Below are 72,089 nucleotides of genomic sequence, written 5' to 3' on the forward strand. Positions count from 1 at the left end.
ATCCCTGGCCCTTTTGCTCCCCCTGGTGTCAAAAGGGATTCTTAGATTGTTAGTCTGCATTGGGTCACAATGGTTCCTTAGTTTCCTTAACCCCTGAGGCGTCACAATGCATCCCATGCCCTTTTAGGCCACTTGATGTCACAATGAATCATTTGATTCTGGGCCACATGGTGTCATAATGTTTCCATGTTTTTCGTGGGCCCCATGCTGTAACAATCCATCCCTGGAACTTTTACAACCCCTGGTATCACAAGGGATCATTAGATTGTTAGCCTGCATTGGGTCACAATGGTTCCTTGCTTCTCTTAACCTCTGTGGTGTCACAATGCATCCCATGCCCTTTTAGGCCACTTCATGTCACAATGCATCATTTGATTCTTGGCCTTCATGGTGTCATAATATTTCCTTGTTTCTATTGGGCCCCATGGTGTCACTATTCGTTCCTGGCCATTTTAGGCCCATTGGTGTCACAAGGGATCATTAGATTGTTAGCCTGCATTGGGTCACAATGGTTCCTTGCTTCTCTTAACCTCTGTGGTGTCACAATGCATCCCATGCCCTTTTAGGCCATTTGATGTCACAATGAATCATTTGATTCTTGGCCTCCATGGTGTCATAATGGTTCCTTGCTTGTATTGCGCCCCATGCTGTCACAGTTCATCTGTGGTCCTTTTGCGCCCCCTGGTGTCAAAAGGGATTCTTAGATTGTTAGCCTGCATTGGGTCACAATGGTTCCTTGCTTCTCTTAACCCCTGAGGCGTCACAATGCATCCCATGCCCTATTAGGCCACTTCATGACACAATGAATCATTTGATTCTTGGTCTCTATGGTGTCATAATGTTTCCATGTTTTTCTTGGGCCCCATGCTGTAACAATCCATCCCTGGCCCTTTTACAACCCCTGGTGTCACAAGGGATCATTAGATTGTTAGCTTCCCTTGGGGCACAATGGTTCCTTGCTTCTCTTAACCTCTGTGGTGTCACAATGCATTCCATGCCCTTTTAGGCCACTTGGTGTTACAATGAATCATTTGATTCTTGGCCTTCATGGTGTCATAATGGTTCCTTGCTTCTATAGGTCCCTATGCTGTCACAGTTCATCCGTGGTCCTTTTGCGCCCCCTGGTGTCTATAGGGATTCTTAGATTAATAGCCTCCATTCTGTCACAATGGTTCCGTAGTTTCCTTAACCCCTGTGGTGTCACAATGAATTCCATGCCCTTTTAGGCCACTTGATGTCACAATGAATCATTTGATTCTTGGCCTTCATGGTGTCATAATGGTTCCTTGCTTCTATTGGGCCCCATGCTGTCACAGTTCATCCCTGGTCCTTTTGCTCCCCCTGGTGTCAAAAGGGATTCTTAGATTGTTAGCCTGCATTGGGTCACAATGGTTCCTTAGTTTCCTTAACCCCTGAGGCGTCACAATGCATCCCATGCCCTTTTAGGCCACTTGATGTCACAATGAATCATTTGATTCTGGGCCACATGGTGTCATAATGTTTCCATGTTTTTCTTGGGCCCCATGCTGTAACAATCCATCCCTGGAACTTTTACAACCCCTGGTATCACAAGGGATCATTAGATTGTTAGCCTGCATTGGGTCACAATGGTTCCTTGCTTCTCTTAACCTCTGTGGTGTCACAATGCATCCCATGCCCTTTTAGGCCACTTCATGTCACAATGCATCATTTGATTCTTGGCCTTCATGGTGTCATAATATTTCCTTGTTTCTATTGGGCCCCATGGTGTCACTATTCGTTCCTGGCCATTTTAGGCCCATTGGTGTCACAAGGGATCATTAGATTGTTAGCCTGCATTGGGTCACAATGGTTCCTTGCTTCTCTTAACCTCTGTGCTGTCACAATGCATCCCATGCCCTTTTACGCTACTTGATGTCACAATGAATCATTTGATTCTTGGCCTTCATGGTGTCATAATGGTTCCTTGCTTACATAGGTCCCTATGCTGTCACAGTTCATCCGTGGACCTTTTGCGCCCCCTGGTGTCAATAGGAATTCTTAGATTAATAGCCTCCATTCTGTCACAATGGTTCCTTCGTTTCCTTAACCCCTGTGGTGTCACAATGCATCCCATGCCCTTTTAGGCCACTTGATGTCACAATGAATCATTTGATTCTTGGCCCCCATGGTGTCATAATAGTTCCTCGCTTCTTTTGGGCCCCATGCTGTAACAATTCATCCCTGGCCCTTTTACAACCCCTGGTGTCACAATGGATCATTAGATTGTTAGCCTGCATTGGGTCACAATGGTTCCTTGCTTCTCTTAACCTCTGTGGTGTCACAATGCATCCCATGCCCTTTTAGGCCACTTGATGTCACAATGAATCATTTGATTCTTGGCCTCCATGGTGTCATAATGGTTCCTTGCTTGTATTGCGCCCCATGCTGTCACAGTTCATCTGTGGTCCTTTTGCGCCCCCTGGTGTCAAAAGGGATTCTTAGATTGTTAGCCTGCATTGGGTCACAATGGTTCCTTGCTTCTCTTAACCTCGGTGGTGTCACAATGCATCCCATGCCCTTTTAGGCCACTCGGTGTTACAATGACTCATTTGATTCTTGGTCTCTATGGTGTCATAATGTTTCCATGGTTTTCTTGGGCCCCATGCTGTAACAATCCATCCCTGGCCCTTATACAACCCCTGGTGTCACAATGGATTATTAGACTGTTAGCTTCCCTTGGGGCACAATGGTTCCTTGCTTCTCTTAACCTCTGTGCTGTCACAATGCATTCCATGCCCTTTTAGGCCACTTCATGTCACAATGAATCATTTGATTCTTGGCCTTCATGGTGTCATAATATTTCCTTGTTTCTATTGGGCCCCATGGTGTCACTATTCGTTCCTGGCCATTTTAGGCCCATTGGTGTCACAAGGGATCATTATATTGTTAGCCTGCATTGGGTCACAATGGTTCCTTGCTTCTCTTAACCCCTGTGGTGTCACAATGCATCCCATTCACTTTTAGGCTACTTGATGTCACAATGAATCATTTGATTCTTGGCCTCCATGGTGTCATAATAGTTCCTCGCTTCGATTGGGCCCCATGCTTTCACAATTCATTCCTGGCCCTTTTACAACCCCTGGTATCACAAGGGATCATTAGATTGTTAGCCTGCATTGGGTCACAATGGTTCCTTGCTTCTCTTAACCTCTGTGGTGTCACAATGCATCCCATGCCCTTTTAGGCCACTTTGTGTTACAATGAATCATTTGATTCTTGGCCTTCATGGTGTCATAATATTTCCTTGCTTCTATTGGGCCCCATGCTGTCACAGTTCATCCCTGGTCCTTTTGCGCCCCCTGGTGTCAAAAGGGATTCTTAGATTGTTAGCCCGCATTGGGTCACAATGGTTCCTTGCTTCTCTTAACCTCTGTGGTGTCACAATGCATCCCATGCCCTTTTAGGCCACTTCATGTCACAATGAATCATTTGATTCTTGGCCTTCATGGTGTCATAATATTTCCTTGTTTCTATTGGGCCCCATGGTGTCACTATTCGTTCCCGGCCATTTTAGGCCCATTGGTGCCACAAGGGATCATTAGATTGTTAGCCTGCATTGGGTCACAATGGTTCCTTTCTTCTCTCAACCTCTCTGGTGTCACAATGCATCCCATGCCCTTTTAGGCTACTTGATGTCACAATGAATCATATGATTCTTGGCCTCCATGGTGTCATAATAGTTCCTCGCTTCTACTGGGCCCCATGCTTTCACAATTCATCCCTGGCCCTTTTACAACCCCTGGTGTCACAAGGGATCATTAGATTGTTAGCCCCCATTGGGTCCCAATGATTCCTTGCTTCTCTTTTCCTCTGTGGTGTCACAATGCACTCCAAGCTCTTTTAGGCCACTTGATGTCACAATGAATCATTTGATTCTTGGCCTCCATGGTGTCATAATGGTTCCTTGCTTCTATTGGGCCCCATGCTGTCACAGTTCATCCCTCGTACTTTTGCGTCCGCTGTTGTCAAAAGGGATTCTTAGATTGTTAGCCTGCATTGGGTCACAATGGTTCCTTGCTTCTCTTAACCTCTGTGGTGTCACAATGCATCCCATGCCCTTTTAGGCCACTTCATGACACAATGAATCATTTGATTCTTGGTCTCTATGGTGTCATAATGTTTCCATGTTTTTCTTGGGCCCCATGCTGTAACAATCCATCACTGGCCCTTTTACAACCCCTGGTGTCACAATGGATCATTAGATTGTTAGCTTCCCTTGGGGCACAATGGTTCCTTGCTTCTCTTAACCTCTGTGGTGTCACAATGCATTCCATGCCCTTTTAGGCCACTTGATGTCACAATGAATCATTTGATTCTTGGCCTCCATGGTGTCATAATACTTCGTCGCTTCGACTGGGCCCCATGCTTTCACAATTCATTCCTGGCCCTTTTACAACCCCTGGTATCACAAGGGATCATTAGATTGTTAGCCTGCATTGGGTCACAATGGTTCCTTGCTTCTCTTAACCTCTGTGGTGTCACAATGCATCCCATGCCCTTTTAGGCCACTTCATGTCACAATGCATCATTTGATTCTTGGCCTTCATGGTGTCATAATATTTCCTTGTTTCTCTTGGGCCCCATGGTGTCACTATTCGTTCCTGGCCATTTTAGGCCCATTGGTGTCACAAGGGATCATTAGATTGTTAGCCTGCATTGGGTCACAATGGTTCCTTGCTTCTCTTAACCTCTGTGCTGTCACGATTCATCCCATGCCCTTTTAGGCTACTTGATGTCAAAATGAATCATTTGATTCTTGGCCTCCATGGTGTCATAATAGTTCCATGTTTTTATTGGGCCCCATGCTGTAACAATCCATTCCTGGCCCTTTTACGCCCCCTGGTGTCACAAGGGATTCTTAGATTGTTAGCCTGCATTGGGTCACAATGGTTCCGTGCTTCTCTTAACACCTGTGGTGTCACAATGCATCCCATGCCCTTTTAGGCCACTTGATGTCACAATGAATCATTTGATTCTTGGCCTCCATGGTGTCATAATGGGTCCTTGCTTCTATTGGGCCCCATGCTGTCACAGTTCATCCCTGGTCCTTTTGCGCCTGCTGTTGTCAAAAGGGATTCTTAGATTGTTAGCCTGCATTGGGTCACAATGGTTCCTTGCTTCTCTTAACCTCTGTGGTGTCACAATGCATCCCATGCCCTTTTAGGCCACTTCATGACACAATGAATCATTTGATTCTTGACCGTCATGGTGTCATAATATTTCCTTGTTTCTCTTGGGCCCCATGCTGTCACTATTCATTCCTGGCCATTTTAGGCCCATTGGTGTCACAAGGGATCATTAGATTGTTAGCCTGCACTGGGTCACAATGGTTCCTTTCTTCTCTTAACCTCTGTGCTGTCACAATGCATCCCATGCCCTTTTAGTCCACTTGATGTCACAATGAATGATTTGAATCTTGGCCTCCATGGTGTCATAATAGTTCCTCGCTTCTATTGGGCCCCATGCTTTCACAATTCATCCCTGGCCCTTTTACAACCCCTGGTGTCACAAGGGATCATTAGATTGTTAGCCTGCACTGGGTCACAATGGTTCCTTCTTTCTCTTGACCTCTGTGGTGCCACAATGCATCCCATGCCCTTTTAGGCCACTTGATGTCACAATGAATCATTTGATTCTTGGCCTCCATGGTGTCATAATGGTTCCTTGCTTCTATTGGGCCCCATGCTGTCACAGTTCATCCCTGGTCCTTTTGCGCCCCCTGGTGTCAAAAGGGATTCTTAGATTGTTAGCCTGCATTCGGTCACAATGGTTCCTTAGTTTCCTTAACGCGTGAGGCGTCACAATGCATCCCATGCCCTTTTAGGCCACTTGATGTCACAATGAATCATTTGATTCTGTGCCACATGGTGTCATAATGTTTCCATGTTTTTATTGGGCCCCATGCTGTAACAATCCATCCCTGGACCTGTTACAACCCCTGGTGTCACAAGGGATCATTAGATTGTTAGCCTGCATTGGGTCACATTGGTTCCCTTCTTCTCTTTTCCTCTGTGGTGTCACAATGCATCCCATGCCCTTTTAGGCCACTTCATGACACAATGAATCATTTGATTCTTGGCCTTCATGGTGTCATAATATTTCCTTGTTTCTATTGGGCCCCATGGTGTCACTATTCGTTCCTGGCCATTTTAGGCCCATTGGTGTCACAAGGGATCATTAGATTGTTAGCCTGCATTGGGTCACAATGGTTCCTTTCTTCTCCTAACCTCTGTGGTGTCACAATGCATCCCATGCCCTTTTAGGCTTCTTGATGTCACAATGAATCATTTGATTCTTGGCCTCCATGGTGTCATAATAGATCCTTGATTCTATTGGTCCCCGTGCTGTAACAATCCATCCCTGGCCCTTTTACGCCCCGTGGTGTCACAAGGGATTCTTAGATTGTTAGCCTGCATTGGGTCACAATGGTTCCTTGCTTCTCTTAACACCTGTGGTGTCACAATGCATCCCATGACCTTTTAGGCCACTTCATGTCACAATGAATCATTTGATTCTTGGCCTCCATGGTGTCATAATGGTTCCTTGCTTCTATTGGGCCCCATGCTGTCGCAGTTCATCCCTGGTACTTTTGCGCCCGCTGTTGTCAAAAGGGATTCTTAGATTGTTAGCCTGCATTGGGTCACAATGGTTCCTTGCTTCTCTTAACCTCTGTGGTGTCACAATGCATCCCATGCCCTTTTAGGCCACTTGATGTCACAATGAATCATTTGATTCTGGGCCACATGGTGTCATAATGTTTCCATGTTTTTATTGGGCCCCATGGTGTAACAATCCATCCCTGGACCTGTTACAACCCCTGGTGTCACAAGGGATCATTAGATTGTTAGCCTGCATTGGGTCACAATGGTTCCCTTCTTCTCTTTTCCTCTGTGGTGTCACAATGCATCCCATGCCCTTTTAGGCCACTTCATGACACAATGAATCATTTGATTCTTGGCCTTCATGGTGTCATAATATTTCCTTGTTTCTCTTGGGCCCCATGGTGTCACTATTCGTTCCTGGCCATTTTAGGCCCATTGGTGTCACAAGGGATCATTAGATTGTTAGCCTGCACTGGGTCACAATGGTTCCTTTCTTCTCTTAACCTCTGTGCTGTCACAATGCATCCCATGCCCTTTTAGTCCACTTGATGTCACAATGAATGATTTGAATCTTGGCCTCCATGGTGTCATAATAGTTCCTCGCTTCTATTGGGCCCCATGCTTTCACAATTCATCCCTGGCCCTTTTACAGCCCCTGGTGTCACAAGGGATCATTAGATTGTTAGCCTGCACTGGGTCACAATGGTTCCTTCTTTCTCTTGACCTCTGTGGTGCCACGATGCATCCCATGCCCTTTTAGGCCACTTGATGTCACAATGAATCATTTGATTCTTGGCCTCCATGGTGTCATAATGGTTCCTTGCTTCTATTGGGCCCCATGCTGTCACAGTTCATCCCTGGTCCTTTTGCGCCCCCTGGTGTCAAAAGGGATTCTTAGATTGTTAGCCTGCATTCGGTCACAATGGTTCCTTAGTTTCCTTAACGCGTGAGGCGTCACAATGCATCCCATGCCCTTTTAGGCCACTTGATGTCACAATGAATCATTTGATTCTGTGCCACATGGTGTCATAATGTTTCCATGTTTTTATTGGGCCCCATGCTGTAACAATCCATCCCTGGACCTGTTACAACCCCTGGTGTCACAAGGGATCATTAGATTGTTAGCCTGCATTGGGTCACAATGGTTCCCTTCTTCTCTTTTCCTCTGTGGTGTCACAATGCATCCCATGCCCTTTTAGGCCACTTCATGACACAATGAATCATTTGATTCTTGGCCTTCATGGTGTCATAATATTTCCTTGTTTCTATTGGGCCCCATGGTGTCACTATTCGTTCCTGGCCATTTTAGGCCCATTGGTGTCACAAGGGATCATTAGATTGTTAGCCTGCATTGGGTCACAATGGTTCCTTTCTTCTCCTAACCTCTGTGGTGTCACAATGCATCCCATGCCCTTTTAGGCTTCTTGATGTCACAATGAATCATTTGATTCTTGGCCTCCATGGTGTCATAATAGATCCTTGATTCTATTGGTCCCCGTGCTGTAACAATCCATCCCTGGCCCTTTTACGCCCCGTGGTGTCACAAGGGATTCTTAGATTGTTAGCCTGCATTGGGTCACAATGGTTCCTTGCTTCTCTTAACACCTGTGGTGTCACAATGCATCCCATGACCTTTTAGGCCACTTCATGTCACAATGAATCATTTGATTCTTGGCCTCCATGGTGTCATAATAGATCCTTGATTCTATTGGTCCCCGTGCTGTAACAATCCATCCCTGGACCTTTTACAACCCCTGGTGACACAAGGGATCATTAGATTGTTAGCCTCCTTTGGGTCACAATGGTTCCTTGCTTCTCTTAACCCCTGTGGTGTCACAATGCATCCCATGCCCTTTTAGGCCATTTGATGTCACAATGAATCATTTGATTCTTGGCCTCCATGGTGTCATAATGGTTCCTTGCTTCTGTTGGGCCCCATGCTGTCACAGTTCATCTGTGGTCCTTTTGCGCCCCCTGGTGTCAACAGTGATTCTTAGATTGTTAGCCTGCATTGGGTCACAATGGTTCCTTGCTTCTCTTAACCCCTGAGGCGTCACAATGCATCCCATGCCCTTTTAGGCCACTCGGTGATACAATGACTCATTTGATTCTTGGTCTCTATGGTGTCATAATGTTTCCATGGTTTTCTTGGGCCCCATGCTGTAACAATCCATCCCTGGCCCTTATACAACCCCTGGTGTCACAATGGATTATTAGACTGTTAGCTTCCCTTGGGGCACAATGGTTCCTTGCTTCTCTTAACCTCTGTGCTGTCACAATGCATTCCATGCCCTTTTAGGCCACTTCATGTCACAATGAATCATTTGATTCTTGGCCTTCATGGTGTCATAATATTTCCTTGTTTCTATTGGGCCCCATGGTGTCACTATTCGTTCCTGGCCATTTTAGGCCCATTGGTGTCACAAGGGATCATTATATTGTTAGCCTGCATTGGGTCACAATGGTTCCTTGCTTCTCTTAACCCCTGTGATGTCACAATGCATCCCATTCACTTTTAGGCTACTTGATGTCACAATGAATCATTTGATTCTTGGCCTCCATGGTGTCATAATAGTTCCTCGCTTCGATTGGGCCCCATGCTTTCACAATTCATTCCTGGCCCTTTTACAACCCCTGGTATCACAAGGGATCATTAGATTGTTAGCCTGCATTGGGTCACAATGGTTCCTTGCTTCTCTTAACCTCTGTGGTGTCACAATGCATCCCATGCCCTTTTAGGCCACTTTGTGTTACAATGAATCATTTGATTCTTGGCCTTCATGGTGTCATAATATTTCCTTGCTTCTATTGCGCCCCATGCTGTCACAGTTCATCCCTGGTCCTTTTGCGCCCCCTGGTGTCAAAAGGGATTCTTAGATTGTTAGCCCGCATTGGGTCACAATGGTTCCTTGCTTCTCTTAACCTCTGTGGTGTCACAATGCATCCCATGCCCTTTTAGGCCACTTCATGTCACAATGAATCATTTGATTCTTGGCCTTCATGGTGTCATAATATTTCCTTGTTTCTATTGGGCCCCATGGTGTCACTATTCGTTCCCGGCCATTTTAGGCCCATTGGTGCCACAAGGGATCATTAGATTGTTAGCCTGCATTGGGTCACAATGGTTCCTTTCTTCTCTCAACCTCTCTGGTGTCACAATGCATCCCATGCCCTTTTAGGCTACTTGATGTCACAATGAATCATATGATTCTTGGCCTCCATGGTGTCATAATAGTTCCTCGCTTCTACTGGGCCCCATGCTTTCACAATTCATCCCTGGCCCTTTTACAACCCCTGGTGTCACAAGGGATCATTAGATTGTTAGCCCCCATTGGGTCCCAATGATTCCTTGCTTCTCTTTTCCTCTGTGGTGTCACAATGCACTCCAAGCTCTTTTAGGCCACTTGATGTCACAATGAATCATTTGATTCTTGGCCTCCATGGTGTCATAATGGTTCCTTGCTTCTATTGGGCCCCATGCTGTCACAGTTCATCCCTCGTACTTTTGCGTCCGCTGTTGTCAAAAGGGATTCTTAGATTGTTAGCCTGCATTGGGTCACAATGGTTCCTTGCTTCTCTTAACCTCTGTGGTGTCACAATGCATCCCATGCCCTTTTAGGCCACTTCATGACACAATGAATCATTTGATTCTTGGTCTCTATGGTGTCATAATGCTTCCATGTTTTTCTTGGGCCCCATGCTGTAACAATCCATCACTGGCCCTTTTACAACCCCTGGTGTCACAATGGATCATTAGATTGTTAGCTTCCCTTGGGGCACAATGGTTCCTTGCTTCTCTTAACCTCTGTGGTGTCACAATGCATTCCATGCCCTTTTAGGCCACTTGATGTCACAATGAATCATTTGATTCTTGGCCTCCATGGTGTCATAATACTTCGTCGCTTCGACTGGGCCCCATGCTTTCACAATTCATTCCTGGCCCTTTTACAACCCCTGGTATCACAAGGGATCATTAGATTGTTAGCCTGCATTGGGTCACAATGGTTCCTTGCTTCTCTTAACCTCTGTGGTGTCACAATGCATCCCATGCCCTTTTAGGCCACTTCATGTCACAATGCATCATTTGATTCTTGGCCTTCATGGTGTCATAATATTTCCTTGTTTCTCTTGGGCCCCATGGTGTCACTATTCGTTCCTGGCCATTTTAGGCCCATTGGTGTCACAAGGGATCATTAGATTGTTAGCCTGCATTGGGTCACAATGGTTCCTTTCTTCTCCTAACCTCTGTGCTGTCACGATGCATCCCATGCCCTTTTAGGCTACTTGATGTCAAAATGAATCATTTGATTCTTGGCCTCCATGGTGTCATAATAGTTCCATGTTTTTATTGGGCCCCATGCTGTAACAATCCATTCCTGGCCCTTTTACGCCCCCTGGTGTCACAAGGGATTCTTAGATTGTTAGCCTGCATTGGGTCACAATGGTTCCGTGCTTCTCTTAACACCTGTGGTGTCACAATGCATCCCATTCACTTTTAGGCCACATGATGTCACAATGAATCATTTGATTCTTGGCCTCCATGGTGTCATAATGGGTCCTTGCTTCTATTGGGCCCCATGCTGTCACAGTTCATCCCTGGTCCTTTTGCGCCTGCTGTTGTCAAAAGGGATTCTTAGATTGTTAGCCTGCATTGGGTCACAATGGTTCCTTGCTTCTCTTAACCTCTGTGGTGTCACAATGCATCCCATGCCCTTTTAGGCCACTTCATGACACAATGAATCATTTGATTCTTGACCGTCATGGTGTCATAATATTTCCTTGTTTCTCTTGGGCCCCATGCTGTCACTATTCGTTCCTGGCCATTTTAGGCCCATTGGTGTCACAAGGGATCATTAGATTGTTAGCCTGCACTGGGTCACAATGGTTCCTTTCTTCTCTTAACCTCTGTGCTGTCACAATGCATCCCATGCCCTTTTAGTCCACTTGATGTCACAATGAATGATTTGAATCTTGGCCTCCATGGTGTCATAATAGTTCCTCGCTTCGATTGGGCCCCATGCTTTCACAATTCATCCCTGGCCCTTTTACAACCCCTGGTGTCACAAGGGATCATTAGATTGTTAGCCTGCACTGGGTCACAATGGTTCCTTCTTTCTCTTGACCTCTGTGGTGCCACAATGCATCCCATGCCCTTTTAGGCCACTTGATGTCACAATGAATCATTTGATTCTTGGCCTCCATGGTGTCATAATGGTTCCTTGCTTCTATTGGGCCCCATGCTGTCACAGTTCATCCCTGCTCCTTTTGCGCCTGCTGTTGTCAAAAGGGATTCTTAGATTGTTAGCCTGCATTGGGTCACAATGGTTCCTTAGTTTCCTTAACGCGTGAGGCGTCACAATGCATCCCATGCCCTTTTAGGCCACTTGATGTCACAATGAATCATTTGATTCTGGGCCACATGGTGTCATAATGTTTCCATGTTTTTATTGGGCCCCATGCTGTAACAATCCATCCCTGGACCTGTTACAACCCCTGGTGTCACAAGGGATCATTAGATTGTTAGCCTGCATTGGGTCACAATGGTTCCCTTCTTCTCTTTTCCTCTGTGGTGTCACAATGCATCCCATGCCCTTTTAGGCCACTTCATGACACAATGAATCATTTGATTCTTGGCCTTCATGGTGTCATAATATTTCCTTGTTTCTATTGGGCCCCATGGTGTCACTATTCGTTCCTGGCCATTTTAGGCCCATTGGTGTCACAAGGGATCATTAGATTGTTAGCCTGCATTGGGTCACAATGGTTCCTTTCTTCTCCTAACCTCTGTGGTGTCACAATGCATCCCATGCCCTTTTAGGCTTCTTGATGTCACAATGAATCATTTGATTCTTGGCCTCCATGGTGTCATAATAGATCCTTGATTCTATTGGTCCCCGTGCTGTAACAATCCATCCCTGGCCCTTTTACGCCCCGTGGTGTCACAAGGGATTCTTAGATTGTTAGCCTGCATTGGGTCACAATGGTTCCTTGCTTCTCTTAACACCTGTGGTGTCACAATGCATCCCATGACCTTTTAGGCCACTTCATGTCACAATGAATCATTTGATTCTTGGCCTCCATGGTGTCATAATGGTTCCTTGCTTCTATTGGGCCCCATGCTGTCGCAGTTCATCCCTGGTACTTTTGCGCCCGCTGTTGTCAAAAGGGATTCTTAGATTGTTAGCCTGCATTGGGTCACAATGGTTCCTTGCTTCTCTTAACCTCTGTGGTGTCACAATGCATCCCATGCCCTTTTAGGCCACTTGATGTCACAATGAATCATTTGATTCTGGGCCACATGGTGTCATAATGTTTCCATGTTTTTATTGGGCCCCATGGTGTAACAATCCATCCCTGGACCTGTTACAACCCCTGGTGTCACAAGGGATCATTAGATTGTTAGCCTGCATTGGGTCACAATGGTTCCCTTCTTCTCTTTTCCTCTGTGGTGTCACAATGCATCCCATGCCCTTTTAGGCCACTTCATGACACAATGAATCATTTGATTCTTGGCCTTCATGGTGTCATAATATTTCCTTGTTTCTCTTGGGCCCCATGGTGTCACTATTCGTTCCTGGCCATTTTAGTCCCATTGGTGTCACAAGGGATCATTAGATTGTTAGCCTGCACTGGGTCACAATGGTTCCTTTCTTCTCTTAACCTCTGTGCTGTCACAATGCATCCCATGCCCTTTTAGTCCACTTGATGTCACAATGAATGATTTGAATCTTGGCCTCCATGGTGTCATAATAGTTCCTCGCTTCTATTGGGCCCCATGCTTTCACAATTCATCCCTGGCCCTTTTACAACCCCTGGTGTCACAAGGGATCATTAGATTGTTAGCCTGCACTGGGTCACAATGGTTCCTTCTTTCTCTTGACCTCTGTGGTGCCACAATGCATCCCATGCCCTTTTAGGCCACTTGATGTCACAATGAATCATTTGATTCTTGGCCTCCATGGTGTCATAATGGTTCCTTGCTTCTATTGGGCCCCATGCTGTCACAGTTCATCCCTGGTCCTTTTGCGCCCCCTGGTGTCAAAAGGGATTCTTAGATTGTTAGCCTGCATTCGGTCACAATGGTTCCCTTCTTCTCTTTTCCTCTGTGGTGTCACAATGCATCCCATGCCCTTTTAGGCCACTTGATGTCACAATGAATCATTTGATTCTTGGCCTTCATGGTGTCATAATATTTCCTTGTTTCTCTTGGGCCCCATGGTGTCACTATTCGTTCCTGGCCATTTTAGGCCCATTGGTGTCACAAGGGATCATTAGATTGTTAGCCTGCACTGGGTCACAATGGTTCCTTTCTTCTCTTAACCTCTGTGCTGTCACAATGCATCCCATGCCCTTTTAGTCCACTTGATGTCACAATGAATGATTTGAATCTTGGCCTCCATGGTGTCATAATAGTTCCTCGCTTCTATTGGGCCCCATGCTTTCACAATCCATCCCTGGACCTGTTACAACCCCTGGTGTCACAAGGGATCATTAGATTGTTAGCCTGCATTGGGTCACAATGGTTCCCTTCTTCTCTTTTCCTCTGTGGTGTCACAATGCATCCCATGCCCTTTTAGGCCACTTCATGTCACAATGAATCATTTGATTCTTGGCCTCCATGGTGTCATAATGGTTCCTTGTTTCTATTGGGCCCCATGCGGTCACAGTTCATCCCTGGTCCTTTTGCGCCCCCTGGTGTCAAAAGGGATCCTTAGATTGTTAGCCTGCATTGGGTCACAATGGTTCCTTAGTTTCCTTAACCCCTGAGGCGTCACAATGCATCCCATGCCCTTTTAGGCCACTTGATGTCACAATGAATCATTTGATTCTTGGCCTCCATGGTGTCATAATAGTTCCTCGCTTCTAGTGGGCCCCATGTGTTCACAATTCATCCCTGGCCCTTTTACAACCCCTGGTGTCACTAGGGATCATTAGATTGTTAGCCTGCATTGGGTCACAATGCTTCCTTGCTTCTCTTAACCTCTGTGGTGTCACAATGCATTCCATGCCCTTTTAGGCCACTTGATGTCACAATGAATCATTTCATTCTGGGCCACATGGTGTCATAATGTTTCCATGTTTTTATTGGGCCCCATGCTGTAACAATCCATCCCTGGAGCTTTTACAACCCCTGGTGACACAAGGGATCATTAGATTGTTAGCCTGCATTGGGTCACAATGGTTCCTTGCTTCTCTTAACCTCTGTGGTGTCACAATGCATCCCATGCCCTTTTAGGCCACTTCATGTCACAATGAATCATTTGATTCTTGGCCTTCATGGTGTCATAATATTTCCTTGTTTTTCTTGGGCCCCATGGTGTCACTATTCGTTCCTGGCCATTTTAGGTCCATTGGTGTCACAAGGGATCATTAGATTGTTAGCCTGCCCTGGGTCACAATGGTTCCTTGCTTCTCTTAACCGCTGTGCTGTCACAATGCATCCCATGCCCTTTTAGGCTACTTGATGTCACAATGAATCATTTGATTCTTGGCCTCCATGGTGTCATAATAGATCCTTGATTCTATTGGTCCCCGTGCTGTAACAATCCATCCCTGGCCCTTTTAGGCCCCCTGGTGACACAAGGGATCATTAGATTGTTAGCCTCCTTTGGGTCACAATGGTTCCTTTCTTCTCTTAACCTCTGTGCTGTCACAATGCATCCCATGCCCTTTTAGGCCATTTGATGTCACAATGAATCATTTGATTCTTGGCCTCCATGGTGTCATAATGGTTCCTTGCTTCTATTGGGCCCCATGCTGTCGCAGTTCATCCCTGGTACTTTTGCGCCCGCTGTTGTCAAAAGGGATTCTTAGATTGTTAGCCTGCATTGGGTCACAATGGTTCCTTGCTTCTCTTAACCTCTGTGGTGTCACAATGCATCCCATGCCCTTTTAGGCCACTTTGTGTTACAATGAATCATTTGATTCTTGGCCTTCATGGTGTCATAATATTTCCTTGCTTCTATTGGGCCCCATGCTGTCACTATTCGTTCCTGGCCATTTTAGGCCCATTGGTGTCACAAGGGATCATTAGATTGTTAGCCTGCATTGGGTCACAATGGTTCCTTTCTTCTCCTAACCTCTGTGGTGTCACAATGCATCCCATGCCCTTTTAGGCTTCTTGATGTCACAATGAATCATTTGATTCTTGGCCTCCATGGTGTCATAATAGATCCTTGATTCTATTGGTCCCCGTGCTGTAACAATCCATCCCTGGCCCTTTTACGCCCCGTGGTGTCACAAGGGATCCTTAGATTGTTAGCCTGCATTGGGTCACAATGGTTCCTTGCTTCTCTTAACCCCTGTGGTGTCACAATGCATCCCATTCACTTTTAGGCTACTTGATGTCACAATGAATCATTTGATTCTTGGCCTCCATGGTGTCATAATAGTTCCTCGCTTCGATTGGGCCCCATGCTTTCACAATTCATTCCTGGCCCTTTTACAACCCCTGGTATCACAAGGGATCATTAGATTGTTAGCCTGCATTGGGTCACAATGGTTCCTTGCTTCTCTTAACCTCTGTGGTGTCACAATGCATCCCATGCCCTTTTAGGCCACTTTGTGTTACAATGAATCATTTGATTCTTGGCCTTCATGGTGTCATAATATTTCCTTGCTTCTATTGGGCCCCATGCTGTCACAGTTCATCCCTGGTCCTTTTGCGCCCCCTGGTGTCAAAAGGGATTCTTAGATTGTTAGCCCGCATTGGGTCACAATGGTTCCTTGCTTCTCTTAACCTCTGTGGTGTCACAATGCATCCCATGCCCTTTTAGGCCACTTCATGTCACAATGAATCATTTGATTCTTGGCCTTCATGGTGTCATAATATTTCCTTGTTTCTATTGGGCCCCATGGTGTCACTATTCGTTCCCGGCCATTTTAGGCCCATTGGTGCCACAAGGGATCATTAGATTGTTAGCCTGCATTGGGTCACAATGGTTCCTTTCTTCTCTCAACCTCTCTGGTGTCACAATGCATCCCATGCCCTTTTAGGCTACTTGATGTCACAATGAATCATATGATTCTTGGCCTCCATGGTGTCATAATAGTTCCTCGCTTCTACTGGGCCCCATGCTTTCACAATTCATCCCTGGCCCTTTTACAACCCCTGGTGTCACAAGGGATCATTAGATTGTTAGCCCCCATTGGGTCCCAATGATTCCTTGCTTCTCTTTTCCTCTGTGGTGTCACAATGCACTCCAAGCTCTTTTAGGCCACTTGATGTCACAATGAATCATTTGATTCTTGGCCTCCATGGTGTCATAATGGTTCCTTGCTTCTATTGTGCCCCATGCTGTCACAGTTCATCCCTCGTACTTTTGCGTCCGCTGTTGTCAAAAGGGATTCTTAGATTGTTAGCCTGCATTGGGTCACAATGGTTCCTTGCTTCTCTTAACCTCTGTGGTGTCACAATGCATCCCATGCCCTTTTAGGCCACTTCATGACACAATGAATCATTTGATTCTTGGTCTCTATGGTGTCATAATGTTTCCATGTTTTTCTTGGGCCCCATGCTGTAACAATCCATCACTGGCCCTTTTACAACCCCTGGTGTCACAATGGATCATTAGATTGTTAGCTTCCCTTGGGGCACAATGGTTCCTTGCTTCTCTTAACCTCTGTGGTGTCACAATGCATTCCATGCCCTTTTAGGCCACTTGATGTCACAATGAATCATTTGATTCTTGGCCTCCATGGTGTCATAATACTTCGTCGCTTCGACTGGGCCCCATGCTTTCACAATTCATTCCTGGCCCTTTTACAACCCCTGGTATCACAAGGGATCATTAGATTGTTAGCCTGCATTGGGTCACAATGGTTCCTTGCTTCTCTTAACCTCTGTGGTGTCACAATGCATCCCATGCCCTTTTAGGCCACTTCATGTCACAATGCATCATTTGATTCTTGGCCTTCATGGTGTCATAATATTTCCTTGTTTCTCTTGGGCCCCATGGTGTCACTATTCGTTCCTGGCCATTTTAGGCCCATTGGTGTCACAAGGGATCATTAGATTGTTAGCCTGCATTGGGTCACAATGGTTCCTTGCTTCTCTTAACCTCTGTGCTGTCACGATTCATCCCATGCCCTTTTAGGCTACTTGATGTCAAAATGAATCATTTGATTCTTGGCCTCCATGGTGTCATAATAGTTCCATGTTTTTATTGGGCCCCATGCTGTAACAATCCATTCCTGGCCCTTTTACGCCCCCTGGTGTCACAAGGGATTCTTAGATTGTTAGCCTGCATTGGGTCACAATGGTTCCGTGCTTCTCTTAACACCTGTGGTGTCACAATGCATCCCATTCACTTTTAGGCCACATGATGTCACAATGAATCATTTGATTCTTGGCCTCCATGGTGTCATAATGGGTCCTTGCTTCTATTGGGCCCCATGCTGTCACAGTTCATCCCTGGTCCTTTTGCGCCTGCTGTTGTCAAAAGGGATTCTTAGATTGTTAGCCTGCATTGGGTCACAATGGTTCCTTGCTTCTCTTAACACCTGTGGTGTCACAATGCATCCCATGCCCTTTTAGGCCACTTCATGACACAATGAATCATTTGATTCTTGACCGTCATGGTGTCATAATATTTCCTTGTTTCTCTTGGGCCCCATGCTGTCACTATTCATTCCTGGCCATTTTAGGCCCATTGGTGTCACAAGGGATCATTAGATTGTTAGCCTGCACTGGGTCACAATGGTTCCTTTCTTCTCTTAACCTCTGTGCTGTCACAATGCATCCCAAGCCCTTTTAGTCCACTTGATGTCACAATGAATGATTTGAATCTTGGCCTCCATCGTGTCATAATAGTTCCTCGCTTCTATTGGGCCCCATGCTTTCACAATTCATCCCTGGCCCTTTTACAACCCCTGGTGTCACAAGGGATCATTAGATTGTTAGCCTGCACTGGGTCACAATGGTTCCTTCTTTCTCTTGACCTCTGTGGTGCCACAATGCATCCCATGCCCTTTTAGGCCACTTGATGTCACAATGAATCATTTGATTCTTGGCCTCCATGGTGTCATAATGGTTCCTTGCTTCTATTGGGCCCCATGCTGTCACAGTTCATCCCTGGTCCTTTTGCGCCCCCTGGTGTCAAAAGGGATTCTTAGATTGTTAGCCTGCATTCGGTCACAATGGTTCCTTAGTTTCCTTAACGCGTGAGGCGTCACAATGCATCCCATGCCCTTTTAGGCCACTTGATGTCACAATGAATCATTTGATTCTGTGCCACATGGTGTCATAATGTTTCCATGTTTTTATTGGGCCCCATGCTGTAACAATCCATCCCTGGACCTGTTACAACCCCTGGTGTCACAAGGGATCATTAGATTGTTAGCCTGCATTGGGTCACATTGGTTCCCTTCTTCTCTTTTCCTCTGTGGTGTCACAATGCATCCCATGCCCTTTTAGGCCACTTCATGACACAATGAATCATTTGATTCTTGGCCTTCATGGTGTCATAATATTTCCTTGTTTCTATTGGGCCCCATGGTGTCACTATTCGTTCCTGGCCATTTTAGGCCCATTGGTGTCACAAGGGATCATTAGATTGTTAGCCTGCATTGGGTCACAATGGTTCCTTTCTTCTCCTAACCTCTGTGGTGTCACAATGCATCCCATGCCCTTTTAGGCTTCTTGATGTCACAATGAATCATTTGATTCTTGGCCTCCATGGTGTCATAATAGATCCTTGATTCTATTGGTCCCCGTGCTGTAACAATCCATCCCTGGCCCTTTTACGCCCCGTGGTGTCACAAGGGATTCTTAGATTGTTAGCCTGCATTGGGTCACAATGGTTCCTTGCTTCTCTTAACACCTGTGGTGTCACAATGCATCCCATGACCTTTTAGGCCACTTCATGTCACAATGAATCATTTGATTCTTGGCCTCCATGGTGTCATAATGGTTCCTTGCTTCTATTGGGCCCCATGCTGTCGCAGTTCATCCCTGGTACTTTTGCGCCCGCTGTTGTCAAAAGGGATTCTTAGATTGTTAGCCTGCATTGGGTCACAATGGTTCCTTGCTTCTCTTAACCTCTGTGGTGTCACAATGCATCCCATGCCCTTTTAGGACACTTGATGTCACAATGAATCATTTGATTCTGGGCCACATGGTGTCATAATGTTTCCATGTTTTTATTGGGCCCCATGGTGTAACAATCCATCCCTGGACCTGTTACAACCCCTGGTGTCACAAGGGATCATTAGATTGTTAGCCTGCATTGGGTCACAATGGTTCCCTTCTTCTCTTTTCCTCTGTGGTGTCACAATGCATCCCATGCCCTTTTAGGCCACTTCATGACACAATGAATCATTTGATTCTTGGCCTTCATGGTGTCATAATATTTCCTTGTTTCTCTTGGGCCCCATGGTGTCACTATTCGTTCCTGGCCATTTTAGGCCCATTGGTGTCACAAGGGATCATTAGATTGTTAGCCTGCACTGGGTCACAATGGTTCCTTTCTTCTCTTAACCTCTGTGCTGTCACAATGCATCCCATGCCCTTTTAGTCCACTTGATGTCACAATGAATGATTTGAATCTTGGCCTCCATGGTGTCATAATAGTTCCTCGCTTCTATTGGGCCCCATGCTTTCACAATTCATCCCTGGCCCTTTTACAGCCCCTGGTGTCACAAGGGATCATTAGATTGTTAGCCTGCACTGGGTCACAATGGTTCCTTCTTTCTCTTGACCTCTGTGGTGCCACGATGCATCCCATGCCCTTTTAGGCCACTTGATGTCACAATGAATCATTTGATTCTTGGCCTCCATGGTGTCATAATGGTTCCTTGCTTCTATTGGGCCCCATGCTGTCACAGTTCATCCCTGCTCCTTTTGCGCCCCCTGGTGTCAAAAGGGATTCTTAGATTGTTAGCCTGCATTCGGTCACAATGGTTCCTTAGTTTCCTTAACGCGTGAGGCGTCACAATGCATCCCATGCCCTTTTAGGCCACTTGATGTCACAATGAATCATTTGATTCTGTGCCACATGGTGTCATAATGTTTCCATGTTTTTATTGGGCCCCATGCTGTAACAATCCATCCCTGGACCTGTTACAACCCCTGGTGTCACAAGGGATCATTAGATTGTTAGCCTGCATTGGGTCACAATGGTTCCCTTCTTCTCTTTTCCTCTGTGGTGTCACAATGCATCCCATGCCCTTTTAGGCCACTTCATGACACAATGAATCATTTGATTCTTGGCCTTCATGGTGTCATAATATTTCCTTGTTTCTATTGGGCCCCATGGTGTCACTATTCGTTCCTGGCCATTTTAGGCCCATTGGTGTCACAAGGGATCATTAGATTGTTAGCCTGCATTGGGTCACAATGGTTCCTTTCTTCTCCTAACCTCTGTGGTGTCACGATGCATCCCATGCCCTTTTAGGCTTCTTGATGTCACAATGAATCATTTGATTCTTGGCCTCCATGGTGTCATAATAGATCCTTGATTCTATTGGTCCCCGTGCTGTAACAATCCATCCCTGGCCCTTTTACGCCCCGTGGTGTCACAAGGGATTCTTAGATTGTTAGCCTGCATTGGGTCACAATGGTTCCTTGCTTCTCTTAACACCTGTGGTGTCACAATGCATCCCATGACCTTTTAGGCCACTTCATGTCACAATGAATCATTTGATTCTTGGCCTCCATGGTGTCATAATAGATCCTTGATTCTATTGGTCCCCGTGCTGTAACAATCCATCCCTGGACCTTTTACAACCCCTGGTGACACAAGGGATCATTAGATTGTTAGCCTCCTTTGGGTCACAATGGTTCCTTGCTTCTCTTAACCCCTGTGGTGTCACAATGCATCCCATGCCCTTTTAGGCCATTTGATGTCACAATGAATCATTTGATTCTTGGCCTCCATGGTGTCATAATGGTTCCTTGCTTCTGTTGGGCCCCATGCTGTCACAGTTCATCTGTGGTCCTTTTGCGCCCCCTGGTGTCAACAGTGATTCTTAGATTGTTAGCCTGCATTGGGTCACAATGGTTCCTTGCTTCTCTTAACCCCTGAGGCGTCACAATGCATCCCATGCCCTTTTAGGCCACTCGGTGTTACAATGACTCATTTGATTCTTGGTCTCTATGGTGTCATAATGTTTCCATGGTTTTCTTGGGCCCCATGCTGTAACAATCCATCCCTGGCCCTTATACAACCCCTGGTGTCACAATGGATTATTAGACTGTTAGCTTCCCTTGGGGCACAATGGTTCCTTGCTTCTCTTAACCTCTGTGCTGTCACAATGCATTCCATGCCCTTTTAGGCCACTTCATGTCACAATGAATCATTTGATTCTTGGCCTTCATGGTGTCATAATATTTCCTTGTTTCTATTGGGCCCCATGGTGTCACTATTCGTTCCTGGCCATTTTAGGCCCATTGGTGTCACAAGGGATCATTATATTGTTAGCCTGCATTGGGTCACAATGGTTCCTTGCTTCTCTTAACCCCTGTGGTGTCACAATGCATCCCATTCACTTTTAGGCTACTTGATGTCACAATGAATCATTTGATTCTTGGCCTCCATGGTGTCATAATAGTTCCTCGCTTCGATTGGGCCCCATGCTTTCACAATGCATTCCTGGCCCTTTTACAACCCCTGGTATCACAAGGGATCATTAGATTGTTAGCCTGCATTGGGTCACAATGGTTCCTTGCTTCTCTTAACCTCTGTGGTGTCACAATGCATCCCATGCCCTTTTAGGCCACTTTGTGTTACAATGAATCATTTGATTCTTGGCCTTCATGGTGTCATAATATTTCCTTGCTTCTATTGCGCCCCATGCTGTCACAGTTCATCCCTGGTCCTTTTGCGCCCCCTGGTGTCAAAAGGGATTCTTAGATTGTTAGCCCGCATTGGGTCACAATGGTTCCTTGCTTCTCTTAACCTCTGTGGTGTCACAATGCATCCCATGCCCTTTTAGGCCACTTCATGTCACAATGAATCATTTGATTCTTGGCCTTCATGGTGTCATAATATTTCCTTGTTTCTATTGGGCCCCATGGTGTCACTATTCGTTCCCGGCCATTTTAGGCCCATTGGTGCCACAAGGGATCATTAGATTGTTAGCCTGCATTGGGTCACAATGGTTCCTTTCTTCTCTCAACCTCTCTGGTGTCACAATGCATCCCATGCCCTTTTAGGCTACTTGATGTCACAATGAATCATATGATTCTTGGCCTCCATGGTGTCATAATAGTTCCTCGCTTCTACTGGGCCCCATGCTTTCACAATTCATCCCTGGCCCTTTTACAACCCCTGGTGTCACAAGGGATCATTAGATTGTTAGCCCCCATTGGGTCCCAATGATTCCTTGCTTCTCTTTTCCTCTGTGGTGTCACAATGCACTCCAAGCTCTTTTAGGCCACTTGATGTCACAATGAATCATTTGATTCTTGGCCTCCATGGTGTCATAATGGTTCCTTGCTTCTATTGGGCCCCATGCTGTCACAGTTCATCCCTCGTACTTTTGCGTCCGCTGTTGTCAAAAGGGATTCTTAGATTGTTAGCCTGCATTGGGTCACAATGGTTCCTTGCTTCTCTTAACCTCTGTGGTGTCACAATGCATCCCATGCCCTTTTAGGCCACTTCATGACACAATGAATCATTTGATTCTTGGTCTCTATGGTGTCATAATGCTTCCATGTTTTTCTTGGGCCCCATGCTGTAACAATCCATCACTGGCCCTTTTACAACCCCTGGTGTCACAATGGATCATTAGATTGTTAGCTTCCCTTGGGGCACAATGGTTCCTTGCTTCTCTTAACCTCTGTGGTGTCACAATGCATTCCATGCCCTTTTAGGCCACTTGATGTCACAATGAATCATTTGATTCTTGGCCTCCATGGTGTCATAATACTTCGTCGCTTCGACTGGGCCCCATGCTTTCACAATTCATTCCTGGCCCTTTTACAACCCCTGGTATCACAAGGGATCATTAGATTGTTAGCCTGCATTGGGTCACAATGGTTCCTTGCTTCTCTTAACCTCTGTGGTGTCACAATGCATCCCATGCCCTTTTAGGCCACTTCATGTCACAATGCATCATTTGATTCTTGGCCTTCATGGTGTCATAATATTTCCTTGTTTCTCTTGGGCCCCATGGTGTCACTATTCGTTCCTGGCCATTTTAGGCCCATTGGTGTCACAAGGGATCATTAGATTGTTAGCCTGCATTGGGTCACAATGGTTCCTTGCTTCTCTTAACCTCTGTGCTGTCACGATGCATCCCATGCCCTTTTAGGCTACTTGATGTCAAAATGAATCATTTGATTCTTGGCCTCCATGGTGTCATAATAGTTCCATGTTTTTATTGGGCCCCATGCTGTAACAATCCATTCCTGGCCCTTTTACGCCCCCTGGTGTCACAAGGGATTCTTAGATTGTTAGCCTGCATTGGGTCACAATGGTTCCGTGCTTCTCTTAACACCTGTGGTGTCACAATGCATCCCATTCACTTTTAGGCCACATGATGTCACAATGAATCATTTGATTCTTGGCCTCCATGGTGTCATAATGGGTCCTTGCTTCTATTGGGCCCCATGCTGTCACAGTTCATCCCTGGTCCTTTTGCGCCTGCTGTTGTCAAAAGGGATTCTTAGATTGTTAGCCTGCATTGGGTCACAATGGTTCCTTGCTTCTCTTAACCTCTGTGGTGTCACAATGCATCCCATGCCCTTTTAGGCCACTTCATGACACAATGAATCATTTGATTCTTGACCGTCATGGTGTCATAATATTTCCTTGTTTCTCTTGGGCCCCATGCTGTCACTATTCGTTCCTGGCCATTTTAGGCCCATTGGTGTCACAAGGGATCATTAGATTGTTAGCCTGCACTGGGTCACAATGGTTCCTTTCTTCTCTTAACCTCTGTGCTGTCACAATGCATCCCATGCCCTTTTAGTCCACTTGATGTCACAATGAATGATTTGAATCTTGGCCTCCATGGTGTCATAATAGTTCCTCGCTTCGATTGGGCCCCATGCTTTCACAATTCATCCCTGGCCCTTTTACAACCCCTGGTGTCACAAGGGATCATTAGATTGTTAGCCTGCACTGGGTCACAATGGTTCCTTCTTTCTCTTGACCTCTGTGGTGCCACAATGCATCCCATGCCCTTTTAGGCCACTTGATGTCACAATGAATCATTTGATTCTTGGCCTCCATGGTGTCATAATGGTTCCTTGCTTCTATTGGGCCCCATGCTGTCACAGTTCATCCCTGGTCCTTTTGCGCCTGCTGTTGTCAAAAGGGATTCTTAGATTGTTAGCCTGCATTGGGTCACAATGGTTCCTTAGTTTCCTTAACGCGTGAGGCGTCACAATGCATCCCATGCCCTTTTAGGCCACTTGATGTCACAATGAATCATTTGATTCTGGGCCACATGGTGTCATAATGTTTCCATGTTTTTATTGGGCCCCATGCTGTAACAATCCATCCCTGGACCTGTTACAACCCCTGGTGTCACAAGGGATCATTAGATTGTTATCCTGCATTGGGTCACAATGGTTCCCTTCTTCTCTTTTCCTCTGTGGTGTCACAATGCATCCCATGCCCTTTTAGGCCACTTCATGACACAATGAATCATTTGATTCTTGGCCTTCATGGTGTCATAATATTTCCTTGTTTCTATTGGGCCCCATGGTGTCACTATTCGTTCCTGGCCATTTTAGGCCCATTGGTGTCACAAGGGATCATTAGATTGTTAGCCTGCATTGGGTCACAATGGTTCCTTTCTTCTCCTAACCTCTGTGGTGTCACAATGCATCCCATGCCCTTTTAGGCTTCTTGATGTCACAATGAATCATTTGATTCTTGGCCTCCATGGTGTCATAATAGATCCTTGATTCTATTGGTCCCCGTGCTGTAACAATCCATCCCTGGCCCTTTTACGCCCCGTGGTGTCACAAGGGATTCTTAGATTGTTAGCCTGCATTGGGTCACAATGGTTCCTTGCTTCTCTTAACACCTGTGGTGTCACAATGCATCCCATGACCTTTTAGGCCACTTCATGTCACAATGAATCATTTGATTCTTGGCCTCCATGGTGTCATAATGGTTCCTTGCTTCTATTGGGCCCCATGCTGTCGCAGTTCATCCCTGGTACTTTTGCGCCCGCTGTTGTCAAAAGGGATTCTTAGATTGTTAGCCTGCATTGGGTCACAATGGTTCCTTGCTTCTCTTAACCTCTGTGGTGTCACAATGCATCCCATGCCCTTTTAGGACACTTGATGTCACAATGAATCATTTGATTCTGGGCCACATGGTGTCATAATGTTTCCATGTTTTTATTGGGCCCCATGGTGTAACAATCCATCCCTGGACCTGTTACAACCCCTGGTGTCACAAGGGATCATTAGATTGTTAGCCTGCATTGGGTCACAATGGTTCCCTTCTTCTCTTTTCCTCTGTGGTGTCACAATGCATCCCATGCCCTTTTAGGCCACTTCATGACACAATGAATCATTTGATTCTTGGCCTTCATGGTGTCATAATATTTCCTTGTTTCTCTTGGGCCCCATGGTGTCACTATTCGTTCCTGGCCATTTTAGGCCCATTGGTGTCACAAGGGATCATTAGATTGTTAGCCTGCACTGGGTCACAATGGTTCCTTTCTTCTCTTAACCTCTGTGCTGTCACAATGCATCCCATGCCCTTTTAGTCCACTTGATGTCACAATGAATGATTTGAATCTTGGCCTCCATGGTGTCATAATAGTTCCTCGCTTCTATTGGGCCCCATGCTTTCACAATTCATCCCTGGCCCTTTTACAACCCCTGGTGTCACAAGGGATCATTAGATTGTTAGCCTGCACTGGGTCACAATGGTTCCTTCTTTCTCTTGACCTCTGTGGTGCCACAATGCATCCCATGCCCTTTTAGGCCACTTGATGTCACAATGAATCATTTGATTCTTGGCCTCCATGGTGTCATAATGGTTCCTTGCTTCTATTGGGCCCCATGCTGTCACAGTTCATCCCTGGTCCTTTTGCGCCCCCTGGTGTCAAAAGGGATTCTTAGATTGTTAGCCTGCATTCGGTCACAATGGTTCCCTTCTTCTCTTTTCCTCTGTGGTGTCACAATGCATCCCATGCCCTTTTAGGCCACTTCATGACACAATGAATCATTTGATTCTTGGCCTTCATGGTGTCATAATATTTCCTTGTTTCTCTTGGGCCCCATGGTGTCACTATTCGTTCCTGGCCATTTTAGGCCCATTGGTGTCACAAGGGATCATTAGATTGTTAGCCTGCACTGGGTCACAATGGTTCCTTTCTTCTCTTAACCTCTGTGCTGTCACAATGCATCCCATGCCCTTTTAGTCCACTTGATGTCACAATGAATGATTTGAATCTTGGCCTCCATGGTGTCATAATAGTTCCTCGCTTCTATTGGGCCCCATGCTTTCACAATCCATCCCTGGACCTGTTACAACCCCTGGTGTCACAAGGGATCATTAGATTGTTAGCCTGCACTGGGTCACAATGGTTCCCTTCTTCTCTTTTCCTCTGTGGTGTCACAATGCATCCCATGCCCTTTTAGGCCACTTCATGTCACAATGAATCATTTGATTCTTGGCCTCCATGGTGTCATAATGGTTCCTTGTTTCTATTGGGCCCCATGCGGTCACAGTTCATCCCTGGTCCTTTTGCGCCCCCTGGTGTCAAAAGGGATCCTTAGATTGTTAGCCTGCATTGGGTCACAATGGTTCCTTAGTTTCCTTAACCCCTGAGGCGTCACAATGCATCCCATGCCCTTTTAGGCCACTTGATGTCACAATGAATCATTTGATTCTTGGCCTCCATGGTGTCATAATAGTTCCTCGCTTCTAGTGGGCCCCATGTGTTCACAATTCATCCCTGGCCCTTTTACAACCCCTGGTGTCACTAGGGATCATTAGATTGTTAGCCTGCATTGGGTCACAATGCTTCCTTGCTTCTCTTAACCTCTGTGGTGTCACAATGCATTCCATGCCCTTTTAGGCCACTTGATGTCACAATGAATCATTTCATTCTGGGCCACATGGTGTCATAATGTTTCCATGTTTTTATTGGGCCCCATGCTGTAACAATCCATCCCTGGAGCTTTTACAACCCCTGGTGACACAAGGGATCATTAGATTGTTAGCCTGCATTGGGTCACAATGGTTCCTTGCTTCTCTTAACCTCTGTGGTGTCACAATGCATCCCATGCCCTTTTAGGCCACTTCATGTCACAATGAATCATTTGATTCTTGGCCTTCATGGTGTCATAATATTTCCTTGTTTTTCTTGGGCCCCATGGTGTCACTATTCGTTCCTGGCCATTTTAGGTCCATTGGTGTCACAAGGGATCATTAGATTGTTAGCCTGCCCTGGGTCACAATGGTTCCTTGCTTCTCTTAACCGCTGTGCTGTCACAATGCATCCCATGCCCTTTTAGGCTACTTGATGTCACAATGAATCATTTGATTCTTGGCCTCCATGGTGTCATAATAGATCCTTGATTCTATTGGTCCCCGTGCTGTAACAATCCATCCCTGGCCCTTTTAGGCCCCCTGGTGACACAAGGGATCATTAGATTGTTAGCCTCCTTTGGGTCACAATGGTTCCTTTCTTCTCTTAACCTCTGTGCTGTCACAATGCATCCCATGCCCTTTTAGGCCATTTGATGTCACAATGAATCATTTGATTCTTGGCCTCCATGGTGTCATAATGGTTCCTTGCTTCTATTGGGCCCCATGCTGTCGCAGTTCATCCCTGGTACTTTTGCGCCCGCTGTTGTCAAAAGGGATTCTTAGATTGTTAGCCTGCATTGGGTCACAATGGTTCCTTGCTTCTCTTAACCTCTGTGGTGTCACAATGCATCCCATGCCCTTTTAGGCCACTTTGTGTTACAATGAATCATTTGATTCTTGGCCTTCATGGTGTCATAATATTTCCTTGCTTCTATTGGGCCCCATGCTGTCACTATTCGTTCCTGGCCATTTTAGGCCCATTGGTGTCACAAGGGATCATTAGATTGTTAGCCTGCATTGGGTCACAATGGTTCCTTTCTTCTCCTAACCTCTGTGGTGTCACAATGCATCCCATGCCCTTTTAGGCTACTTGATGTCACAATGAATCATTTGATTCTTGGCCTCCATGGTGTCATAATAGATCCTTGATTCTATTGGTCCCCGTGCTGTAACAATCCATCCCTGGCCCTTTTACGCCCCGTGGTGTCACAAGGGATCCTTAGATTGTTAGCCTGCATTGGGTCACAATGGTTCCTTGCTTCTCTTAACCTCTGTGGTGTCACAATGCATCCCATGCCCTTTTAGGCCACTTGATGTCACAATGAATCATTTGATTCTGGGCCACATGGTGTCATAATGTTTCCATGTTTTATTGGGCCCCATGCTGTAACAGTTCATCCCTGGTCCTTTTGCGCCCGCTGTTGTCAAAAGGGATTCTTAGATTGTTAGCCTGCATTGGGTCACAATGGTTCCTTTCTTCTCTCAACCTCTCTGGTGTCACAATGCATCCCATGCCCTTTTAGGCTACTTGATGTCACAATGAATCATTTGATTCTTGGCCTCCATGGTGTCATAATAGTTCCTCGCTTCTATTGGGCCCCATGCTTTCACAATTCATCCCTGGCCCTTTTACAACCCCTGGTGTCACAAGGGATCATTAGATTGTTAGCACCCTTTGGGTCACAATGGTTCCCTTCTTCTCTTTTCCTCTGTGGTGTCACAATGCACTCCAAGCTCTTTTAGGCCACTTGATGTCACAATGAATCATTTGATTCTTGGCCTTCATGGTGTCATAATAGTTCCTTGCTTCTATTGGGCCCCATGCTTTCACAGTTCATCCGTGGTACTTTTGCGCCCGCTGTTGTCAAAAGGGATTCTTAGATTGTTAGCCTGCATTGGGTCACAATGGTTCCTTGCTTCTCTTAACCTCTGTGGTGTCACAATGCATCCCATGCCCTTTTAGGCCACTTGATGTCACAATGAATCATTTGATTCTTGGCCCCCATGGTGTCATAATAGTTCCTCGCTTCTTTTGGGCCCCATGCTGTAACAATCCATCCCTGGCCCTTTTACAACCCCTGGTGTCACAATGGATCATTAGATTGTTAGCTTCCTTTGGGGCACAATGGTTCCTTGCTTCTCTTAACCTCTGTGCTGTCACAATGCATCCCATGCCCTTTTAGGCCACTTGATGTCACAATGAATCATTTGATTCTTGGCCTCCATGGTGTCATAATAGTTCCTCGCTTCTATTGGGCCCCATGCTTTCACAATTCATCCCTGGAGCTTTTACAACCCCTGGTGTCACAAGGGATCATTAGATTGTTAGCCTGCACTGGGTCACAATGGTTCCTTCTTTCTCTTAACCTCTGTGGTGTCACAATGCATCCCATGCCCTTTTAGGCCACTTCATGTCACAATGAATCATTTGATTCTTGGCCTTCATGGTGTCATAATATTTCCTTGTTTCTCTTGGGCCCCATGGTGTCACTATTCGTTCCTGGCCATTTTAGGCCCGTTGGTGTCACAAGGGATCATTAGATTGTTAGCCTGCATTGGGTCACAATGGTTCCTTGCTTCTCTTAACCTCTGTGCTGTCACGATGCATCCCATGCCCTTTTAGGCTACTTGATGCCAAAATGAATCATTTGATTCATGGCCTCCATGGTGTCATAATAGTTCCATGTTTTTATTGGGCCCCATGCTGTAACAATCCATCCCTGGCCCTTTTACGCCCCCTGGTGCACAAGGGATTCTTAGATTGTTAGCCTGCATTGGGTCACAATGGTTCCGTGCTTCTCTTAACACCTGTGGTGTCACAATGCATCCCATGCCCTTTTAGGCCACTTGATGTCACAATGAATCATTTGATTCTTGGCCTCCATGGTGTCATAATGGTTCCTTGCTTCTATTGGGCCCCATGCTATCACAGTTCATTCCTGGTCCTTTTGCGCCCTCTGGTGTCAAAAGGGATTCTTAGATTGTTAGCCTGCATTGGGTCACAATGGTTCCTTGCTTCTCTTAACCTCTGTGGTGTCACAATGCATCCCATGCCCTTTTAGGCCACTTCATGACACAATGAATCATTTGATTCTTGACCTTCATGGTGTCATAATATTTCCTTGTTTCTCTTGGGCCCCATGCTGTCACTATTCGTTCCTGGCCATTTTAGGCCCATTGGTGTCACAAGGGATCATTAGATTGTTAGCCTGCACTGGGTCACAATGGTTCCTTTCTTCTCTTAACCTCTGTGCTGTCACAATGCATCCCATGCCCTTTTAGTCTTCTTGATGTCACAATGAATCATTTGATTCTTGGCCTTCATGGTGTCATAATGGTTCCATGCTTACATAGGTCCCTATGCTGTCACAGTTCATCCGTGGACGTTTTGCGCCCCCTGGTGTCAATAGGAATTCTTAGATTAATAGCCTCCATTCTGTCACAATGGTTCCTTAGTTTCCTTAACCCCTGTGGTGTCACAATGCATCCCATGCCCTTTTAGGCCACTTGATGTCACAATGAATCACTTGATTCTTGGCCCCCATGGTGTCATAATAGTTCCTCGCTTCTTTTGGGCCCCATGCTGTAACAATCCATCCCTGGCCCTTTTACAACCCCTGGTGTCACAATGGATCATTAGATTGTTAGCCTGCATTGGGTCACAATGGTTCCTTGCTTCTCTTAACCTCTGTGGTGTCACAATGCATCCCATGCCCTTTTAGGCCACTTCATGTCACAATGAATCATTTGATTCTTGGCCTCCATGGTGTCATAATAGATCCTTGATTCTATTGGTCCCCGTGCTGTAACAATCCATCCCTGGCCCTTTTACAACCCCTGGTGTCACAAGGGATCATTAGATTGTTAGCCTCCTTTGGGTCACAATGGTTCCTTGCTTCTCTTAACCCCTGTGGTGTCACAATGCATCCCATGCCCTTTTAGGCCATTTGATGTCACAATGAATCATTTGATTCTTGGCCTCCATGGTGTCATAATGGTTCCTTGCTTCTATAGGTCCCCATGCTGTCAGAGTTCATCTGTGGTCCTTTTGCGCCCCCTGGTGTCAAAAGGGATTCTTAGATTGTTAGCCTGCATTGGGTCACAATGGTTCCTTGCTTCTCTTAACCCCTGAGGCGTCACAATGCATCCCATGCCCTTTTAGGCCACTTCATGACACAATGAATCATTTGATTCTTGGCCTTCATGGTGTCATAATGTTTCCATGTTTTTCTTGGGCCCCATGCTGTAACAATCCATCCCTGGCCCTTTTACAACCCCTGGTGTCACAAGGGATCATTAGATTGTTAGCTTCCCTTGGGTCACAATGGTTCCTTGCTTCTCTTAACCTCTGTGGTGTCACAATGCATTCCATGCCCTTTTAGGCCACTTGGTGTTACAATGAATCATTTGATTCTTGGCCTTCATGGTGTCATAATGGTTCCTTGCTTCCATAGGTCCCTATGCTGTCACAGTTCATCCGTGGTCCTTTTGCGCCCCCTGGTGTCTATAGGGATTCTTAGATTAATAGCCTCCATTCTGTCACAATGGTTCCTTAGTTTCCTTAACCCCTGTGGTGTCACAATGCATTCCATGCCCTTTTAGGCCACTTGATGTCACAATGAATCATTTGATTCTTGGCCTTCATGGTGTCATAATGGTTCCTTGCTTCTATTGGGCCCCATGCTACAACAGTTCATCCCTGGTCCTTTTGCTCCCCCTGGTGTCAAAAGGGATTATTAGATTGTTAGCCTGCATTGGGTCACACTGGTTCCTTAGTTTCCTTAACACCTGAGGCGTCACAATGCATCCCATGCCCTTTTAGGCCACTTGATGTCACAATGAATCATTTGATTCTGGGCCACATGGTGTCATAATGTTTCCATGTTTTTCATGGGCCCCATGCTGTAACAATCCATCCCTGGAACTTTTACAACCCCTGGTATCACAAGGGATCATTAGATTGTTAGCCTGCATTGGGTCACAATGGTTCCTTGCTTCTCTTAACCTCTGTGGTGTCACAATGCACTCCAAGCTCTTTTAGGCCACTTCATGTCACAATGAATCATTTGATTCTTGGCCTTCATGGTGTCATAATATTTCCTTGTTTCTATTGGGCCCCATGGTGTCACTATTCGTTCCTGGCCATTTTAGGCCCATTGGTGTCACAAGGGATCATTAGATTGTTAGCCTGCTTTGGGTCACAATGGTTCCTTTCTTCTCTTAACCTCTGTGCTGTCACAATGCATCCCATGCCCTTTTAGTCTTCTTGATGTCACAATGAATCATTTGATTCTTGGCCTTCATGGTGTCATAATGGTTCCTGGCTTACATAGGTCCCTATGCTGTCACAGTTCATCCGTGGACCTTTTGCGCCCCCTGGTGTCAATAGGAATTCTTAGATTAGTAGCCTCCATTCTGTCACAATGGTTTCTTCGTTTCCTTAACCCCTGTGGTGTCACAATGCATCCCATGCCCTTTTAGGCCACTTGATGTCACAATGAATCATTTGATTCTTGGCCCCCATGGTTTCATAATAGTTCCTCGCTTCTTTTGGGCCCCATGCTGTAACAATCCATCCCAGGCCCTTTTACAACCCCTGGTGTCACAATGGATCATTAGATTGTTAGCCTGCATTGGGTCACAATGGTTCCTTGCTTCTCTTAACCTCTGTGGTGTGACAATGCATCCCATGCCCTTTTAGGCCACTTCATGTCACAATGAATCATTTGATTCTTGGCCTCCATGGTGTCATAATAGATCCTTGATTCTATTGGTCCCCGTGCTGTAACAATCCATCCCTGGCCCTTTTACGCCCCCTGGTGTCACAAGGGATCATTAGATTGTTAGCCTCCTTTGGGTCACAATGGTTCCTTGCTTCTCTTAACCCCTGTGGTGTCACAATGCATCCCATGCCCTTTTAGGCCATTTGATGTCACAATGAATCATTTGATTCTTGGCCTCCATGGTGTCATAATGGTTCCTTGCTTGTATTGCGCCCCATGCTGTCACAGTTCATCTGTGGTCCTTTTGCGCCCCCTGGTGTCAAAAGGGATTCTTAGATTGTTAGCCTGCATTGGGTCACAATGGTTCCTTGCTTCTCTTAACCCCTGAGGCGTCACAATGCATCCCATGCCCTTTTAGGCCACTTCATGACACAATGAATCATTTGATTCTTGGTCTCTATGGTGTCATAATGTTTCCATGTTTTTCTTGGGCCCCATGCTGTAACAATCCATCCCTGGCCCTTTTACAACCCCTGGTGTCACAAGGGATCATTAGATTGTTAGCTTCCCTTGGGGCACAATGGTTCCTTGCTTCTCTTAACCTCTGTGGTGTCACAATGCATTCCATGCCCTTTTAGGCCACTTGGTGTTACAATGAATCATTTGATTCTTGGCCTTCATGGTGTCATAATGGTTCCTTGCTTCTATAGGTCCCTATGCTGTCACAGTTCATCCGTGGTCCTTTTGCGCCCCCTGGTGTCTATAGGGATTCTTAGATTAATAGCCTCCATTCTGTCACAATGGTTCCGTAGTTTCCTTAACCCCTGTGGTGTCACAATGAATTCCATGCCCTTTTAGGCCACTTGATGTCACAATGAATCATTTGATTCTTGGCCTTCATGGTGTCATAATGGTTCCTTGCTTCTATTGGGCCCCATGCTGTCACAGTTCATCCCTGGTCCTTTTGCTCCCCCTGGTGTCAAAAGGGATTCTTAGATTGTTAGTCTGCATTGGGTCACAATGGTTCCTTAGTTTCCTTAACCCCTGAGGCGTCACAATGCATCCCATGCCCTTTTAGGCCACTTGATGTCACAATGAATCATTTGATTCTGGGCCACATGGTGTCATAATGTTTCCATGTTTTTCTTGGGCCCCATGCTGTAACAATCCATCCCTGGAACTTTTACAACCCCTGGTATCACAAGGGATCATTAGATTGTTAGCCTGCATTGGGTCACAATGGTTCCTTGCTTCTCTTAACCTCTGTGGTGTCACAATGCATCCCATGCCCTTTTAGGCCACTTCATGTCACAATGCATCATTTGATTCTTGGCCTTCATGGTGTCATAATATTTCCTTGTTTCTATTGGGCCCCATGGTGTCACTATTCGTTCCTGGCCATTTTAGGCCCATTGGTGTCACAAGGGATCATTAGATTGTTAGCCTGCATTGGGTCACAATGGTTCCTTGCTTCTCTTAACCTCTGTGGTGTCACAATGCATCCCATGCCCTTTTAGGCCATTTGATGTCACAATGAATCATTTGATTCTTGGCCTCCATGGTGTCATAATGGTTCCTTGCTTGTATTGCGCCCCATGCTGTCACAGTTCATCTGTGGTCCTTTTGCGCCCCCTGGTGTCAAAAGGGATTCTTAGATTGTTAGCCTGCATTGGGTCACAATGGTTCCTTGCTTCTCTTAACCCCTGAGGCGTCACAATGCATCCCATGCCCTATTAGGCCACTTCATGACACAATGAATCATTTGATTCTTGGTCTCTATGGTGTCATAATGTTTCCATGTTTTTCTTGGGCCCCATGCTGTAACAATCCATCCCTGGCCCTTTTACAACCCCTGGTGTCACAAGGGATCATTAGATTGTTAGCTTCCCTTGGGGCACAATGGTTCCTTGCTTCTCTTAACCTCTGTGGTGTCACAATGCATTCCATGCCCTTTTAGGCCACTTGGTGTTACAATGAATCATTTGATTCTTGGCCTTCATGGTGTCATAATGGTTCCTTGCTTCTATAGGTCCCTATGCTGTCACAGTTCATCCGTGGTCCTTTTGCGCCCCCTGGTGTCTATAGGGATTCTTAGATTAATAGCCTCCATTCTGTCACAATGGTTCCGTAGTTTCCTTAACCCCTGTGGTGTCACAATGAATTCCATGCCCTTTTAGGCCACTTGATGTCACAATGAATCATTTGATTCTTGGCCTTCATGGTGTCATAATGGTTCCTTGCTTCTATTGGGCCCCATGCTGTCACAGTTCATCCCTGGTCCTTTTGCTCCCCCTGGTGTCAAAAGGGATTCTTAGATTGTTAGCCTGCATTGGGTCACAATGGTTCCTTAGTTTCCTTAACCCCTGAGGCGTCACAATGCATCCCATGCCCTTTTAGGCCACTTGATGTCACAATGAATCATTTGATTCTGGGCCACATGGTGTCATAATGTTTCCATGTTTTTCTTGGGCCCCATGCTGTAACAATCCATCCGTGGAACTTTTACAACCCCTGGTATCACAAGGGATCATTAGATTGTTAGCCTGCATTGGGTCACAATGGTTCCTTGCTTCTCTTAACCTCTGTGGTGTCACAATGCATCCCATGCCCTTTTAGGCCACTTCATGTCACAATGCATCATTTGATTCTTGGCCTTCATGGTGTCATAATATTTCCTTGTTTCTATTGGGCCCCATGGTGTCACTATTCGTTCCTGGCCATTTTAGGCCCATTGGTGTCACAAGGGATCATTAGATTGTTAGCCTGCATTGGGTCACAATGGTTCCTTGCTTCTCTTAACCTCTGTGCTGTCACAATGCATCCCATGCCCTTTTAGGCTACTTGATGTCACAATGAATCATTTGATTCTTGGCCTTCATGGTGTCATAATGGTTCCTTGCTTACATAGGTCCCTATGCTGTCACAGTTCATCCGTGGTCCTTTTGCGCCCCCTGGTGTCAATAGGAATTCTTAGATTAATAGCCTCCATTCTGTCACAATGGTTCCTTCGTTTCCTTAACCCCTGTGGTGTCACAATGCATCCCATGCCCTTTTAGGCCACTTGATGTCACAATGAATCATTTGATTCTTGGCCCCCATGGTGTCATAATAGTTCCTCGCTTCTTTTGGGCCCCATGCTGTAACAATTCATCCCTGGCCCTTTTACAACCCCTGGTGTCACAATGGATCATTAGATTGTTAGCCTGCATTGGGTCACAATGGTTCCTTGCTTCTCTTAACCTCTGTGGTGTCACAATGCATCCCATGCCCTTTTAGGCCACTTGATGTCACAATGAATCATTTGATTCTTGGCCTCCATGGTGTCATAATGGTTCCTTGCTTGTATTGCGCCCCATGCTGTCACAGTTCATCTGTGGTCCTTTTGCGCCCCCTGGTGTCAAAAGGGATTCTTAGATTGTTAGCCTGCATTGGGTCACAATGGTTCCTTGCTTCTCTTAACCTCGGTGGTGTCACAATGCATCCCATGGCCTTTTAGGCCACTTCATGTCACAATGAATCATTTGATTCTTGGCCTTCATGGTGTCATAATATTTCCTTGTTTCTATTGGGCCCCATGCTGTCACTATTCGTTCCTGGCCATTTTAGGCCCATTAGGTGTCACAAGGGATCATTAGATTGTTAGCCTGCATTGGGTCACAATGGTTCCTTTCTTCTCTCAACCTCTCTGGTGTCACAATGCATCCCATGCCCTTTTAGGCTACTTGATGTCACAATGAATCATATGATTCTTGGCCTCCATGGTGTCATAATAGTTCCTCGCTTCTACTGGGCCCCATGCTTTCACAAGTCATCCCTGGCCCTTTTACAACCCCTGGTGTCACAAGGGATCATTAGATTGTTAGCCCCCATTGGGTCCCAATGATTCCTTGCTTCTCTTTTCCTCTGTGGTGTCACAATGCACTCCAAGCTCTTTTAGGCCACTTGATGTCACAATGAATCATTTGATTCTTGGCCTCCATGGTGTCATAATGGTTCCTTGCTTCTATTGGGCCCCATGCTGTCACAGTTCATCCCTCGTACTTTTGCGTCCGCTGTTGTCAAAAGGGATTCTTAGATTGTTAGCCTGCATTGGGTCACAATGGTTCCTTGCTTCTCTTAACCTCTGTGGTGTCACAATGCATCCCATGCCCTTTTAGGCCACTTCATGACACAATGAATCATTTGATTCTTGGTCTCTATGGTGTCATAATGTTTCCATGTTTTTCTTGGGCCCCATGCTGTAACAATCCATCACTGGCCCTTTTACAACCCCTGGTGTCACAATGGATCATTAGATTGTTAGCTTCCCTTGGGGCACAATGGTTCCTTGCTTCTCTTAACCTCTGTGGTGTCACAATGCATTCCATGCCCTTTTAGGCCACTTGATGTCACAATGAATCATTTGATTCTTGGCCTCCATGGTGTCATAATACTTCGTCGCTTCGACTGGGCCCCATGCTTTCACAATTCATTCCTGGCCCTTTTACAACCCCTGGTATCACAAGGGATCATTAGATTGTTAGCCTGCATTGGGTCACAATGGTTCCTTTCTTCTCTTAACCTCTGTGCTGTCACAATGCATCCCATGCCCTTTTAGGCCACTTCATGTCACAATGCATCATTTGATTCTTGGCCTTCATGGTGTCATAATATTTCCTTGTTTCTCTTGGGCCCCATGCTGTCACTATTCGTTCCTGGCCATTTTAGGCCCATTGGTGTCACAAGGGATCATTAGATTGTTAGCCTGCACTGGGTCACAATGGTTCCTTTCTTCTCTTAACCTCTGTGCTGTCACAATGCATCCCATGCCCTTTTAGTCCACTTGATGTCACAATGAATGATTTGAATCTTGGCCTCCATGGTGTCATAATAGTTCCTCGCTTCTATTGGGCCCCATGCTTTCACAATTCATCCCTGGCCCTTTTACAACCCCTGGTGTCACAAGGGATCATTAGATTGTTAGCCTGCACTGGGTCACAATGGTTCCTTCTTTCTCTTGACCTCTGTGGTGCCACAATGCATCCCATGCCCTTTTAGGCCACTTGATGTCACAATGAATCATTTGATTCTTGGCCTCCATGGTGTCATAATGGTTCCTTGCTTCTATTGGGCCCCATGCTGTCACAGTTCATCCCTGGTCCTTTTGCGCCCCCTGGTGTCAAAAGGGATTCTTAGATTGTTAGCCTGCATTCGGTCACAATGGTTCCTTAGTTTCCTTAACGCGTGAGGCGTCACAATGCATCCCATGCCCTTTTAGGCCACTTGATGTCACAATGAATCATTTGATTCTGGGCCACATGGTGTCATAATGTTTCCATGTTTTTATTGGGCCCCATGCTGTAACAATCCATCCCTGGACCTGTTACAACCCCTGGTGTCACAAGGGATCATTAGATTGTTAGCCTGCATTGGGTCACAATGGTTCCCTTCTTCTCTTTTCCTCTGTGGTGTCACAATGCATCCCATGCCCTTTTAGGCCACTTCATGACACAATGAATCATTTGATTCTTGGCCTTCATGGTGTCATAATATTTCCTTGTTTCTATTGGGCCCCATGGTGTCACTATTCGTTCCTGGCCATTTTAGGCCCATTGGTGTCACAAGGGATCATTAGATTGTTAGCCTGCATTGGGTCACAATGGTTCCTTTCTTCTCCTAACCTCTGTGCTGTCACAATGCATCCCATGCCCTTTTAGGCTTCTTGATGTCACAATGAATCATTTGATTCTTGGCCTCCATGGTGTCATAATAGATCCTTGATTCTATTGGTCCCCGTGCAGTAACAATCCATCCCTGGCCCTTTTACGCCCCGTGGTGTCACAAGGGATTCTTAGATTGTTAGCCTGCATTGGGTCACAATGCTTCCTTGCTTCTCTTAACACCTGTGGTGTCACAATGCATCCCATGACCTTTTAGGCCACTTCATGTCACAATGAATCATTTGATTCTTGGCCTCCATGGTGTCATAATGGTTCCTTGCTTCTATTGGGCCCCATGCTGTCGCAGTTCATCCCTGGTACTTTTGCGCCCGCTGTTGTCAAAAGGGATTCTTAGATTGTTAGCCTGCATTGGGTCACAATGGTTCCTTGCTTCTCTTAACCTCTGTGGTGTCACAATGCATCCCATGCCCTTTTAGGACACTTGATGTCACAATGAATCATTTGATTCTGGGCCACATGGTGTCATAATGTTTCCATGTTTTTATTGGGCCCCATGGTGTAACAATCCATCCCTGGACCTGTTACAACCCCTGGTGTCACAAGGGATCATTAGATTGTTAGCCTGCATTGGGTCACAATGGTTCCCTTCTTCTCTTTTCCTCTGTGGTGTCACAATGCATCCCATGCCCTTTTAGGCCACTTCATGACACAATGAATCATTTGATTCTTGGCCTTCATGGTGTCATAATATTTCCTTGTTTCTCTTGGGCCCCATGGTGTCACTATTCGTTCCTGGCCATTTTAGGCCCATTGGTATCACAAGGGATCATTAGATTGTTAGCCTGCACTGGGTCACAATGGTTCCTTGCTTCTCTTAACCTCTGTGCTGTCACAATGCATCCCATGCCCTTTTAGTCCACTTGATGTCACAATGAATGATTTGAATCTTGGCCTCCATGGTGTCATAATAGTTCCTCGCTTCTATTGGGCCCCATGCTTTCACAATTCATCCCTGGCCCTTTTACAACCCCTGGTGTCACAAGGGATCATTAGATTGTTAGCCTGCACTGGGTCACAATGGTTCCTTCTTTCTCTTGACCTCTGTGGTGCCACAATGCATCCCATGCCCTTTTAGGCCACTTGATGTCACAATGAATCATTTGATTCTTGGCCTCCATGGTGTCATAATGGTTCCTTGCTTCTATTGGGCCCCATGCTGTCACAGTTCGTCCCTGGTCCTTTTGCGCCCCCTGGTGTCAAAAGGGATTCTTAGATTGTTAGCCTGCATTGGGTCACAATGGTTCCTTAGTTTCCTTAACGCGTGAGGCGTCACAATGCATCCCATGCCCTTTTAGGCCACTTGATGTCACAATGAATCATTTGATTCTGGGCCACATGGTGTCATAATGTTTCCACGTTTTTATTGGGCCCCATGCTGTAACAATCCATCCCTGGACCTGTTACAACCCCTGGTGTCACAAGGGATCATTAGATTGTTAGCCTGCATTGGGTCACAATGGTTCCCTTCTTCTCTTTTCCTCTGTGGTGTCACAATGCATCCCATGCCCTTTTAGGCCACTTCATGACACAATGAATCATTTGATTCTTGGCCTTCATGGTGTCATAATATTTCCTTGTTTCTATTGGGCCCCATGGTGTCACTATTCGTTCCTGGCCATTTTAGGCCCATTGGTGTCACAAGGGATCATTAGATTGTTAGCCTGCATTGGGTCACAATGGTTCCTTTCTTCTCCTAACCTCTGTGGTGTCACAATGCATCCCATGCCCTTTTAGGCTTCTTGATGTCACAATGAATCATTTGATTCTTGGCCTCCATGGTGTCATAATAGATCCTTGATTCTATTGGTCCCCGTGCTGTAACAATCCATCCCTGGCCCTTTTACGCCCCGTGGTGTCACAAGGGATTCTTAGATTGTTAGCCTGCATTGGGTCACAATGGTTCCTTGCTTCTCTTAACACCTGTGGTGTCACAATGCATCCCATGACCTTTTAGGCCACTTCATGTCACAATGAATCATTTGATTCTTGGCCTCCATGGTGTCATAATGGTTCCTTGCTTCTATTGGGCCCCATGCTGTCGCAGTTCATCCCTGGTACTTTTGCGCCCGCTGTTGTCAAAAGGGATTCTTAGATTGTTAGCCTGCATTGGGTCACAATGGTTCCTTGCTTCTCTTAACCTCTGTGGTGTCACAATGCATCCCATGCCCTTTTAGGCCACTTGATGTCACAATGAATCATTTGATTCTGGGCCACATGGTGTCATAATGTTTCCATGTTTTTATTGGGCCCCATGGTGTAACAATCCATCCCTGGACCTGTTACAACCCCTGGTGTCACAAGGGATCATTAGATTGTTAGCCTGCATTGGGCCACAATGGTTCCCTTCTTCTCTTTTCCTCTGTGGTGTCACAATGCATCCCATGCCCTTTTAGGCCACTTCATGTCACAATGAATCATTTGATTCTTGGCCTCCATGGTGTCATAATGGTTCCTTGTTTCTATTGGGCCCCATGCGGTCACAGTTCATCCCTGGTCCTTTTGCGCCCCCTGGTGTCAAAAGGGATCATTAGATTGTTAGCCTGCACTGGGTCACAATGGTTCCTTAGTTTCCTTAACCCCTGAGGCGTCACAATGCATCCCATGCCCTTTTAGGCCACTTGATGTCACAATGAATCATTTGATTCTTGGCCTCCATGGTGTCATAATAGTTCCTCGCTTCTAGTGGGCCCCATGTGTTCACAATTCATCCCTGGCCCTTTTACAACCCCTGGTGTCACTAGGGATCATTAGATTGTTAGCCTGCATTGGGTCACAATGCTTCCTTGCTTCTCTTAACCTCTGTGGTGTCACAATGCATTCCATGCCCTTTTAGGCCACTTGATGTCACAATGAATCATTTCATTCTGGGCCACATGGTGTCATAATGTTTCCATGTTTTTATTGGGCCCCATGCTGTAACAATCCATCCCTGGAGCTTTTACAACCCCTGGTGACACAAGGGATCATTAGATTGTTAGCCTGCATTGGGTCACAATGGTTCCTTGCTTCTCTTAACCTCTGTGGTGTCACAATGCATCCCATGCCCTTTTAGGCCACTTCATGTCACAATGAATCATTTGATTCTTGGCCTTCATGGTGTCATAATATTTCCTTGTTTTTCTTGGGCCCCATGGTGTCACTATTCGTTCCTGGCCATTTTAGGTCCATTGGTGTCACAAGGGATCATTAGATTGTTAGCCTGCCCTGGGTCACAATGGTTCCTTGCTTCTCTTAACCGCTGTGCTGTCACAATGCATCCCATGCCCTTTTAGGCTACTTGATGTCACAATGAATCATTTGATTCTTGGCCTCCATGGTGTCATAATAGATCCTTGATTCTATTGGTCCCCGTGCTGTAACAATCCATCCCTGGCCCTTTTAGGCCCCCTGGTGACACAAGGGATCATTAGATTGTTAGCCTCCTTTGGGTCACAATGGTTCCTTTCTTCTCTTAACCTCTGTGCTGTCACAATGCATCCCATGCCCTTTTAGGCCATTTGATGTCACAATGAATCATTTGATTCTTGGCCTCCATGGTGTCATAATGGTTCCTTGTTTCTATTGGGCCCCATGCTTTCACAATTCATCCCTGGCCCTTTTACAACCCCTGGTGTCACAAGGGATCATTAGATTGTTAGCCTGCACTGGGTCACAATGGTTCCTTCTTTCTCTTGACCTCTGTGGTGCCACAATGCATCCCATGCCCTTTTAGGCCACTTGATGTCACAATGAATCATTTGATTCTTGGCCTCCATGGTGTCATAATGGTTCCTTGCTTCTATTGGGCCCCATGCTGTCACAGTTCGTCCCTGGTCCTTTTGCGCCCCCTGGTGTCAAAAGGGATTCTTAGATTGTTAGCCTGCATTGGGTCACAATGGTTCCTTAGTTTCCTTAACGCGTGAGGCGTCACAATGCATCCCATGCCCTTTTAGGCCACTTGATGTCACAATGAATCATTTGATTCTGGGCCACATGGTGTCATAATGTTTCCACGTTTTTATTGGGCCCCATGCTGTAACAATCCATCCCTGGACCTGTTACAACCCCTGGTGTCACAAGGGATCATTAGATTGTTAGCCTGCATTGGGTCACAATGGTTCCCTTCTTCTCTTTTCCTCTGTGGTGTCACAATGCATCCCATGCCCTTTTAGGCCACTTCATGACACAATGAATCATTTGATTCTTGGCCTTCATGGTGTCATAATATTTCCTTGTTTCTATTGGGCCCCATGGTGTCACTATTCGTTCCTGGCCATTTTAGGCCCATTGGTGTCACAAGGGATCATTAGATTGTTAGCCTGCATTGGGTCACAATGGTTCCTTTCTTCTCCTAACCTCTGTGGTGTCACAATGCATCCCATGCCCTTTTAGGCTTCTTGATGTCACAATGAATCATTTGATTCTTGGCCTCCATGGTGTCATAATAGATCCTTGATTCTATTGGTCCCCGTGCTGTAACAATCCATCCCTGGCCCTTTTACGCCCCGTGGTGTCACAAGGGATTCTTAGATTGTTAGCCTGCATTGGGTCACAATGGTTCCTTGCTTCTCTTAACACCTGTGGTGTCACAATGCATCCCATGACCTTTTAGGCCACTTCATGTCACAATGAATCATTTGATTCTTGGCCTCCATGGTGTCATAATGGTTCCTTGCTTCTATTGGGCCCCATGCTGTCGCAGTTCATCCCTGGTACTTTTGCGCCCGCTGTTGTCAAAAGGGATTCTTAGATTGTTAGCCTGCATTGGGTCACAATGGTTCCTTGCTTCTCTTAACCTCTGTGGTGTCACAATGCATCCCATGCCCTTTTAGGACACTTGATGTCACAATGAATCATTTGATTCTGGGCCACATGGTGTCATAATGTTTCCATGTTTTTATTGGGCCCCATGGTGTAACAATCCATCCCTGGACCTGTTACAACCCCTGGTGTCACAAGGGATCATTAGATTGTTAGCCTGCATTGGGTCACAATGCTTCCTTGCTTCTCTTAACCTCTGTGGTGTCACAATGCATTCCATGCCCTTTTAGGCCACTTGATGTCACAATGAATCATTTCATTCTGGGCCACATGGTGTCATAATGTTTCCATGTTTTTATTGGGCCCCATGCTGTAACAATCCATCCCTGGAGCTTTTACAACCCCTGGTGACACAAGGGATCATTAGATTGTTAGCCTGCATTGGGTCACAATGGTTCCTTGCTTCTCTTAACCTCTGTGGTGTCACAATGCATCCCATGCCCTTTTAGGCCACTTCATGTCACAATGAATCATTTGATTCTTGGCCTTCATGGTGTCATAATATTTCCTTGTTTTTCTTGGGCCCCATGGTGTCACTATTCGTTCCTGGCCATTTTAGGTCCATTGGTGTCACAAGGGATCATTAGATTGTTAGCCTGCCCTGGGTCACAATGGTTCCTTGCTTCTCTTAACCGCTGTGCTGTCACAATGCATCCCATGCCCTTTTAGGCTACTTGATGTCACAATGAATCATTTGATTCTTGGCCTCCATGGTGTCATAATAGATCCTTGATTCTATTGGTCCCCGTGCTGTAACAATCCATCCCTGGCCATTTTAGGCCCCCTGGTGACACAAGGGATCATTAGATTGTTAGCCTCCTTTGGGTCACAATGGTTCCTTTCTTCTCTTAACCTCTGTGCTGTCACAATGCATCCCATGCCCTTTTAGGCCATTTGATGTCACAATGAATCATTTGATTCTTGGCCTCCATGGTGTCATAATGGTTCCTTGTTTCTATTGGGCCCCATGCGGTCACAGTTCATCCCTGGTCCTTTTGCGCCCCCTGGTGTCAAAAGGGATTCTTAGATTGTTAGCCTGCATTGGGTCACAATGGTTCCTTGCTTCTCTTAACCTCTGTGGTGTCACAATGCATCCCATGCCCTTTTAGGCCACTTTGTGTTACAATGAATCATTTGATTCTTGGCCTTCATGGTGTCATAATATTTCCTTGCTTCTATTGGGCCCCATGCTGTCACTATTCGTTCCTGGCCATTTTAGGCCCATTGGTGTCACAAGGGATCATTAGATTGTTAGCCTGCATTGGGTCACAATGGTTCCTTTCTTCTCCTAACCTCTGTGGTGTCACAATGCATCCCATGCCCTTTTAGGCTTCTTGATGTCACAATGAATCATTTGATTCTTGGCCTCCATGGTGTCATAATGGTTCCTTGCTTCTATTGGGCCCCATGCTGTCACAGTTCGTCCCTGGTCCTTTTGCGCCCCCTGGTGTCAAAAGGGATTCTTAGATTGTTAGCCTGCATTGGGTCACAATGGTTCCTTAGTTTCCTTAACGCGTGAGGCGTCACAATGCATCCCATGCCCTTTTAGGCCACTTGATGTCACAATGAATCATTTGATTCTGGGCCACATGGTGTCATAATGTTTCCACGTTTTTATTGGGCCCCATGCTGTAACAATCCATCCCTGGACCTGTTACAACCCCTGGTGTCACAAGGGATCATTAGATTGTTAGCCTGCATTGGGTCACAATGGTTCCCTTCTTCTCTTTTCCTCTGTGGTGTCACAATGCATCCCATGCCCTTTTAGGCCACTTCATGACACAATGAATCATTTGATTCTTGGCCTTCATGGTGTCATAATATTTCCTTGTTTCTATTGGGCCCCATGGTGTCACTATTCGTTCCTGGCCATTTTAGGCCCATTGGTGTCACAAGGGATCATTAGATTGTTAGCCTGCATTGGGTCACAATGGTTCCTTTCTTCTCCTAACCTCTGTGGTGTCACAATGCATCCCATGCCCTTTTAGGCTTCTTGATGTCACAATGAATCATTTGATTCTTGGCCTCCATGGTGTCATAATAGATCCTTGATTCTATTGGTCCCCGTGCTGTAACAATCCATCCCTGGCCCTTTTACGCCCCGTGGTGTCACAAGGGATTCTTAGATTGTTAGCCTGCATTGGGTCACAATGGTTCCTTGCTTCTCTTAACACCTGTGGTGTCACAATGCATCCCATGACCTTTTAGGCCACTTCATGTCACAATGAATCATTTGATTCTTGGCCTCCATGGTGTCATAATGGTTCCTTGCTTCTATTGGGCCCCATGCTGTCGCAGTTCATCCCTGGTACTTTTGCGCCCGCTGTTGTCAAAAGGGATTCTTAGATTGTTAGCCTGCATTGGGTCACAATGGTTCCTTGCTTCTCTTAACCTCTGTGGTGTCACAATGCATCCCATGCCCTTTTAGGACACTTGATGTCACAATGAATCATTTGATTCTGGGCCACATGGTGTCATAATGTTTCCATGTTTTTATTGGGCCCCATGGTGTAACAATCCATCCCTGGACCTGTTACAACCCCTGGTGTCACAAGGGATCATTAGATTGTTAGCCTGCATTGGGTCACAATGCTTCCTTGCTTCTCTTAACCTCTGTGGTGTCACAATGCATTCCATGCCCTTTTAGGCCACTTGATGTCACAATGAATCATTTCATTCTGGGCCACATGGTGTCATAATGTTTCCATGTTTTTATTGGGCCCCATGCTGTAACAATCCATCCCTGGAGCTTTTACAACCCCTGGTGACACAAGGGATCATTAGATTGTTAGCCTGCATTGGGTCACAATGGTTCCTTGCTTCTCTTAACCTCTGTGGTGTCACAATGCATCCCATGCCCTTTTAGGCCACTTCATGTCACAATGAATCATTTGATTCTTGGCCTTCATGGTGTCATAATATTTCCTTGTTTTTCTTGGGCCCCATGGTGTCACTATTCGTTCCTGGCCATTTTAGGTCCATTGGTGTCACAAGGGATCATTAGATTGTTAGCCTGCCCTGGGTCACAATGGTTCCTTGCTTCTCTTAACCGCTGTGCTGTCACAATGCATCCCATGCCCTTTTAGGCTACTTGATGTCACAATGAATCATTTGATTCTTGGCCTCCATGGTGTCATAATAGATCCTTGATTCTATTGGTCCCCGTGCTGTAACAATCCATCCCTGGCCCTTTTAGGCCCCCTGGTGACACAAGGGATCATTAGATTGTTAGCCTCCTTTGGGTCACAATGGTTCCTTTCTTCTCTTAACCTCTGTGCTGTCACAATGCATCCCATGCCCTTTTAGGCCACTTGGTGTTACAATGAATCATTTGATTCTTGGCCTTCATGGTGTCATAATGGTTCCTTGCTTCTATAGGTCCCTATGCTGTCACAGTTCATCCGTGGTCCTTTTGCGCCCCCTGGTGTCTATAGGGATTCTTAGATTAATAGCCTCCATTCTGTCACAATGGTTCCGTAGTTTCCTTAACCCCTGTGGTGTCACAATGAATTCCATGCCCTTTTAGGCCACTTGATGTCACAATGAATCATTTGATTCTTGGCCTTCATGGTGTCATAATGGTTCCTTGCTTCTATTGGGCCCCATGCTGTCACAGTTCATCCCTGGTCCTTTTGCTCCCCCTGGTGTCAAAAGGGATTCTTAGATTGTTAGTCTGCATTGGGTCACAATGGTTCCTTAGTTTCCTTAACCCCTGAGGCGTCACAATGCATCCCATGCCCTTTTAGGCCACTTGATGTCACAATGAATCATTTGATTCTGGGCCACATGGTGTCATAATGTTTCCATGTTTTTCTTGGGCCCCATGCGGTAACAATCCATCCCTGGAACTTTTACAACCCCTGGTATCACAAGGGATCATTAGATTGTTAGCCTGCATTGGGTCACAATGGTTCCTTGCTTCTCTTAACCTCTGTGGTGTCACAATGCATCCCATGCCCTTTTAGGCCACTTCATGTCACAATGCATCATTTGATTCTTGGCCTTCATGGTGTCATAATATTTCCTTGTTTCTATTGGGCCCCATGGTGTCACTATTCGTTCCTGGCCATTTTAGGCCCATTGGTGTCACAAGGGATCATTAGATTGTTAGCCTGCATTGGGTCACAATGGTTCCTTGCTTCTCTTAACCTCTGTGGTGTCACAATGCATCCCATGCCCTTTTAGGCCATTTGATGTCACAATGAATCATTTGATTCTTGGCCTCCATGGTGTCATAATGGTTCCTTGCTTGTATTGCGCCCCATGCTGTCACAGTTCATCTGTGGTCCTTTTGCGCCCCCTGGTGTCAAAAGGGATTCTTAGATTGTTAGCCTGCATTGGGTCACAATGGTTCCTTGCTTCTCTTAACCCCTGAGGCGTCACAATGCATCCCATGCCCTATTAGGCCACTTCATGACACAATGAATCATTTGATTCTTGGTCTCTATGGTGTCATAATGTTTCCATGTTTTTCTTGGGCCCCATGCTGTAACAATCCATCCCTGGCCCTTTTACAACCCCTGGTGTCACAAGGGATCATTAGATTGTTAGCTTCCCTTGGGGCACAATGGTTCCTTGCTTCTCTTAACCTCTGTGGTGTCACAATGCATTCCATGCCCTTTTAGGCCACTTGGTGTTACAATGAATCATTTGATTCTTGGCCTTCATGGTGTCATAATGGTTCCTTGCTTCTATAGGTCCCTATGCTGTCACAGTTCATCCGTGGTCCTTTTGCGCCCCCTGGTGTCTATAGGGATTCTTAGATTAATAGCCTCCATTCTGTCACAATGGTTCCGTAGTTTCCTTAACCCCTGTGGTGTCACAATGAATTCCATGCCCTTTTAGGCCACTTGATGTCACAATGAATCATTTGATTCTTGGCCTTCATGGTGTCATAATGGTTCCTTGCTTCTATTGGGCCCCATGCTGTCACAGTTCATCCCTGGTCCTTTTGCTCCCCCTGGTGTCAAAAGGGATTCTTAGATTGTTAGCCTGCATTGGGTCACAATGGTTCCTTAGTTTCCTTAACCCCTGAGGCGTCACAATGCATCCCATGCCCTTTTAGGCCACTTGATGTCACAATGAATCATTTGATTCTGGGCCACATGGTGTCATAATGTTTCCATGTTTTTCTTGGGCCCCATGCTGTAACAATCCATCCGTGGAACTTTTACAACCCCTGGTATCACAAGGGATCATTAGATTGTTAGCCTGCATTGGGTCACAATGGTTCCTTGCTTCTCTTAACCTCTGTGGTGTCACAATGCATCCCATGCCCTTTTAGGCCACTTCATGTCACAATGCATCATTTGATTCTTGGCCTTCATGGTGTCATAATATTTCCTTGTTTCTATTGGGCCCCATGGTGTCACTATTCGTTCCTGGCCATTTTAGGCCCATTGGTGTCACAAGGGATCATTAGATTGTTAGCCTGCATTGGGTCACAATGGTTCCTTGCTTCTCTTAACCTCTGTGCTGTCACAATGCATCCCATGCCCTTTTAGGCTACTTGATGTCACAATGAATCATTTGATTCTTGGCCTTCATGGTGTCATAATGGTTCCTTGCTTACATAGGTCCCTATGCTGTCACAGTTCATCCGTGGTCCTTTTGCGCCCCCTGGTGTCAATAGGAATTCTTAGATTAATAGCCTCCATTCTGTCACAATGGTTCCTTCGTTTCCTTAACCCCTGTGGTGTCACAATGCATCCCATGCCCTTTTAGGCCACTTGATGTCACAATGAATCATTTGATTCTTGGCCCCCATGGTGTCATAATAGTTCCTCGCTTCTTTTGGGCCCCATGCTGTAACAATTCATCCCTGGCCCTTTTACAACCCCTGGTGTCACAATGGATCATTAGATTGTTAGCCTGCATTGGGTCACAATGGTTCCTTGCTTCTCTTAACCTCTGTGGTGTCACAATGCATCCCATGCCCTTTTAGGCCACTTGATGTCACAATGAATCATTTGATTCTTGGCCTCCATGGTGTCATAATGGTTCCTTGCTTGTATTGCGCCCCATGCTGTCACAGTTCATCTGTGGTCCTTTTGCGCCCCCTGGTGTCAAAAGGGATTCTTAGATTGTTAGCCTGCATTGGGTCACAATGGTTCCTTGCTTCTCTTAACCTCGGTGGTGTCACAATGCATCCCATGGCCTTTTAGGCCACTTCATGTCACAATGAATCATTTGATTCTTGGCCTTCATGGTGTCATAATATTTCCTTGTTTCTATTGGGCCCCATGCTGTCACTATTCGTTCCTGGCCATTTTAGGCCCATTAGGTGTCACAAGGGATCATTAGATTGTTAGCCTGCATTGGGTCACAATGGTTCCTTTCTTCTCTCAACCTCTCTGGTGTCACAATGCATCCCATGCCCTTTTAGGCTACTTGATGTCACAATGAATCATATGATTCTTGGCCTCCATGGTGTCATAATAGTTCCTCGCTTCTACTGGGCCCCATGCTTTCACAAGTCATCCCTGGCCCTTTTACAACCCCTGGTGTCACAAGGGATCATTAGATTGTTAGCCCCCATTGGGTCCCAATGATTCCTTGCTTCTCTTTTCCTCTGTGGTGTCACAATGCACTCCAAGCTCTTTTAGGCCACTTGATGTCACAATGAATCATTTGATTCTTGGCCTCCATGGTGTCATAATGGTTCCTTGCTTCTATTGGGCCCCATGCTGTCACAGTTCATCCCTCGTACTTTTGCGTCCGCTGTTGTCAAAAGGGATTCTTAGATTGTTAGCCTGCATTGGGTCACAATGGTTCCTTGCTTCTCTTAACCTCTGTGGTGTCACAATGCATCCCATGCCCTTTTAGGCCACTTCATGACACAATGAATCATTTGATTCTTGGTCTCTATGGTGTCATAATGTTTCCATGTTTTTCTTGGGCCCCATGCTGTAACAATCCATCACTGGCCCTTTTACAACCCCTGGTGTCACAATGGATCATTAGATTGTTAGCTTCCCTTGGGGCACAATGGTTCCTTGCTTCTCTTAACCTCTGTGGTGTCACAATGCATTCCATGCCCTTTTAGGCCACTTGATGTCACAATGAATCATTTGATTCTTGGCCTCCATGGTGTCATAATACTTCGTCGCTTCGACTGGGCCCCATGCTTTCACAATTCATTCCTGGCCCTTTTACAACCCCTGGTATCACAAGGGATCATTAGATTGTTAGCCTGCATTGGGTCACAATGGTTCCTTTCTTCTCTTAACCTCTGTGGTGTCACAATGCATCCCATGCCCTTTTAGGCCACTTCATGTCACAATGCATCATTTGATTCTTGGCCTTCATGGTGTCATAATATTTCCTTGTTTCTCTTGGGCCCCATGCTGTCACTATTCGTTCCTGGCCATTTTAGGCCCATTGGTGTCACAAGGGATCATTAGATTGTTAGCCTGCACTGGGTCACAATGGTTCCTTTCTTCTCTTAACCTCTGTGCTGTCACAATGCATCCCATGCCCTTTTAGTCCACTTGATGTCACAATGAATGATTTGAATCTTGGCCTCCATGGTGTCATAATAGTTCCTCGCTTCTATTGGGCCCCATGCTTTCACAATTCATCCCTGGCCCTTTTACAACCCCTGGTGTCACAAGGGATCATTAGATTGTTAGCCTGCACTGGGTCACAATGGTTCCTTCTTTCTCTTGACCTCTGTGGTGCCACAATGCATCCCATGCCCTTTTAGGCCACTTGATGTCACAATGAATCATTTGATTCTTGGCCTCCATGGTGTCATAATGGTTCCTTGCTTCTATTGGGCCCCATGCTGTCACAGTTCATCCCTGGTCCTTTTGCGCCCCCTGGTGTCAAAAGGGATTCTTAGATTGTTAGCCTGCATTCGGTCACAATGGTTCCTTAGTTTCCTTAACGCGTGAGGCGTCACAATGCATCCCATGCCCTTTTAGGCCACTTGATGTCACAATGAATCATTTGATTCTGGGCCACATGGTGTCATAATGTTTCCATGTTTTTATTGGGCCCCATGCTGTAACAATCCATCCCTGGACCTGTTACAACCCCTGGTGTCACAAGGGATCATTAGATTGTTAGCCTGCATTGGGTCACAATGGTTCCCTTCTTCTCTTTTCCTCTGTGGTGTCACAATGCATCCCATGCCCTTTTAGGCCACTTCATGACACAATGAATCATTTGATTCTTGGCCTTCATGGTGTCATAATATTTCCTTGTTTCTATTGGGCCCCATGGTGTCACTATTCGTTCCTGGCCATTTTAGGCCCATTGGTGTCACAAGGGATCATTAGATTGTTAGCCTGCATTGGGTCACAATGGTTCCTTTCTTCTCCTAACCTCTGTGCTGTCACAATGCATCCCATGCCCTTTTAGGCTTCTTGATGTCACAATGAATCATTTGATTCTTGGCCTCCATGGTGTCATAATAGATCCTTGATTCTATTGGTCCCCGTGCAGTAACAATCCATCCCTGGCCCTTTTACGCCCCGTGGTGTCACAAGGGATTCTTAGATTGTTAGCCTGCATTGGGTCACAATGCTTCCTTGCTTCTCTTAACACCTGTGGTGTCACAATGCATCCCATGACCTTTTAGGCCACTTCATGTCACAATGAATCATTTGATTCTTGGCCTCCATGGTGTCATAATGGTTCCTTGCTTCTATTGGGCCCCATGCTGTCGCAGTTCATCCCTGGTACTTTTGCGCCCGCTGTTGTCAAAAGGGATTCTTAGATTGTTAGCCTGCATTGGGTCACAATGGTTCCTTGCTTCTCTTAACCTCTGTGGTGTCACAATGCATCCCATGCCCTTTTAGGACACTTGATGTCACAATGAATCATTTGATTCTGGGCCACATGGTGTCATAATGTTTCCATGTTTTTATTGGGCCCCATGGTGTAACAATCCATCCCTGGACCTGTTACAACCCCTGGTGTCACAAGGGATCATTAGATTGTTAGCCTGCATTGGGTCACAATGGTTCCCTTCTTCTCTTTTCCTCTGTGGTGTCACAATGCATCCCATGCCCTTTTAGGCCACTTCATGACACAATGAATCATTTGATTCTTGGCCTTCATGGTGTCATAATATTTCCTTGTTTCTCTTGGGCCCCATGGTGTCACTATTCGTTCCTGGCCATTTTAGGCCCATTGGTATCACAAGGGATCATTAGATTGTTAGCCTGCACTGGGTCACAATGGTTCCTTGCTTCTCTTAACCTCTGTGCTGTCACAATGCATCCCATGCCCTTTTAGTCCACTTGATGTCACAATGAATGATTTGAATCTTGGCCTCCATGGTGTCATAATAGTTCCTCGCTTCTATTGGGCCCCATGCTTTCACAATTCATCCCTGGCCCTTTTACAACCCCTGGTGTCACAAGGGATCATTAGATTGTTAGCCTGCACTGGGTCACAATGGTTCCTTCTTTCTCTTGACCTCTGTGGTGCCACAATGCATCCCATGCCCTTTTAGGCCACTTGATGTCACAATGAATCATTTGATTCTTGGCCTCCATGGTGTCATAATGGTTCCTTGCTTCTATTGGGCCCCATGCTGTCACAGTTCGTCCCTGGTCCTTTTGCGCCCCCTGGTGTCAAAAGGGATTCTTAGATTGTTAGCCTGCATTGGGTCACAATGGTTCCTTAGTTTCCTTAACGCGTGAGGCGTCACAATGCATCCCATGCCCTTTTAGGCCACTTGATGTCACAATGAATCATTTGATTCTGGGCCACATGGTGTCATAATGTTTCCACGTTTTTATTGGGCCCCATGCTGTAACAATCCATCCCTGGACCTGTTACAACCCCTGGTGTCACAAGGGATCATTAGATTGTTAGCCTGCATTGGGTCACAATGGTTCCCTTCTTCTCTTTTCCTCTGTGGTGTCACAATGCATCCCATGCCCTTTTAGGCCACTTCATGACACAATGAATCATTTGATTCTTGGCCTTCATGGTGTCATAATATTTCCTTGTTTCTATTGGGCCCCATGGTGTCACTATTCGTTCCTGGCCATTTTAGGCCCATTGGTGTCACAAGGGATCATTAGATTGTTAGCCTGCATTGGGTCACAATGGTTCCTTTCTTCTCCTAACCTCTGTGGTGTCACAATGCATCCCATGCCCTTTTAGGCTTCTTGATGTCACAATGAATCATTTGATTCTTGGCCTCCATGGTGTCATAATAGATCCTTGATTCTATTGGTCCCCGTGCTGTAACAATCCATCCCTGGCCCTTTTACGCCCCGTGGTGTCACAAGGGATTCTTAGATTGTTAGCCTGCATTGGGTCACAATGGTTCCTTGCTTCTCTTAACACCTGTGGTGTCACAATGCATCCCATGACCTTTTAGGCCACTTCATGTCACAATGAATCATTTGATTCTTGGCCTCCATGGTGTCATAATGGTTCCTTGCTTCTATTGGGCCCCATGCTGTCGCAGTTCATCCCTGGTACTTTTGCGCCCGCTGTTGTCAAAAGGGATTCTTAGATTGTTAGCCTGCATTGGGTCACAATGGTTCCTTGCTTCTCTTAACCTCTGTGGTGTCACAATGCATCCCATGCCCTTTTAGGCCACTTGATGTCACAATGAATCATTTGATTCTGGGCCACATGGTGTCATAATGTTTCCATGTTTTTATTGGGCCCCATGGTGTAACAATCCATCCCTGGACCTGTTACAACCCCTGGTGTCACAAGGGATCATTAGATTGTTAGCCTGCATTGGGCCACAATGGTTCCCTTCTTCTCTTTTCCTCTGTGGTGTCACAATGCATCCCATGCCCTTTTAGGCCACTTCATGTCACAATGAATCATTTGATTCTTGGCCTCCATGGTGTCATAATGGTTCCTTGTTTCTATTGGGCCCCATGCGGTCACAGTTCATCCCTGGTCCTTTTGCGCCCCCTGGTGTCAAAAGGGATCATTAGATTGTTAGCCTGCACTGGGTCACAATGGTTCCTTAGTTTCCTTAACCCCTGAGGCGTCACAATGCATCCCATGCCCTTTTAGGCCACTTGATGTCACAATGAATCATTTGATTCTTGGCCTCCATGGTGTCATAATAGTTCCTCGCTTCTAGTGGGCCCCATGTGTTCACAATTCATCCCTGGCCCTTTTACAACCCCTGGTGTCACTAGGGATCATTAGATTGTTAGCCTGCATTGGGTCACAATGCTTCCTTGCTTCTCTTAACCTCTGTGGTGTCACAATGCATTCCATGCCCTTTTAGGCCACTTGATGTCACAATGAATCATTTCATTCTGGGCCACATGGTGTCATAATGTTTCCATGTTTTTATTGGGCCCCATGCTGTAACAATCCATCCCTGGAGCTTTTACAACCCCTGGTGACACAAGGGATCATTAGATTGTTAGCCTGCATTGGGTCACAATGGTTCCTTGCTTCTCTTAACCTCTGTGGTGTCACAATGCATCCCATGCCCTTTTAGGCCACTTCATGTCACAATGAATCATTTGATTCTTGGCCTTCATGGTGTCATAATATTTCCTTGTTTTTCTTGGGCCCCATGGTGTCACTATTCGTTCCTGGCCATTTTAGGTCCATTGGTGTCACAAGGGATCATTAGATTGTTAGCCTGCCCTGGGTCACAATGGTTCCTTGCTTCTCTTAACCGCTGTGCTGTCACAATGCATCCCATGCCCTTTTAGGCTACTTGATGTCACAATGAATCATTTGATTCTTGGCCTCCATGGTGTCATAATAGATCCTTGATTCTATTGGTCCCCGTGCTGTAACAATCCATCCCTGGCCCTTTTAGGCCCCCTGGTGACACAAGGGATCATTAGATTGTTAGCCTCCTTTGGGTCACAATGGTTCCTTTCTTCTCTTAACCTCTGTGCTGTCACAATGCATCCCATGCCCTTTTAGGCCATTTGATGTCACAATGAATCATTTGATTCTTGGCCTCCATGGTGTCATAATGGTTCCTTGTTTCTATTGGGCCCCATGCTTTCACAATTCATCCCTGGCCCTTTTACAACCCCTGGTGTCACAAGGGATCATTAGATTGTTAGCCTGCACTGGGTCACAATGGTTCCTTCTTTCTCTTGACCTCTGTGGTGCCACAATGCATCCCATGCCCTTTTAGGCCACTTGATGTCACAATGAATCATTTGATTCTTGGCCTCCATGGTGTCATAATGGTTCCTTGCTTCTATTGGGCCCCATGCTGTCACAGTTCGTCCCTGGTCCTTTTGCGCCCCCTGGTGTCAAAAGGGATTCTTAGATTGTTAGCCTGCATTGGGTCACAATGGTTCCTTAGTTTCCTTAACGCGTGAGGCGTCACAATGCATCCCATGCCCTTTTAGGCCACTTGATGTCACAATGAATCATTTGATTCTGGGCCACATGGTGTCATAATGTTTCCACGTTTTTATTGGGCCCCATGCTGTAACAATCCATCCCTGGACCTGTTACAACCCCTGGTGTCACAAGGGATCATTAGATTGTTAGCCTGCATTGGGTCACAATGGTTCCCTTCTTCTCTTTTCCTCTGTGGTGTCACAATGCATCCCATGCCCTTTTAGGCCACTTCATGACACAATGAATCATTTGATTCTTGGCCTTCATGGTGTCATAATATTTCCTTGTTTCTATTGGGCCCCATGGTGTCACTATTCGTTCCTGGCCATTTTAGGCCCATTGGTGTCACAAGGGATCATTAGATTGTTAGCCTGCATTGGGTCACAATGGTTCCTTTCTTCTCCTAACCTCTGTGGTGTCACAATGCATCCCATGCCCTTTTAGGCTTCTTGATGTCACAATGAATCATTTGATTCTTGGCCTCCATGGTGTCATAATAGATCCTTGATTCTATTGGTCCCCGTGCTGTAACAATCCATCCCTGGCCCTTTTACGCCCCGTGGTGTCACAAGGGATTCTTAGATTGTTAGCCTGCATTGGGTCACAATGGTTCCTTGCTTCTCTTAACACCTGTGGTGTCACAATGCATCCCATGACCTTTTAGGCCACTTCATGTCACAATGAATCATTTGATTCTTGGCCTCCATGGTGTCATAATGGTTCCTTGCTTCTATTGGGCCCCATGCTGTCGCAGTTCATCCCTGGTACTTTTGCGCCCGCTGTTGTCAAAAGGGATTCTTAGATTGTTAGCCTGCATTGGGTCACAATGGTTCCTTGCTTCTCTTAACCTCTGTGGTGTCACAATGCATCCCATGCCCTTTTAGGACACTTGATGTCACAATGAATCATTTGATTCTGGGCCACATGGTGTCATAATGTTTCCATGTTTTTATTGGGCCCCATGGTGTAACAATCCATCCCTGGACCTGTTACAACCCCTGGTGTCACAAGGGATCATTAGATTGTTAGCCTGCATTGGGTCACAATGCTTCCTTGCTTCTCTTAACCTCTGTGGTGTCACAATGCATTCCATGCCCTTTTAGGCCACTTGATGTCACAATGAATCATTTCATTCTGGGCCACATGGTGTCATAATGTTTCCATGTTTTTATTGGGCCCCATGCTGTAACAATCCATCCCTGGAGCTTTTACAACCCCTGGTGACACAAGGGATCATTAGATTGTTAGCCTGCATTGGGTCACAATGGTTCCTTGCTTCTCTTAACCTCTGTGGTGTCACAATGCATCCCATGCCCTTTTAGGCCACTTCATGTCACAATGAATCATTTGATTCTTGGCCTTCATGGTGTCATAATATTTCCTTGTTTTTCTTGGGCCCCATGGTGTCACTATTCGTTCCTGGCCATTTTAGGTCCATTGGTGTCACAAGGGATCATTAGATTGTTAGCCTGCCCTGGGTCACAATGGTTCCTTGCTTCTCTTAACCGCTGTGCTGTCACAATGCATCCCATGCCCTTTTAGGCTACTTGATGTCACAATGAATCATTTGATTCTTGGCCTCCATGGTGTCATAATAGATCCTTGATTCTATTGGTCCCCGTGCTGTAACAATCCATCCCTGGCCCTTTTAGGCCCCCTGGTGACACAAGGGATCATTAGATTGTTAGCCTCCTTTGGGTCACAATGGTTCCTTTCTTCTCTTAACCTCTGTGCTGTCACAATGCATCCCATGCCCTTTTAGGCCATTTGATGTCACAATGAATCATTTGATTCTTGGCCTCCATGGTGTCATAATGGTTCCTTGTTTCTATTGGGCCCCATGCGGTCACAGTTCATCCCTGGTCCTTTTGCGCCCCCTGGTGTCAAAAGGGATTCTTAGATTGTTAGCCTGCATTGGGTCACAATGGTTCCTTGCTTCTCTTAACCTCTGTGGTGTCACAATGCATCCCATGCCCTTTTAGGCCACTTTGTGTTACAATGAATCATTTGATTCTTGGCCTTCATGGTGTCATAATATTTCCTTGCTTCTATTGGGCCCCATGCTGTCACTATTCGTTCCTGGCCATTTTAGGCCCATTGGTGTCACAAGGGATCATTAGATTGTTAGCCTGCATTGGGTCACAATGGTTCCTTTCTTCTCCTAACCTCTGTGGTGTCACAATGCATCCCATGCCCTTTTAGGCTTCTTGATGTCACAATGAATCATTTGATTCTTGGCCTCCATGGTGTCATAATGGTTCCTTGCTTCTATTGGGCCCCATGCTGTCACAGTTCGTCCCTGGTCCTTTTGCGCCCCCTGGTGTCAAAAGGGATTCTTAGATTGTTAGCCTGCATTGGGTCACAATGGTTCCTTAGTTTCCTTAACGCGTGAGGCGTCACAATGCATCCCATGCCCTTTTAGGCCACTTGATGTCACAATGAATCATTTGATTCTGGGCCACATGGTGTCATAATGTTTCCACGTTTTTATTGGGCCCCATGCTGTAACAATCCATCCCTGGACCTGTTACAACCCCTGGTGTCACAAGGGATCATTAGATTGTTAGCCTGCATTGGGTCACAATGGTTCCCTTCTTCTCTTTTCCTCTGTGGTGTCACAATGCATCCCATGCCCTTTTAGGCCACTTCATGACACAATGAATCATTTGATTCTTGGCCTTCATGGTGTCATAATATTTCCTTGTTTCTATTGGGCCCCATGGTGTCACTATTCGTTCCTGGCCATTTTAGGCCCATTGGTGTCACAAGGGATCATTAGATTGTTAGCCTGCATTGGGTCACAATGGTTCCTTTCTTCTCCTAACCTCTGTGGTGTCACAATGCATCCCATGCCCTTTTAGGCTTCTTGATGTCACAATGAATCATTTGATTCTTGGCCTCCATGGTGTCATAATAGATCCTTGATTCTATTGGTCCCCGTGCTGTAACAATCCATCCCTGGCCCTTTTACGCCCCGTGGTGTCACAAGGGATTCTTAGATTGTTAGCCTGCATTGGGTCACAATGGTTCCTTGCTTCTCTTAACACCTGTGGTGTCACAATGCATCCCATGACCTTTTAGGCCACTTCATGTCACAATGAATCATTTGATTCTTGGCCTCCATGGTGTCATAATGGTTCCTTGCTTCTATTGGGCCCCATGCTGTCGCAGTTCATCCCTGGTACTTTTGCGCCCGCTGTTGTCAAAAGGGATTCTTAGATTGTTAGCCTGCATTGGGTCACAATGGTTCCTTGCTTCTCTTAACCTCTGTGGTGTCACAATGCATCCCATGCCCTTTTAGGACACTTGATGTCACAATGAATCATTTGATTCTGGGCCACATGGTGTCATAATGTTTCCATGTTTTTATTGGGCCCCATGGTGTAACAATCCATCCCTGGACCTGTTACAACCCCTGGTGTCACAAGGGATCATTAGATTGTTAGCCTGCATTGGGTCACAATGCTTCCTTGCTTCTCTTAACCTCTGTGGTGTCACAATGCATTCCATGCCCTTTTAGGCCACTTGATGTCACAATGAATCATTTCATTCTGGGCCACATGGTGTCATAATGTTTCCATGTTTTTATTGGGCCCCATGCTGTAACAATCCATCCCTGGAGCTTTTACAACCCCTGGTGACACAAGGGATCATTAGATTGTTAGCCTGCATTGGGTCACAATGGTTCCTTGCTTCTCTTAACCTCTGTGGTGTCACAATGCATCCCATGCCCTTTTAGGCCACTTCATGTCACAATGAATCATTTGATTCTTGGCCTTCATGGTGTCATAATATTTCCTTGTTTTTCTTGGGCCCCATGGTGTCACTATTCGTTCCTGGCCATTTTAGGTCCATTGGTGTCACAAGGGATCATTAGATTGTTAGCCTGCCCTGGGTCACAATGGTTCCTTGCTTCTCTTAACCGCTGTGCTGTCACAATGCATCCCATGCCCTTTTAGGCTACTTGATGTCACAATGAATCATTTGATTCTTGGCCTCCATGGTGTCATAATAGATCCTTGATTCTATTGGTCCCCGTGCTGTAACAATCCATCCCTGGCCCTTTTAGGCCCCCTGGTGACACAAGGGATCATTAGATTGTTAGCCTCCTTTGGGTCACAATGGTTCCTTTCTTCTCTTAACCTCTGTGCTGTCACAATGCATCCCATGCCCTTTTAGGCCATTTGATGTCACAATGAATCATTTGATTCTTGGCCTCCATGGTGTCATAATGGTTCCTTGTTTCTATTGGGCCCCATGCGGTCACAGTTCATCCCTGGTCCTTTTGCGCCCCCTGGTGTCAAAAGGGATTCTTAGATTGTTAGCCTGCATTGGGTCACAATGGTTCCTTGCTTCTCTTAACCTCTGTGGTGTCACAATGCATCCCATGCCCTTTTAGGCCACTTTGTGTTACAATGAATCATTTGATTCTTGGCCTTCATGGTGTCATAATATTTCCTTGCTTCTATTGGGCCCCATGCTGTCACTATTCGTTCCTGGCCATTTTAGGCCCATTGGTGTCACAAGGGATCATTAGATTGTTAGCCTGCATTGGGTCACAATGGTTCCTTTCTTCTCCTAACCTCTGTGGTGTCACAATGCATCCCATGCCCTTTTAGGCTTCTTGATGTCACAATGAATCATTTGATTCTTGGCCTCCATGGTGTCATAATAGATCCTTGATTCTATTGGTCCCCGTGCTGTAACAATCCATCCCTGGCCCTTTTACGCCCCGTGGTGTCACAAGGGATCCTTAGATTGTTAGCCTGCATTGGGTCACAATGGTTCCTTGCTTCTCTTAACCTCTGTGGTGTCACAATGCATCCCATGCCCTTTTAGGCCACTTGATGTCACAATGAATCATTTGATTCTGGGCCACATGGTGTCATAATGTTTCCATGTTTTATTGGGCCCCATGCTGTAACAGTTCATCCCTGGTCCTTTTGCGCCCGCTGTTGTCAAATGGGATTCTTAGATTGTTAGCCTGCATTGGGTCACAATGGTTCCTTTCTTCTCTCAACCTCTCTGGTGTCACAATGCATCCCATGCCCTTTTAGGCTACTTGATGTCACAATGAATCATTTGATTCTTGGCCTCCATGGTGTCATAATAGTTCCTCGCTTCTATTGGGCCCCATGCTTTCACAATTCATCCCTGGCCCTTTTAAAACCCCTGGTGTCACAATGGATCATTAGATTGTTAGCCTCCTTTGGGTCACAATGGTTCCCTTCTTCTCTTTTCCTCTGTGGTGTCACAATGCACTCCAATCTCTTTTAGGCCACTTGATGTCACAATGAATCATTTGATTCTTGGCCTCCATGGTGTCATAATAGTTCCTTGCTTCTATTGGGCCCCATGCTTTCACAGTTCATCCGTGGTACTTTTGCGCCCGCTGTTGTCAAAAGGGATTCTTAGATTGTTAGCCTGCATTGGGTCACAATGGTTCCTTTCTTCTCTTAACCTCTGTGGTGTCACAATGCATCCCATGCCCTTTTAGGCCACTTGATGTCACAATGAATCATTTGATTCTTGGCCCCCATGGTGTCATAATAGTTCCTCGCTTCTTTTGGGCCCCATGCTGTAACAATCCATCCCTGGCCCTTTTACAACCCCTGGTGTCACAATGGATCATTAGATTGTTAGCTTCCTTTGGGGCACAATGGTTCCTTGCTTCTCTTAATCTCTGTGGTGTCACAATGCATTCCATGCCCTTTTAGGCCACTTGGTGTTACAATGAATCATTTGATTCTTGGCCTCCATGGTGTCATAATAGTTCCTCGCTTCAATTGGGCCCCATGCTTTCACAATTCATTCCTGGCCCTTTTACAAACCCTGGTATCAAAAGGGATCATTAGATTGTTAGCCTGCATTGGGTCACAATGGTTCCTTTCTTCTCTTAACCTCTGTGCTGTCACAATGCATCCCATGCCCTTTTAGGCCACTTGATGTCACAATGAATCATTTGATTCTTGGCCTCCATGGTGTCATAATAGTTCCTCGCTTCTATTGGGCCCCATGCTTTCACAATTCATCCCTGGCCCTTTTACAACCCCTGGTGTCACAAGGGATCATTAGATTGTTAGCCTGCACTGGGTCACAATGGTTCCTTCTTTCTCTTAACCTCTGTGGTGTCACAATGCATCCCATGCCCTTTTAGGCCACTTCATGTCACAATGAATCATTTGATTCTTGGCCTTCATGGTGTCATAATATTTCCTTGTTTCTCTTGGGCCCCTTTGTGTCACTATTCGTTCCTGGCCATTTTAGGCCCATTGGTGTCACAAGGGATCATTAGATTGTTAGCCTGCATTGGGTCACAATGGTTCCTTGCTTCTCTTAACCTCTGTGCTGTCACAATGCTTCCCATGCCCTTTTAGGCTACTTGATGTCAAAATGAATCATTTGATTCATGGCCTCCATGGTGTCATAATAGTTCCATGTTTTTATTGGGCCCCATGCTGTAACAATCCATCCCTGGCCCTTTTACGCCCCCTGGTGCACAAGGGATTCTTAGATTGTTAGCCTGCATTGGGTCACAATGGTTCCGTGCTTCTCTTAACACCTGTGGTGTCACAATGCATCCCATTCACTTTTAGGCCACTTGATGTCACAATGAATCATTTGATTCTTGGCCTCCATGGTTTCATAATGGTTCCTTGCTTCTATTGGGCCCCATGCTATCACAGTTCATTCCTGGTCCTTTTGCTCCCTCTGGTGTCAAAAGGGATTCTTAGATTGTTAGCCTGCATTGGGTCACAATGGTTCCTTGCTTCTCTTAACCTCTGTGGTGTCACAATGCATCCCATGCCCTTTTAGGCCACTTCATGACACAATGAATCATTTGATTCTTGGTCTCTATGGTGTCATAATGTTTCCATGTTTTTCTTGGGCCCCATGCTGTAACAATCCATCCCTGGCCCTTTTACAACCCCTGGTGTCACAAGGGATCATTAGATTGTTAGCTTCCCTTGGGTCACAATGGTTCCTTGCTTCTCTTAACCTCTGTGGTGTCACAATGCATTCCATGCCCTTTTAGGCCACTTGGTGTTACAATGAATCATTTGATTCTTGGCCTTCATGGTGTCATAATGGTTCCTTGCTTCCATAGGTCCCTATGCTGTCACAGTTCATCCGTGGTCCTTTTGCGCCCCCTGGTGTCTATAGGGATTCTTAGATTAATAGCCTCCATTCTGTCACAATGGTTCCTTAGTTTCCTTAACCCCTGTGGTGTCACAATGCATTCCATGCCCTTTTAGGCCACTTGATGTCACAATGAATCATTTGATTCTTGGCCTTCATGGTGTCATAATGGTTCCTTGCTTCTATTGGGCCCCATGCTACAACAGTTCATCCCTGGTCCTTTTGCTCCCCCTGGTGTCAAAAGGGATTATTAGATTGTTAGCCTGCATTGGGTCACACTGGTTCCTTAGTTTCCTTAACCCCTGAGGCGTCACAATGCATCCCATGCCCTTTTAGGCCACTTGATGTCACAATGAATCATTTGATTCTGGGCCACATGGTGTCATAATGTTTCCATGTTTTTCATGGGCCCCATGCTGTAACAATCCATCCCTGGACCTTTTACAACCCCTGGTATCACAAGGGATCATTAGATTGTTAGCCTGCATTGGGTCACAATGGTTCCTTGCTTCTCTTAACCTCTGTGGTGTCACAATGCATCCCATGCCCTTTTAGGCCACTTCATGTCACAATGAATCATTTGATTCTTGGCCTTCATGGTGTCATAATATTTCCTTGTTTCTATTGGGCCCCATGGTGTCACTATTCGTTCCTGGCCATTTTAGGCCCATTGGTGTCACAAGGGATCATTAGATTGTTAGCCTCCTTTGGGTCACAATGGTTCCTTGCTTCTCTTAACCCCTGTGGTGTCACAATGCATCCCATGCCCTTTTAGGCCACTTCATGTCACAATGAATCATTTGATTCTTGGCCTCCATGGTGTCATAATAGATCCTTGATTCTATTGGTCCCCGTGCTGTAACAATCCATCCCTGGCCCTTTTACGCCCCCTGGTGTCACAAGGGATCATTAGATTGTTAGCCTCCTTTGGGTCACAATGGTTCCTTGCTTCTCTTAACCCCTGTGGTGTCACAATGCATCCCATGCCCTTTTAGGCCACTTGATGTCACAATGAATCATTTGATTCTTGGCCTCCATGGTGTCATAATGGTTCCTTGCTTGTATTGCGCCCCATGCTGTCACAGTTCATCTGTGGTCCTTTTGCGCCCCCTGGTGTCAAAAGGGATTCTTAGATTGTTAGCCTGCATTGGGTCACAATGGTTCCTTGCTTCTCTTAACCCCTGAGGCGTCACAATGCATCCCATGCCCTTTTAGGCCACTTCATGACACAATGAATCATTTGATTCTTGGTCTCTATGGTGTCATAATGTTTCCATGTTTTTCTTGGGCCCCATGCTGTAACAATCCATCCCTGGCCCTTTTACAACCCCTGGTGTCACAAGGGATCATTAGATTGTTAGCTTCCCTTGGGGCACAATGGTTCCTTGCTTCTCTTAACCTCTGTGGTGTCACAATGCATTCCATGCCCTTTTAGGCCACTTGGTGTTACAATGAATCATTTGATTCTTGGCCTTCATGGTGTCATAATGGTTCCTTGCTTCTATAGGTCCCTATGCTGTCACAGTTCATCCGTGGTCCTTTTGCGCCCCCTGGTGTCTATAGGGATTCTTAGATTAATAGCCTCCATTCTGTCACAATGGTTCCGTAGTTTCCTTAACCCCTGTGGTGTCACAATGAATTCCATGCCCTTTTAGGCCACTTGATGTCACAATGAATCATTTGATTCTTGGCCTTCATGGTGTCATAATGGTTCCTTGCTTCTATTGGGCCCCATGCTGTCACAGTTCATCCCTGGTCCTTTTGCTCCCCCTGGTGTCAAAAGGGATTCTTAGATTGTTAGCCTGCATTGGGTCACAATGGTTCCTTAGTTTCCTTAACCCCTGAGGCGTCACAATGCATCCCATGCCCTTTTAGGCCACTTGATGTCACAATGAATCATTTGATTCTGGGCCACATGGTGTCATAATGTTTCCATGTTTTTCTTGGGCCCCATGCTGTAACAATCCATCCCTGGAACTTTTACAACCCCTGGTATCACAAGGGATCATTAGATTGTTAGCCTGCATTGGGTCACAATGGTTCCTTGCTTCTCTTAACCTCTGTGGTGTCACAATGCATCCCATGCCCTTTTAGGCCACTTCATGTCACAATGCATCATTTGATTCTTGGCCTTCATGGTGTCATAATATTTCCTTGTTTCTATTGGGCCCCATGGTGTCACTATTCGTTCCTGGCCATTTTAGGCCCATTGGTGTCACAAGGGATCATTAGATTGTTAGCCTGCATTGGGTCACAATGGTTCCTTTCTTCTCTTAACCTCTGTGCTGTCACAATGCATCCCATGCCCTTTTAGGCTACTTGATGTCACAATGAATCATTTGATTCTTGGCCTTCATGGTGTCATAATGGTTCCTTGCTTACATAGGTCCCTATGCTGTCACAGTTCATCCGTGGACCTTTTGCGCCCCCTGGTGTCAATAGGAATTCTTAGATTAATAGCCTCCATTCTGTCACAATGGTTCCTTCGTTTCCTTAACCCCTGTGGTGTCACAATGCATCCCATGCCCTTTTAGGCCACTTGATGTCACAATGAATCATTTGATTCTTGGCCCCCATGGTGTCATAATAGTTCCTCGCTTCTTTTGGGCCCCATGCTGTAACAATTCATCCCTGGCCCTTTTACAACCCCTGGTGTCACAATGGATCATTAGATTGTTAGCCTGCATTGGGTCACAATGGTTCCTTGCTTCTCTTAACCTCTGTGGTGTCACAATGCATCCCATGCCCTTTTAGGCCATTTGATGTCACAATGAATCATTTGATTCTTGGCCTCCATGGTGTCATAATGGTTCCTTGCTTGTATTGCGCCCCATGCTGTCACAGTTCATCTGTGGTCCTTTTGCGCCCCCTGGTGTCAAAAGGGATTCTTAGATTGTTAGCCTGCATTGGGTCACAATGGTTCCTTGCTTCTCTTAACCTCGGTGGTGTCACAATGCATCCCATGGCCTTTTAGGCCACTTCATGTCACAATGAATCATTTGATTCTTGGCCTTCATGGTGTCATAATATTTCCTTGTTTCTATTGGGCCCCATGCTGTCACTATTCGTTCCTGGCCATTTTAGGCCCATTAGGTGTCACAAGGGATCATTAGATTGTTAGCCTGCATTGGGTCACAATGGTTCCTTTCTTCTCTTAACCTCTGTGCTGTCACAATGCATCCCATGCCCTTTTAGGCTACTTCATGTCACAATGAATCATTTGATTCTTGGCCTCCATGGTGTCATAATAGATCCTTGATTCTATTGGTCCCCGTGCTGTAACAATCCATCCCGGGCCCTTTTAGGCCCCCTGGTGACACAAGGGATCATTAGATTGTTAGCCTCCTTTGGGTCACAATGGTTCCTTGCTTCTCTTAACCCCTGTGGTGTCACAATGCATCCCATTCACTTTTAGGCCATTTGATGTCACAATGAATCATTTGATTCTTGGTCTCTATGGTGTCATAATGTTTCCATGTTTTTCTTGGGCCCCATGCTGTAACAATCCATCCCTGGACCTTTTACGGCCCCTGGTGTCACTAGGGATCATTAGATTGTTAGCTTCCCTTGGGGCACAATGGTTCCTTGCTTCTCTTAACCTCTGTGGTGTCACAATGCATCCCATGCCCTTTTAGGCCACTTCATGTCACAATGAATCATTTGATTCTTGGCCCCCATGGTGTCATAATAGTTCCTCGCTTCTATTGGGCCCCATGCTTTCACAAATCATCCCTGGCCCTTTTACAACCCCTGGTGTCACAAGGGATCATTAGATTGTTAGCCTGCATTGGGTCACAATGGTTCCTTGCTTCTCTTAACCTCTGTGGTGTCACAATGCATCCCATGCCCTTTTAGGCCACTTGATGTCACAATGAATCATTTGATTCTGGGCCACATGGTGTCATAATGTTTCCATGCTTTTCTTGGGCCCCATGCTGTAACAATCCATCCCTGGACCTTTTACAACCCCTGGTGACACAAGGGATCATTAGATTGTTAGCCTGCATTGGGTCACAATGGTTCCTTGGTTCTCTTAACCTCTGTGGTGTCACAATGCATCCCATGCCCTTTTAGGCCACTTGATGTCACAATGAATCATTTGATTCTTGGCCTTCATGATGTCATAATATTTCCTTGTTTCTATTGGGCCCCATGGTGTCACTATTCATTCCTGGCCATTTTAGGCCCATTGGTGTCACAAGGGATCATTAGATTGTTAGACTACATTGGGTCACATTGGTTCCTTTCTTCTCTTAACCTCTGTGGTGTCACAATGCATCCCATGCCCTTTTAGGCCACTTGATGTCACAATGAATCATTTGATTCTTGGCCTCCATGGTGTCATAATAGATCCTTGATTCTATTGGTCCCCGTGCTGTAACAATCCATCCCTGGCCCTTTTAGGCCCCCTGGTGACACAAGGGATCATTAGAATGTTAGCCTCCTTTGGGTCACAATGGTTCCTTGCTTCTCTTAACCCCTGTGGTGTCACAATGCATCCCATTCAATTTTAGGCCATTTGATGTCACAATGAATCATTTGATTCTTGGCCTCCATGGTGTCATAATGGTTCCTTCCGTCTATTGGGCCCCATGCTGTCACAGTTCATCCCTGGTCCTTTTGCGCCCCCTGGTGTCAAAAGGGATTCTTAGATTGTTAGCCTGCATTGGGTCACAATGGTTCCTTGCTTCTCTTAACCTCTGTGGTGTCACAATGCATCCTATGCCCTTTTAGGCTACTTGGTGTTACAATGAATCATTTGATTCTTGGTCTCTATGGTGTCATAATGTTTCCATGTTTTTCTTGGGCCCATGCTGTAACAATCCATCCCTGGTCCTTTTACAACCCCTGGTGTCACTAGGGATCATTAGAATGTTAGCTTCCCTTGGGTCACAATGGTTCCTTGCTTCTCTTAACCTCTGTGCTGTCACAATGCATTCCATGCCCTTTTAGGCCACTTGGGGTTACAATGAATCATTTGATTCTTGGCCTTCATGGTGTCATAATGGTTCCTTGCTTCTACAGGTCCCTATGCTGTCACAGTTCATCCGTGGTCCTTTTGCGCCCCCTGGTGACAAAAGGGATTCTTAGATTGTTAGCCTGCATTGGGTCACAATGGTTCCTTTCTTCTCTTAACCTCTGTGTTGTCACAATGCTTCCCATGCCATTTTAGGCCACTTGGTGTTACAATGAATCATTTGATTCTTGGCCTTCATGGTGTAATAATGTTTCCATGTTTTTCTTGGGCCCCATGCTGTAACAATCCATCCCTGGACCTTTTACAACCCCTGGTGTCACAATGGATCATTAGATTGTTAGCTTCCCTTGGGGCACAATGGTTCCTTGCTTCTCTTAACCTCTGTGGTGTCACAATGCATCCCATGCCCTTTTAGGCCACTTGGTGTTACAATGAATCATTTGATTCTTGGCCTCCATGGTGTCATAATAGTTCCTCTCTTCTATTGGGCCCCATGCTTTCACAAATCATCCCTGGCCCTTTTACAACCCCTGGTGTCACAAGGGATCATTAGATTGTTAGCCTGCATTGGGTCACAATGGTTCCTTGCTTCTCTTAACCTCTGTGGTGTCACAATGCATCCCATGCCCTTTTAGGCCACTTCATGTCACAATGCATCATTTGATTCTTGGCCTTCATGGTGTCATAATATTTCCTTGTTTCTATTGGGCCCCATGGTGTCACTATTCGTTCCTGACCATTTTAGGCCCATTGGTGTCACAAGGGATCCTTAGATTGTTAGCCTCCTTTGGGTCACAATGGTTCCTTGCTTCTCTTAACCCCTGTGCTGTCACAATGCATCCCATGCCCTTTTAGGCCATTTGATGTCACAATGAATCATTTGATTCTTGGCCTCCATGGTGTCATAATGGTTCCTTGCTTCTATTGGGCCCCATGCTGTCACAGTTCATCCCTAGGTCCTTTTGCGCCCGCTGTTGTCAAAATGGATTCTTAGATTGTGAGCCTGCATTGGGTCACAATGGTTCCTTGCTTCTCTTAACCTCTGTGGTGTCACAATGCATCCTATGCCCTTTTAGGCCACTTGGTGTTACAATGAATCATTTGATTCTTGGTCTCTATGGTGTCATAATGTTTCCATGTTTTTCTTGGGCCCCATGCTGTAACAATCCATCCCTGGACCTTTTACGGCCCCTGGTGTCACTAGGGATCATTAGATTGTTAGCTTCCCTTGGGGCACAATGGTTCCTTGCTTCTCTTAACCTCTGTGGTGTCACAATGCATCCCATGCCCTTTTAGGCCACTTCATGTCACAATGAATCATTTGATTCTTGGCCCCCATGGTGTCATAATAGTTCCTCGCTTCTATTGGGCCCCATGCTGTAACAATCCATCCCTGGCCCTTTTACAACCCCTGGTGCCACAAGGGATCATTAGATTGTTAGCCTGCATTGGGTCACAATGGTTCCTTGCTTCTCTTAACCTCTGTGGTGTCACAATGCATCCCATGCCCTTTTAGGCCACTTCATGTCACAATGCATCATTTGATTCTTGGCCTTCATGGTGTCATAATGTTTCCATGCTTTTCTTGGGCCCCATGCTGTAACAATCCATCCCTGGACCTTTTACAACCCCTGGTGACACAAGGGATCATTAGATTGTTAGCCTGCATTGGGTCACAATGGTTCCTTGGTTCTCTTAACCTCTGTGGTGTCACAATGCATCCCATGCCCTTTTAGGCCACTTCATGTCACAATGAATCATTTGATTCTTGGCCTTCATGATGTCATAATATTTCCTTGTTTCTATTGGGCCCCATGGTGTCACTATTCATTCCTGGCCATTTTAGGCCCATTGGTGTCACAAGGGATCATTAGATTGTTAGACTACATTGGGTCACATTGGTTCCTTTCTTCTCTTAACCTCTGTGGTGTCACAATGCATCCCATGCCCTTTTAGGCCACTTGATGTCACAATGAATCATTTGATTCTTGGCCTCCATGGTGTCATAATAGATCCTTGATTCTATTGGTCCCCGTGCTGTAACAATCCATCCCGGGCCCTTTTAGGCCCCCTGGTGACACAAGGGATCATTAGAATGTTAGCCTCCTTTGGGTCACAATGGTTCCTTGCTTCTCTTAACCCCTGTGGTGTCACAATGCATCCCATTCAATTTTAGGCCATTTGATGTCACAATGAATCATTTGATTCTTGGCCTCCATGGTGTCATAATGGTTCCTTCCGTCTATTGGGCCCCATGCTGTCACAGTTCATCCCTGGTCCTTTTGCGCCCCCTGGTGTCAAAAGGGATTCTTAGATTGTTAGCCTGCATTGGGTCACAATGGTTCCTTGCTTCTCTTAACCTCTGTGGTGTCACAATGCATCCTATGCCCTTTTAGGCTACTTGGTGTTACAATGAATCATTTGATTCTTGGTGTCTATGGTGTCATAATGTTTCCATGTTTTTCTTGGGCCCATGCTGTAACAATCCATCCCTGGTCCTTTTACAACCCCTGGTGTCACAATGGATCATTAGATTGTTAGCTTCCCTTGGGTCACAATGGTTCCTTGCTTCTCTTAACCTCTGTGCTGTCACAATGCATTCCATGCCCTTTTAGGCCACTTGGGGTTACAATGAATCATTTGATTCTTGGCCTTCATGGTGTCATAATGGTTCCTTGCTTCTACAGGTCCCTATGCTGTCACAGTTCATCCGTGGTCCTTTTGCGCCCCCTGGTGTCAAAAGGGATTCTTAGATTGTTAGCCTGCATTGGGTCACAATGGTTCCTTTCTTCTCTTAACCTCTGTGTTGTCACAATGCTTCCCATGCCATTTTAGGCCACTTGGTGTTACAATGAATCATTTGATTCTTGGTCTCTATGGTGTAATAATGTTTCCATGTTTTTCTTGGGCCCCATGCTGTAACAATCCATCCCTGGACCTTTTACAACCCCTGGTGTCACAATGGATCATTAGATTGTTAGCTTCCCTTGGGGCACAATGGTTCCTTGCTTCTCTTAACCTCTGTGGTGTCACAATGCATCCCATGCCCTTTTAGGCCACTTGGTGTTACAATGAATCATTTGATTCTTGGCCTCCATGGTGTCATAATAGTTCCTCGCTTCTATTGGGCCCCATGCTTTCACAAATCATCCCTGGCCCTTTTACAACCCCTGGTGTCACAAGGGATCATTAGAATGTTAGCCTGCATTGGGTCACAATGGTTCCTTGCTTCTCTTAACCTCTGTGCTGTCACAATGCATCCCATGCCCTTTTAGGCTACTTGATGTCACAATGAATCATTTGATTCTTGGCCTTCATGGTGTCATAATGGTTCCTTGCTTACATAGGTCCCTATGCTGTCACAGTTCATCCGTGGTCCTTTTGCGCCCCCTGGTGTCAATAGGGATTCGTAGATTAATAGCCTCCATTCTGTCACAAAGGTTCCTTCGTTTCCTTAACCCCTGTGGTGTCACAATGCATCCCATGCCCTTTTAGGCCACTTGATGTCACAATGAATCATTTGATTCTTGGCCTTCATGGTGTCCTAATAGTTCCTCGCTTCTATTGGGCCCCATGCTTTCACAATTCATCCCTGGCCCTTTTACAAACCCTGGTGTCACAAGGGATCATTAGATTGTTTGCCTGCATTGGGTCACAATGGTTCCTTGCTTCTCTTAACCTCTGTGGTGTCACAATGCATCCCATGCCCTTTTAGGCCACTTGGTGTTACAATGAATCATTTGATTCTTGGTCTCTATGGTGTCATAATGTTTCCATGTTTTTCT

This window comes from Cinclus cinclus, unplaced genomic scaffold (assembly GCF_963662255.1).
Source record: "Cinclus cinclus unplaced genomic scaffold, bCinCin1.1 SCAFFOLD_68, whole genome shotgun sequence".
Taxonomy (NCBI): domain Eukaryota; kingdom Metazoa; phylum Chordata; class Aves; order Passeriformes; family Cinclidae; genus Cinclus; species Cinclus cinclus.